The following is a 66,295-nucleotide window of genomic DNA, read 5'->3' on the forward strand; positions in this document are numbered from 1 at the left end:
CCAAAGGCCTGAGCATTTCAAAGGTTACTGTGTCTGATGTGGGCCTGTCTGATCATTACTGTGTTTTCTTTGAAAGTAAAATCTCAGCCCACACAAATATATCAACAACAGTGATCACAAAACGGTGTATAACTGAACACAGTAGTGCAATTTTTAACCAGGTCTTCCCATTAACACCTGACCTGCCCAGAGGGTCAGTCAATGAGCTCGTCAATAGCTTCAATGCTAACATGTTAAATGTAATGGACACTATTGCTCCCATTAAGGTGAAGGTTATCTCTGGAAGGAAAAAGTCTCCATGGAGAAAAAATGAAAAAAGAGAGTGTAGGAAAGCTGAGCGCAGATGGAGAAAAACAAACCTCCAGGTTCATTATGACATTTATAAAGAGAAACTTCACAATTATAATTTACAACTGAGGAATGCAAGGAGGTCCTACTTCTCTGACATCATCACTAAAAACAGCCATAATGCTCGGGTCTTATTTTCTACAGTTGACAGGCTAACAAACCCTCCTGTGTCAGTGGCAGCTGAACTTCATTCGACCATGGCCTGCAATGACTTTGCCAAATTCTTCACTGAAAAAATCCAAAAAATTAGACAAGCAATTGGTACATCAACAGCAGATCCAGGATATGTACTGTGTCCACCGAAAAACTGTTTAAACACCATGAAAAAGTTTCACCCTATTAACAGCAAAGACCTGGAGGACATCTTAGGTCAACTGAACTCCTCCTCCTGCTGTTTAGATGTCCTGCCAACAAGTTTTTTCAAAAAGGTCTCAAAGACTTTAGAGTCAGACCTGTTACAGATCGTCAACTTTTCTTTATTATCAGGTGTGTTTCCAGAATCACTAAAAACTGCTGTAATCAAACCTATACTGAAAAAGGACAATCTTGACAAGACACAAATGAACAACTACAGGCCGATCTCAAATCTCCCGTTTTTAAGTAAGATCATTGAAAAAGCAGTTTCTCAACAGCTCAGTTACTTCTTAAAACAGAATAATTGCTACGATGCCTTCCAGTCAGGTTTTAGACAGAACCACAGCACTGAAACCACTCTGACCAAAGTGTTTAATGACATATGTCTGAATACAGACAGTGGAAAAATGTCAGTCCTAGTTTTACTGGATCTCAGTGCAGCATTTGATACAGTTGACCACAACATATTACTCAAACGACTGGAGAACTGGACAGGTCTTTCAGGAACTGTACTAAACTGGTTCAAAACATACGTAGAAAACAGGAAATACTTTGTATCAATAGGTAACTTCACATCTGAGCAGACAAGTATCACATGTGGAGTTCCCCAAGGTTCCATCTTGGGACCCCTTCTGTTTAACATCTACATGCTCCCACTGGCACAGATTATAAACAACAACAAAATAAACTATCACAGCTATGCAGATGACACACAAATATATATCACAATGTCACCAGGAGACCGAGGCCCTGTACAGGCTCTTGGTAAATGCATTGAGGAAATCAATGACTGGTTGTGCCACAATTTTCTCCAGCTAAACAAAAACAAAACTGAGGTAATAGTCTTTGGCGCCAAAGAAAAACGATTACAGGTCACCAGAGAACTTCAATCTATACATCTAAAAACCACAAACCAGGCGAGAAATTTGGGTGTAGTGATGGATGCAGACCTAAACTTAGAAAAACACATTAAGACAATAACAAAGTCAGCTTACTATCACCTCAAGAATATATCAAGGATAAAAGATCTGATGTCTCAACAGGACCTGGAAAAACTAGTCCATGCATTCATCTTTAGTAGGCTTGATTACTGTAACAGCATCTTTACAGGTCTACCTAAAAAATCAGTCAGACAACTACAGCTCATTCAGAACTCTGCTGCTCGAGTCCTCACTAAGACCAAAAAAGTGGACCACATCAGTCCAGCTCTGAGGTCTTTACACTGGCTGCCTGTCCGTCAGAGGATAGACTTTAAAGTTCTGATGCTGGTCTATAAAGCTCTGAATGGTTTAGGACCAAAATACATCAATGACCTCCTGACCCAGTATGAACCATCCAGATCCCTCAGGTCATCTGGATCCGGTCTTTTATCAGTTCCCAGAGTCAGAACCAGACACGGAGAAGCTGCATTCAGCTTTTATGCTCCTTATATCTGGAACAAACTCCCAGAAAGCCTCAGATCAGCTGAAACACTCAGTTTATTTAAATCCAGGTTGAAGACTCACCTGTTCTCAGCTGCATTTGAATAAAGCACCAAATCCACACTTTAAGCTTAAATTTCAAAACTTACATTTAACTACTGATTTTATCTACTGTTCTGATTTTATCTGTTTTGATTTTATATACTGTTGTTTGTTTGTTTGTTTGTTTGTTTGTTAATTAGTTAGTTAGTTTATTTGCTTGTTTTATTCAATTTTAAATCATGCTTTTTATTTGTTCTTGTTTCTAATGTCTCTGTAAAGCCCTTTGAATCACCTTGTTGTTGAATTGTGCTATACAAATAAACTTGCCTTGCCTTGCCTTAAACCGCTTTTTAAACTGCGCCATGCTTGGACATTGCTTCATATCTTTACTTAGTCTGTTCCACAGCTTCACTCCACACACAGAGATGCAAAAACTTTTTAATGTTGTACGGATACGAGGATGTTTTAAATTTAATTCCCCCCTCAAATTGTATCCCCGTTCCCTTTTAGAAAACATTTTTAGAATATTGTCAGGAAGCAGGTTATTTATTGCTTTATATATAATTTGTGCTGTGAGAAAATGAACCAGATCTGTGAATTTTAGAATTTTTGATTTTAAGAATAGTGGATTTGTATGATCTCTGTAACCAGTTTTATGGATTATCCTTATGGCCCTTTTTTGTAATATAAAGATTGATGATAGCGAACATTTGTAAGTATTGCCCCAAACCTCTGCACAGTAATTCAAATACGGTGCAATCAGGGAACAATAGAGAATGTGGAGTGATTTGTGGTCCAGAATGTGTTTTACTTTACTCAAGATTGAGACACTTCTTGAAATTTTGTTATGTATATGATTTATATGAGACTTCCAGTTTAATTTATCATCTATAATCACACCAAGAAACTTATGTTCAAGTACTCTTTCAATTTCCACACCATCTACATGAATCTGCACTTGTGCATTTCTAAGGGAATTCCCAAATAAGATAATTTTAGTTTTACTTAGATTTAGCGATAGTTTGTTCCTGTTAAACCATTTTTTAATTTTGCACATTTCTGAAGTAATTGTATCCAGCAGCTCCTTTAGATTCCCCCCAGAACAAAAAATATTTGTGTCATCTGCAAATAATACTAATTTTAATATATCAGATGCCTTACAAATATCATTTATATAAATAATAAATAATTTTGGACCCAGTACAGAGCCTTGTGGAACACCACAAGCAATGTCCAAGCATGATGAGGAATGGACACCCAGCTTCACAAATTGTTTCCGGTCACTTAAATAATTTTTCACCCATTGCAGTACAACCCCCCTGATCCCATACCGTTCCAGTTTATTAATTAATATGTGATGATTGTGTCGAATGCTTTCTTGAGATCCAGAAATACTCCAGCTGCATACTGTTTCTGATCTATAGCATTCGTAATCTCCTCAATTGATTCGATTAATGCCAGAGATGTTGATCTTTTTGATCTGAATCCATATTGACTGTCAGAGAGTAATTTATATTTATCTAAGAATTTGTCTAATCGTTTATTAAACAGGTTTTCTAGGATTTTGGAGAATTGTGGTAGTAAAGAAACAGGCCTGTAATTTGTGAAGTGGCGTCTATCCCCGGTTTTATACAGCGGCACAACTTTAGCTATTTTCATTTTGTTTGGCACTTTTCCCGTCTGAAATGATAAGTTGCAAATATATGTTAGAGGTCCTACAATTCCTTCAATGACCTTCTTGACGATTTTCATGTCAATATCATTACAATCAGTAGATGTTTTATATTTACACATGTGTACAATGTCAATTATTTCTTTTTCCTCCACTGATGTGAGGAACATTGAGTTAGGGTTCCTATCAATCAGGTTTTCACTACATTCTACTGATGGCAGTGACTCAGGAATTTGTTCTGCCAGTTTTGGTCCAATATTTACAAAATAATGATTAAAGCTGTTGACCTTATCAGCAGTGTTTTCCATAATATTGCCATTATCGATAAAGTATTGTGGATAACCAGAATTATTTTTAATGATACCGTTTAAAACATCCCATATTCCCTTCATATTATGTTTATTGTTGTTCAATATTTTACTATAATACTCCTTTCTACATACACGTATAATATTGGTCAACTTATTTTTGTATTTTTTATATTTATTTTCAGCATCTTTTGTTCTTTGTTTTAGGTATTCCCTATAGAGTGTATTTTTCTTTTTACATGCATTTTGTAAACCCTTAGTGAGCCATGGTCTATCTGAATATTTGTGCTTTCTGTTGTATTTTATTGTTGGACAGTTTTTATCGTACAACTCCATGAATATTCTTAAAAATATGCCATATGCAATATCAATATCAGCTTCTTTGTACACCTTGTCCCAGTCCTGATTTAATAGATCGTTCTTAAATGCAGTCATAGTTTCTTCTGTCCTTACACGTCTGTATCTCAGTTGTTCTTCATGCTGATTTTTCTTATAATTAGTGTCATAAACTGCAAAAACTGGTAGGTGATCACTGATGTCATTAATTAATATTCCGCTCACAATGTTGTTTTCCATATTGTTAGTGAAAATATTGTCAAGTAAGGTGGCACAATGTGGTGTAATTCTGCTAGGCCTGGTTATTTTAGGATGTAAACTCAAACTGTACATAGTGTTTAGGAATTCGTCGCTCATTTTATGTTTTTTTGGATTCAACAGGTCAATATTAAACTCACCACAGATAAACATAACTTTTTGATTTGTTTTAGAGAATATTTCCTCTATGAAGTTATTAAATACTTGAATACTAGAGCCAGGTGTTCTATATATACAGCTAATTATTACATTTTTTTCTTCTTCCTTATAAATTTCAATTGTTATACATTCTAGTAAATTATCAATTACAGTTGTCATACTTTCTACCACCTTGTAGTTTAGGTTTTTATCCACATACACAGCTACTCCCCCTCCACTCTTGTTCCTTCTATTTACAAAATTCACTTCATATCCCTCCAGTCCAAAGTCCATTCCTTTCTCCGCATTGATCCATGTTTCAGAAATGGCAATAATTCCAAATGGATTTGTCAACTCATTTAGATATTCCTTTATATTGTTGAAGTTGGCATACAGACTTCTGCTATTAAAATGGATTATTGATCATTTATTTTCCGTGTTGATGGTGTGCTTAAACTGTTCATCAGTGAAGTAGCAGCAGTTACAGCTGATGTTGTAGAAGAAATTGTTTTCCGGGTCTATATCCTTTTCTAAGTCTAGAACATTATGGTCTGTGTATCGAAATGTTCTCAGTTCCAGATTATCATAAAGAGAATTCCAATGAGTTATGTTGATATTGTTGCCGGATGCAGATGAAGTTCTTTTGGACTGTGCCATGTGTTGTGTTGTGTGTCACGTCACATGTGTATTCATGAACTACCAGAAGGCAACATTGCAGACATAGAGGACAGTTACAAGTACCTGGGGATCCCGCAGGCTAATGGGAACCATGAAGAGGCCGCTAGAAAAGCTGCAACCACCAAGTACCTGCAGAGGGTCAGGCAAGTCCTGAGGAGTCAGCTGAATGGTAAGAACAAGATCCGGGCCATCAACACGTACGCCCTGCCCGTGATCAGGTACCCTGCTGGGGTAATAGGCTGGCCAAAGGAGGAGATAGAAGCCACTGACATGAAGACAAGAAAGCTCCTGACCATGCATGGAGGGTTTCACCCCAAGTCCAGCACCCTGAGGCTGTACGCTAAGCGGAAGGAAGGGGGCCGGGGACTGGTGAGTGTCAGCACCACAGTCCAGGATGAGACAAGGAACATCCACGAATACATTGGGAAGATGGCCCCAACTGACCGAGTGCTCAGTGAATACCTCAGGCAGCAGAAACCCAAGAAAGAGGAGGGAGACGAGGAACCATCATGGAAGGACAGGCCCCTGCACGGTATGTACCACCGGCAGATAGAGGAGGTGGCTGATATCCAGAAATCCTACCAGTGGCTGGACAAAGCTGGACTGAAAGACAGCACAGAGGCACTAATCATGGCAGCACAAGAACAAGCTCTGAGTACAAGATCCATAGAGGCTGGGGTCTATCACACCAGGCAAGACCCCAGGTGCAGGCTGTGTAAAGATGCCCCAGAGACAATCCAGCACATAACAGCAGGGTGCAAGATGCTAGCAGGCAAGGCATACATGGAACGCCATAACCAAGTGGCCGGCATAGTGTACAGGAACATCTGTGCCGAGTATAACCTGGAAGTCCCGAGGTCAAAATGGGAGATGCCCCCAAGGGTGGTGGAGAATGACCGAGCTAAGATCCTGTGGGACTTCCAGATACAGACGGACAAAATGGTGGTGGCTAACCAACCGGACATAGTGGTGGTAGACAAACAGAAGAAGACGGCCGTAGTGATCGATGTAGCGGTTCCGAATGACAGCAATATCAGGAAGAAGGAACACGAGAAGCTGGAGAAATACCAAGGGCTCAGAGAAGAGCTCGAGAGGATGTGGAGGGTGAAGGTAACGGTGGTCCCCGTGGTAATCGGAGCACTAGGTGCGGTGACTCCCAAGCTAGGCGAGTGGCTCCAGCAGATCCCGGGAATAACATCGGAGATCTCTGTCCAGAAGAGCGCAGTCCTGGGAACAGCTAAGATACTGCAGGACCCTCAAGCTCCCAGGCCTCTGGTAGAGGACCCGAGCTTGAAGGATCAACCGCCCGCAGGGGCGTGCTGGGTGTTTTTTATTTTTTCTATAGATATATAGATATATACACACACACACAAGGAAAACTTAGGCAAATGTGTGTACAAAGCTTATCAAATCAAATCAAATCACTTTTTATTGTCACATCACATGTGCAGGCACACTGGTACAGCACATGCGAGTGAAATTCTTGTGTGCGAGCCCCACAAGCAACAGAGATGTGCAAACACAACAACACAAACGAGCAAAATACAAGAATGGCCAACCTGAAACTAATAAATATATGTACAATATATAATAGTGTATGCATTTCTGGATGTGTATACTAAATATTTTCCTACGTGTGTGTGTGTGTGTGTGTGTGTGTGTGTGTGTGTGTGTGTGTGTGTGTGTGTGTGTGTGTATACACATTTTTACAAATTAAATAGTAAAAAAAATAAAAATAAAAAAAATAAAAAATAAAAATAATAATAATAATAATAAAATATATAAAATATACAGAGTTGAATATGTGCAAAACAAGTGGCATTTATATACAGTGTGGAGTGCATAATGTTGAAGTTCCAGTAGTGAAGCTGAGGTGTCTATGAAGTGTTCAGCAGTCTGATGGCCTGATGGAAAAAGCTGTCTCTCAGTCTGCTGGTACGGGACCGGATGCTGCAGAACCTCCTTCCTGATGGAAGCAGTCTGAACAGTTTATGGCTGGGGTGACTGGAGTCCTTGATGATCCTCCCCGCTTTCCTCAGGCACCGCTTCCTGTAGATGTCTTGGAGGGAGGGAAGCTCACCTCCAATTATCCGTTCAGAGCACCGCACTACTCGCTGGAGAGCTTTGCAGTTGTAGGCGGTGCTGTTGCCATACCAGGTGGTGATGCATCCAGTGAGGATGCTCTCAATGGCACAGTGATAGAAGGTCCTGAGGATGCGGGGGCTCATGCCGAATCTTTTCAGTCTCCTGAGAAAGAAGAGGCGCTGCTGCGCCTTCTTCACTGTTTTGTTTGTGTGTACTGACCACGTAAGATCCTCAGCCAGGTGTACGCCAAGGAACCGGAAGCTGCTCACTCTCTCCACAGCAGCGCCGTTGATGGTGATGGGGGTGTGTACTTCTCTGCACCTCCGGAAGTCCACTATCAACTCCTTTGTCTTTGCGACGTTGAGGGTGAGATGGTTGTCTTGACACCAGTGGGTCAGGGTGCTGACCTCCTCCCTGTAAGCCGTCTCATCACCGTTGGTGATAAGACCCACCACTGTAGTGTCGTCCGCAAACTTCACAATGATGTTGGAGTTGTTAGTGGCTGTGCAGTCATAGGTGTAGAGTGAGTACAGGAGAGGGCTCAGTACACACCCCTGTGGAGCACCAGTGTTCAGTGTGATGGGGGATGAGGTGATGCTGCCCAGTCTGACCACCTGGCGTCTGTCAGACAGGAAGCTAAGGATCCAGCTGCAGAGGGAGCTGCTCAGTCCTAGATCCTGCAGTTTCCTGTCCAGCTTCGAGGGAACGATGGTATTGAAAACTGCAGGATCTAGGACTGAGCAGCTCCCTCCCAAAGGCTTAGAGGTAAAGGTTGGTGCAAAATGTTGCTGTTGAGGTGTGATCACTCACCTGCCTTTTCCGTGTCCTCTCCCAAATGTTTCCCCAGGGATCTGGACACCATTTAAAGGTTCTGGGAGAGGCCAAGGGTGGGAACTCTCTGTGCATGGGGTTTTTAGTGGGTTTTATTTTTGTAACATTGTTAACGTGTAAGGGTGAAATAAAAAACATTCAATCCCATAAAAATAATAAAATGTCTATTTATTTATTCAAATGGTGTATTGTACAATGTTGGGGGAAGGTTAGAATTGGGAAAACTTGCCTGACAGTAAAATAATGGTTTAGTCCTTAACAGCTGAGAGTATTTAGGCCTGATTGTTTGTGCTATGAGGCTTGAAATGGCCTTAGAGATATGTGGGCAGATAAACGCCTCTTGCTTCCACCATACTGTATCTTAGTCTTCCTCACTGTAGTTTCCTTCATATATTACCAATGGACTGAATTTTGTTTGTGTGTACTCATCTTTGTAGTAACCATCAACCATCAAAGAAAAGTGAAATCAAAGCCTGAAAGGTGGATCTAATGGAATAAATGTGTTATTAGCTAATTTCAAGGATCATCATGTAGCTTTGGCTTTTCTCTATTGTTCATGTGCTTCTGTGTAACTTAGAGTCTGTATGTATCACTGAGTGGGATTCTCCTTGTCAGCTTACCATTTCCACAACACTTGCCACTTCCAGGTGAGTCCACATCATGTACAAATTAATGTAAAAGCTGGCTTGCAGTAGCATACTACAAAACAGGCAACACAAGGTTCAACCAGTGAAAAAAGCACATGATTTATTTGTTTTCTCTACATAAATCAACTTCAAACCAAGTTCATTTCCATGGAAACTTAAAAAAATTGCCCTGCAAAAACCAAGAAAGGCACACAAGGTCTCAAGTATTAATCTTACCACTGACACATAATATTTACATGTGGTCTTGTTCCAAGGATATTGTCTTAAGAGTACCACCAAGATCCCCTTTAAAATACAGTTACATAAACCTATTTCATAGGTTAAATACATACAAGATATCACTCTTAATGATTAAAACACAAATCTGCAGAAAAATAAATCAATGTTTTAATTCATGATATACAGTTTGTGAATTTTTAATGCGTATAAGATCATGAGAACAAGAATTAAATGTAGTGTTCGGTCCTTCTCAATAAATATTCTTTAAATATTCTCTCCACCGTAAAACAGAAACAGTCTTATTCATCTAACATAAATAACCCCCCCCCCCCCCCAAATCACCACACAGATGTGTGTGTGTATAGAGAGAGAAAGAGAGAGAGAGAGAGATCAGCTACATTCATTTTATTACTAAATCACAGACTACCACAGGACAATGGAAAAGGAAACAAAAATGATTTTCAAAATAAATACACATGTAAACTAAACCAATCCCATCATCTCTTTGGTTCAACGAGGTGGTCTTTGTTTTCCTTCTTCTCTTCAACAGATATGATGGAATTAGTTCTGCATCACCGTTTCTAGATGACTGCTATCTGATTAAATTTAATTTCAAAAAAAGTTAACAGCTCTAGGCACGATATTAAGAAGTGGTTCTGTCCAGGTTTTGGGTAGAGGTATATGAATTTATCCCAGTACAACAATAAAAATAAAAATATCAGTCCTCCTCATAAGCCTCAAACTTTGACAGACAGCTCACATGGCACCAAATAAATGAACTGTATGAAAATTTTGCCAATACAAACACCAACAATATAAAACACTATTCATACAAAAAAGACAGTAAGGACACAGAGACCTAGCAACCTGTGGTGTTTCCAGTTTTAGTGGTTCTAATTGGCAGAACTACAATCGTTAAAGTGCTATTTATCATGAAGTCCTGGGCGAGTACAGTGTTACCTGAGACTCTATCATGTATGTTTTCTGTATATTTGCTACAGAACTACACAGAAAGTAAAGTGTAAAAACTGCATGCTTGCTGTTTTTGTAGCAGGTCTGACGTTTTTTTAGTCCCGGCAACGACCCCAGCTTTGATGAAGCTCTTCTTAATTCTGTGATTGATAACTTTAAAAAACAACTATCAAAGCTAGGTACCACTGTAAAAGGCACACAATTACAAATAGCCCCTTAAATTAACTGGACAGGTAAGGTTGAAAAAGTTCCAACATACAAGTGAGCAGCAAGACATACCAGTCATCAAGTTCAAACTGAATTCAAGGGCTAAGAGGGACATTGGGAAGTTAAGCAAGTACAGTAAGTGCACATGAGACTTTTAAACTGTGTGCCGCGCTGCTTGCTCAGCGCAGCAGCTACAGCTTCAGTCATAGCTCTTCATCAGTAAAGCACTGCAGCATGATTGTAGGCGCACACAAGCATACACGCTGGTTTATTAACAATCAGTTTCATCTGTCAGGGCAGTCCAGTCACAATCCATATCAACCTTAAGTGGTTTCATTGCACTCTGCGTGTAGGTGTGTACGCAGTGCAATCAAAGTGCTCAGTGTTCCTTCAACCTGTGAATAAGAGACAAACATTAACGCTGTGTTGATAAGTTGAGTCATTAAGCTTTACAGTCAACACCAGTGAACTTCCTGCCCACGAGGGAACATTACAGCTGGTTTGTTTTTAGGAAATAAATCAATCTGCACATGTTATGTTCACATTCAGCCCCGAGATAGAACACATAGTCGATCACTGACTGTAGTCGTACAAGGACAAGAATATTCCAGTCATGAACCAAGTTTGGACTGGTTTTTAAGAAACTCAAGTATAAGCTCAACCAAACACACACACAAAAAAAATAAGAAAAATAAAGAGAATAAGATCTTTAATGTGTAACATGTCTGGTGCTGGTCTTCCATAATCTTACAAGACCATAGAAGAATTTGGCACAGAGACATCAGCAACATAATTTTAAATTATGTCTGAGTTATTTCAGATGTGCAGTTCTTGTGTAAACCTCCTGAACCAACCAAACACACAGAGTTTTAAATCTTTTGAAAGCCTGACACTTAGTTTGTGCATCTTAGTCAGAAAATTGGAAAAACTGTTTTATTTGCTGTAATCCATCGTCCACCTGGTTCTTACTCAGAGTTTCAAATCATTTTAAAATGATTATTGTGGGTGACTCTAACATGCATGTAGATAATGAAAACGACCGCTGAAACGCATCATTTTATCTGTTATTAGACTGAACTCAAACTCATCCCAGCAAACTTTGTGAAACCCAACATCTGCGTCATTCTCAAAACTTTTGGCCACAACTGGATATTCGGCATGTCTAACTGAAGACATGTCTGCCATTTTCATTCTCCACTAGTGATATTAAGATGATGTCGGTGTGTGTGGCTGCTCTTCTGCCACTCACACAGATTGCTTGTGTTTATATATTGAGCACTCAACAGGTAAAGGTGAGGTTTTCCCTGAGGTATGATTCTGCTGTTGTCTGACCAGCACATGGATGGCTCCAAAGATTGTTTTGTGCCTCTCCATTTCCCGGATTCTGTTGATACCTGCCTGGTACCCATGATCAGCTGTAATGAACTCTCCGGCCCTGCCGGCTATGCTCTGGCTAAACCTGCACGAGAATATCTCTGAAACCTGAGATTGCTGCACCGGGTCTCTCAGCTTTCCGAAGCCAAAGCTCCAGCTCCTGCCTGGTGAACACCAGATCACTAGTAAGGAAAACTTTTATTCTTCTGGACTTTTTCAGTTCCCATGATCTCGATGTTTTGTGTGTGACTGAAACATGCCCCCCCCCCCCCCAATAAGAACTTCATAAAGAACTTTCTGTGCTTCACTGACTTTTTAAATCTGGTACACTCTGTACCGGCTCTATGAGCATGGATATGTTGGTCACAGGCAGGCCTGTTGGTTTTACACATGCTGCAGTTACATGTTGTGCTCCTGTTTGGCCTTCAGGTTATTATCTCCCTTTTTTGTTTTCTGCTGTTTTCAATCAGCTCTGTGGCCATTCTGACTGAAAGGAGTTTAGTTCCTGGTTTTATTCTTGCTGTCAAACCATCGTGGACTCTGCAGCTCCATTTAAAAACCAGACAGCTAAAGCTAAACCTGAGCCTTGGTTTAATGACTCATGCTGTCAGGAGGAAATGTCGCAGAGCACAGCGCAGATAGGAAAGATTAAACTGCAGGTGTCGTTTTACATTTTAAAAGACTGCCGGTGTCATTACTGCAACGCTATCAAAAAGCCAAAAAAGAAATATTTTGCAAATGTCATTTCCTCCAAAGGCCATAACTCACATGTGTCATTTAACACTACTGACTCTGTCCTTAATGCTCCACAGCATGTCTGTTTAAGCTTCTCCTGATATATGCAATAATTTCCTGAGCGTTTTTATTAAAAGGCTGTCACCACCAGGGCTCTTATCACAGCTCTCCTGACCCCTCTGTGCTGCTGCCTTTACTCAGGTTGAGTTTGTGACTTTGTCCCTCTTAGAGGATGTGGTTTCCCATTTTAAGCCCTCATATTCCCCTCATCCCTGATTTTTTAAAAAGAAATTCAGCCTAGTATAAGGCAGTCTGTTCTTGCCATTATAAACATCAGTCTGTCCTCTGCTGTAGTTTAAACATGCAGTAATACAGTGACTGCCTAAGAAACCTGGACATATAAGCTCTTGAATATTCAGGCCCAGACTTATCTTAAAGACCTCATACGACCATATCACCCCAGTAGAGCACTTCACTCTCAGACTGCAGGCTTACTTGGGGTTCCCAGGAAATTTAAAAGTAGAACTGGATGGAGAGTCTTCGGCTTTCAAACCCCTCTCCTCACTACTTTTAAGATTAAGCTTAAAAATTCCCTTTTTGATAAAGCATATAGTTTGGGCTGGATCAGGTGACCCGATCACTCCTGTAGCAACACTGGAATGGACCTAGTCTGGTAGGGCTTCCCATGATGCACTGGTGTCCCACGCTGCATTTAATCCTTAGTTATTCTTAATCTGCGGCTCTCTTTCGTTGTTAAAACAGAGTTTTACATCTGATTGTTGTAGACATTTTACATTCATTACCATCTGTCATCTTTGCCCACTGATACTACATTAGCTACAATGAGTGGAATGAAGCTCCATGATGGCTTTGAGTCATGTGACTACCAACACAATCAGAAGCATTGTTTTCTCCATGTGAGCGATTCTGATTGTAAACTAAAAAAAGATCATAGTGATCGTAGATTAAGCCTATTTATTTTTGGGGGCAAAGCCAGTGTTCACACTCATCATGTTGTATTTAATCCATATGAGTAGAATTCAACTTTATTATCTGCATGTTTGAAAGATATAATATAAACATTGAAGTACTTCTAAGTGTATTATAACTGTTTTGTTATAAAAACAAAACAAAAAAAAACAGCAGCCCAACATTTGAACATCAAATTAATGCAGATACACAAGAATTACAGTACAGCACCAAAAGCAGCAGTCAGGCTGAGTATAATCATGATCGAGATAACAGGAGGACTTACTCTACAGTGGAGATAGGATGGGATTTAGATGAGGCCAGCTCCTTTGTCACGAGCCGTAGCAAAAGCTGCAAGGTTACACATTAGTATGAGCATCTGTTTTTCTATAGCAAGCAAGACCACTCGTCATTCAGTTCATTTTATTCATCAGAAACAAGGGTAAAAACACAACATTGTCTTAGTTTTCTCGACTCCAGCTCCTGAGCTAAATATCTGACTTTTCACTGCTTCACCAGCTGGTCTCTGCATCTGTCTGCTCTTTGCTGCTGAGCAGGTAGTGACTGATTTTCTGAAAACAGCTGCTTGTTGTTACAAAAAACCTTTACAGCAGCAGTGACTGAACCAAAGAGCTGGAAAACTATCAGTGTGTTCAAAGAGGCCAGTATTCTGTGCTAATGTGCACATAGGTGCAAATTTTCTGCTTTCGTTTTGTCATTTTGTAATCTTCTTATATGATGCAAGTTAAAGGCCTTACCAACAGAGCAAGAAAGTCAGCAGTCATCAGCATGTAGAAGACCTGATCCCAGCCGCCTGCAGACAGCAGTCCAGCTAACAGCGGGCCGAGTGCTGCGCCTGACATCACAAACATGAACAAGATTATTCGTGTACATGAATCCTCTCTTCACATTTCTACATGGGATGATTATAAATGAGTAAAAATAACACAAGGCATGCTAATGTAATCATCATTAAATGGTAACTAAACTGATATTTGTATTGTTTATAATCATCAAATCCAACAAAGCCAGAGCTTCGTTGTTTAGCCTGAGCCAATGAGATGCCCTCATTACTCTGAACTACTACTACATTGTACACAAATTTAAAATCAATTCTTGGCTGAGGATTCATGCACTTGTTAAATGTAATTATTAACAATTATTACTATCATACATATCACTAATAGGACCCTAATAAGACCCCTCATTCTCATCCAAACAAGCCGTAAACATAAGCTGAGCAGCAGTACTGACCTACAGATCCTGTGCCATCAATGATGGCTGTGACTGTAGACAGTGCTCTGGCGTTGCCTTTCAGGCTCTTGTGGGTGCCCTACAGCCAAATAGAAAAAAGGGGGGCAGAGGAAAAGACGACAAGGGGAGAAAGGTGATTTTAAAATGAAATAAATGATGATTTACAAACACAATCACACTGGAATTACAGTAGTGTTAAACATCCTTACCAAATCAGCAGACACTGCAGTTGTGATGAGCGCATACGGTCCATTCACTAGACCTCCGCACACTAACAGCATCCCTGAAGCACACAGATTAAGGACGTTTTATCCTGGTTGTAAGGAATGGAAATTCTGCAGCCACTGAAATCTTACTGCTGGAAACAAATGCATGCAGGCTGAGGTGTTTGTGTCCTCCACAAACCTGCCGGTAGTGTCTTACTAGCATGTGCACTTCTCTTCATTAGAATGTGTGTTCATGTAATTACAGTAAATGTGAGCTGATATTGCTCTGAAGGCACTACATTGTATCCCATAATGCCAACTTCCCTTGACCATCAGCAGCTCAGAGGGAATAACCAAGAGTCATCATTTATGCCACAGTAAACAAGTCACTTGTGTTTATTTAGATTTGATTGGACATTCAATCGCTGACTGATAACCTACTGTAATAAATGCAACCAGCTCATGTGACTAAATTTGTACGGACCTCAGCACCTGGAAACAAAGGGGGAGCTAACTCTAGTGCTGATATGAATTTATTTATTGTCCAACTCGTGAATCAAAGTGGGTGCTGGTTCCACAGAAGGAGGCCAGAAAGCTGCAGGCTCTGCCTCCCATTAAGTAACCTGGGAACCAGGAGTAAGCCTGCAGTATGAGAGGAATTTGATTGGCTTCTGTTTGAACAAACAACACATGACAGGTCTGGACTGCAGGCCGCTTTTGAACCTTTTACTGCAGAGCCATACTACTGAAGCATATGCTAACATGCCTTTATCCTTTCATTTACATATATTACAATTAAGGAACAGAAAATTGTTCCAGACCTACTGATTAACTATCATTCAGTGCTAGCTGGTTCTTACCAATCATTGGCCCCAAACCAAACTCACTGATCATGGAGAAGCCGTAAAGCTGCAGGAAAAGAATAAAACAGGACAGTTAACACTTACGTGTCTAATATCACCTCGTACTCTTACATGTAAGCCTTTTACTATAAAAAATAGCATGAAATGTGTTGTAATCTTTGCTCCTCAGCAATTATACTCACTGGACACTTTATAGGGGACACTTGTTCAACAAGTTAACGCAAATACACAGCCAATCACATGGCAGTAACTCAATTTAGGGATGTAGACAAGGTCAAGATGCTGATGTTTAAACTGAGCATCAGAAAGGGAAAAGAGGTGATATAAGTGTCTGTGAACGTAGCGTGGTTGTTGGCTGCTCGGCGCTGATGATGGCTGATGTCAGATGGGGGTCACTCCTCTCAGCAGTAAACTGAGGCTACATTTACTGTCCAAAGTTTGGACAACAAAAAACTGCACAGACTTGGTATTTTGAGACAGTTTCTGTCTGCTAGTTTTTTCACATGTGAAGTGAGTTCACTGTGCTCAAAGGGTCTCTGCAGTCACCAGATCTCCACCTGACAGTGTGCCTTCAGGATGTACTGGGACAGAAAATATACTTTCTAGACAATCAGCCAACAACTGAAGAATGTTTTGAGCACCTATGAAATGAAGAATCGCGGTAGTTCTGAAGGCAAAACGGAGCCAACCTGCACCACCTAATGAAGTGACTGTGTCAAGTGCTGCACAGCAGGGGGAGCCAAAAACCTGGTCTAATCTCCCCTGTGCAGGCTTCATAATCAAAGAGTGTTTTCACAGTCTTGCAGCACACAGTGGACGATGTTTCCTGACTGTTGCAGTACAGTGAAGACTTACTGTAGGAGCAGCTAGCAGTAACATGACTGCACAGGTGGTGGCTCGCTTCCCCAATTTATCAGAGATCACACCTGCTAAGACGCCCCCTATACGACAGAAAGACACATTCAGTCGTTAATCATCATAATACTTCATGGTGATCATGTTGTACATTGCTTCATAAACCCTGACAGCTGGTCTCTATCAGGGTTAATTATCACAGACCAAAAACCACAGACATGCAAAGCATGCACGAAGCTTCCAGGTCTGAAAAGTGAAGCTGAATAGATTTTAAACCTGCATTCTGTCTGAAGGCCAGCAGGGAGAGACTCTTTCTGTGTATGCACAGTGTGCATGTCTACGGGAAAATGTCCCTCTGTTCTTTTGCTCTGTAAACTGCATGGCTTCATTTTCTAGATCACAAAAACAAACACAGTCTCTAACTTTGGGACATCAATTTTGTCCCCAAGCATTGCTAAACAGTGAGGCTGAAGGTCCACTGGGACAGACGAGCACACACAAACAGCACATACCCACAATTCCTCCCACATCAAACAGTGTGGACAGATCTCCAGCCTTTTTGGCATCCAGGTGAGCTGAAACACACAAACACAGAGTCTATTATGTCAGTTCTCCTTCTTCAGCAGTCTGCTGACAGTCTGACACATGAGTGGACTGCTCACTGTAGAATATCCTGAGGACAAAACATCTGCTCCGTGATCTGTGAGAAGCCTGTCCAACTCTGCCACACTCTGTATCAGCCTCTTTCAGTTTAACATACTGGTTTTATATCTACATAACCCAGTTACTACATTACAAACAGACAATAGAAAAGTCTTTAACTATGTTATATTACATGCTGACAATGTTTCTGTGGATTAATTACAAATGAAACCAGAAGGTCACAGTAACTCATGAAGCTCAAGGTCCACCACAGTTCACATGTTTAAGGACTGAAAGAACGTTTTGTTGCCACTGCTGGCTGTACTGCACAAACAATGAGAAGTCGAGGAGGCTTGCATTCATCTTCAGAACAACTTAATCTTGTTTCACTGACCAACACTCTGGGACGAGTCTTAACAGCTGTGGAGGGTTTTAATGCCTTGCCCATTCATAAGCTCATTGGTCGTTGAGTAACAAAAACAAGTTTCAAGCAGCACCCAAAGAAACCAAAATGAATCCATCTTCACACAGTCCTATAGATTTCTCTTTTTCCAGTGTGAACTGGCCTTTGTTGACCAAACCAGGCTCATAAAAACTGTTCAGTTTATGTAAGGACCTGGCTGACTGTCTGCTCTCACACCTACAGGACATTATCAGTATGACCTATTGTTTTTAACAACACATCTAGTATGTATTAAATTGCAGCACAGTAGCCAAACTTTGAACTTATGGTAATGTGTGTGTGTGTGTGTGTGTGTGTGTGTGTGTGTGTGTGTGTGTGTGTGTGTGTGTGTGTGTGGCTGAGCAGACTCCTCCCTTACAGTCATTCTGTTGCAGCTGTGTGTGTCCTGTGCAATATGCTGGCAGATGTGCAATTATCATCCTACCCAACAGTTTCACCATCTTAATGACTAGAGCTCCTTCACCCTTACTTGTTAAATGATGCCTTATCTACGCCCTCACAATGTTCTTGTATCTTATACATTGTGTAAATAGTGTTTTTTTTATATTGTTGTTTTTAAACTTGTCACTTTCTTGCACCTTTGTGGTCTTGTTGGCTAATTTCACTGTACAATGACAATAAATGAAGTTCAAATGTTTCTGTTGACTGATGTCATGTTTTTTGACAGGATCAATACGGCTGTAAACACTACTCCAGTCTCTCAGTTGGCCAATATTTTTGCAGATTTTTTTTTTTGCCAATTTAACCATAATTCAGTGTCCTGCTTCAGATAGCCAATGTATAAATTTTGACATATTGGACGTCTGTCAATGTAATCTGTTTTTTTAATCCACAGTCAAAATCTATGCATGAAGTCGTGCCTGACGGGTTTCTATTTGCTCCTCACCTGCTTTGGTGATGTAGAGCGGCAGCCAGAAGAGGAAAGTATAGCTGACCAGCTTAGCAAACAGCAGACACAGAGAGAACTCCACCACTCCCTGCAGACAAACAAACGCACACAGTAATCAGACTTACTTCATAAGTTACGTTAGATCTGCCTCAGCTTGCAACTCAGATAACTGCAAGCTAATCGCTCCAAAAGCTGTCCAAATATAAGCCTTTCAGTGTTGTTTCTTTCTCACTTTGAGAGAAAAGATCTAAAAACCAGAGCAACTAAACAAGATGATTCTTCTGAATTGATTTTCTATCTTAAAGCACTTACACAACAATCTTACACATCCTGCTCTTACTTAGAGCATCACTCTTAAAACAACATCACAAGACTTTTGCCTGATAGGAGACTTGGTCAGACTTTGTTGCAGTGAAAGCATCAGAGTGACGCAGGTGATGGACACAGGTTCGCACGTGTGACTTACAGGTATCCGTAGCGCTCCCATGAAGCTGATGGCAGACGGCTCCGACTCACTCTTCACCACCACAACCGGCTGCATGGGGATGCGCTCGCTCTCTCTAGGCAACAGGAGCTCTGTGTCGTAGCTCTGAGGGAGAGAGCAGAGCAAAGATCTGTACCCATACCCAGACCACCGGACAGCTGAAGAACAAAGGGGACCCCGAGGGGTCAGCACTGACAGTACTTAGACTGGACTTTTGTTTCATAAATAAAATTACAAAAATAAATAAATAAATGGAAAAGAGTGAACTTAGTCAACCTGCAATTTAAGACCAATTATTGAAAAATTCTCCTTTCTAATTAAATAACCAAGGAATATTTCTCCCCTTCAGATGGTACAGACCAACACACGTCGTGTCACCATGTATGTGAAGTATAACTGTACGATTATGTCAGCAGTTTGGTGTTATACTGTAGATGTTTGCCAGCAGTGCATTCATGTAAAGGACCTAAGGATAAAACTCCCACTGATAAGTTTTGAGAGAACAGGAGCTGGAAAACCTCGCCCAACTACCTTCCAAACAAGGAGAAAAAAAAAGGAGAAAAATAGAAACCCTGCGGCTGAATCCGAATGTCCTGATTTTTCTCATATTTGCAGACTTGCTTTCTAAAACTAAGTCTGTGCAGACACACTGTGCTCTGCAGGGTAGGACTCGCTTTGATGACACTGTACAGATGTGGATAAGTACTATATTTAAATTCAAACATCTCCTTACATTAATACTAAAAAAAATCATGGTCATCAGTCAGAGCTCCTTGTTGCAGTCAGAGTGTGCTTGACTGCAACCCCCCATCACCTTTAATGCTGACCCTTTCTGCCTCCTTAGTAGAGTGGTTAAAACACGAGTTCACCCTGAGCATTCTTCAGCGCTCCAGTCATTCCTTATGTCCAGACATTTGGATTCAGCCTAGCAGTGATTTCACCCAGCATCCAAAGCTCTGACCACCAGCAGAGATCTCTGAAGAACTGACCTTCCTGTTTTGAATACTATCCTTGTAATAATAGCAGACCTGAATGGATTACAATGACATAATAGAACATGTTTCTGTGGTGCTGCATGACAATCGGTCCTATTAGATGCACACATGAAATTCATTTCTTGCTTCCAAAATGTGGCCTGTACAGTTTATTGTTCAACAGTCTGAAATGTGCCACTTAGAAACTTTTCACTGACAAAGTATTAAAGTTTTATTTGAACATGGACAGAAGGCTGATTTTGTTCTAGAGTAAAGCAAAAAAGATTACAAGCTTATAATCTTGTAATCTTCTAGTCTGATCGATGATAGATGTTTGGAAATACAGTACATGCAGTCCACACACACAACATACTTGGTGATTAGTTCAGTGGTGCGTGCGTAGGATTGGTTATCCATCATGACCATGTGATGTGTGATGGAATAAGGCGTGGCCTTACAGTAAGTACAGTAAATAATCTCAGTTTTAAGTTAAACTGTGAGACACACCTGATTTTTGTTGTCCTTGTACTGTAGATACACCTCTGTGTGTCCGTTCACTCCATTCCAACTCTTGCTTGGGACCTAATCAAAGAGAGACATTCACAGCTAAACAGGGCTGCTGATTGATAATGCAAATAAAAATAAAATACTTTTTCCTTCATTTCCACATTTAATTATAAATGACAGAGTTAATATTACACTGAAATATTATTCATGCTTAATGAACCAAACTAGTCTTCATTATAAGAAATTAAAACAAACAAAAATTGTGTACTTACAGTCTTGCCTAGAGATGAATTTTGTGTATAGATGTTTTTTAGGTCATTAGGATCTGAAGAATGAAAACAGTGCCATCAGGTTAATACAACATAATCCATTTACAGCTATAAAGTCCATTCTTCAAAGAGCCAACGTACTGAAAAGACAATCACAGGAAGCAGCCTGCCTCAGCTAACTGAATCTAAATGCATTCATTTCATTTGATAGCAAGCATTCTTTGAGCAATGAATGTGTGCGCTTAGAAAAACAAGAAACTCCTTATAACACTCATCAGAAAAACATGATGAAGCTGTACTTACGCTCAATGAGAAAGAGAAAGCAAACCACGCCCATGATGATGATGATGAGCCCTGGTACGATGAAGGACATGCCCCAGTTGGAGGAGACCCAGTAGCCGGCAATCAGAGAGCCCAAGATGTTTCCCACTGAAGTGTGAGAGTTCCACAGCCCCATGATGAGTCCACGCCTGACTCAGAAACAGAGACCTTCGGTTCATACAGTGCTGACGCTGACAGAGACACAGTCTGCTCCACAAGTATTTGGGCAGTTGTTTGGTTTTTTTTTTTGATGCATGCTGAACTTTCCAGGTAAGGAAATCCCAGGATATTTGGAAAGAGTTTTACCCTCCGAATGCCCCCACAGTTGAAGCAGTTAAGACATGACTAAAGTAAGGACATGTATTCAAAGATCAATTGCTATTTAACTCCTATGGACAGATATTTCTGCTCTTTTCAGCTGTGCAGATGAGCTGAAATGAGCTTTCTCTGAAGGGTGGCTGGCTTCTCCCTTAGAGACAGGGTGAAGAGCGCAGCAGTTCGAGGGGCTCAGAGTAGAGCTGCTCTCCTCCACATGGAAAGTTAAGGTGGTTTGGGCATCTGACTGGGATGCCTTCTGAGTTAGGGGTTCCAGGCATGTCATACTGGGAAGAGGCCTCAGGGTATACCCAGGACATGCTGGAGAGATTATATCTCTTCACTGACATGCTAATGTGAGTTCCCCTGGCTAAGTGGAAGAAAATAGATGGATGGATCTTGTTCGGTCATAAAGTCCAACTTTTTATTTCTTTTGTTCTGCTAACAGCCAGTGTGCATTATACAGCCAGGAATTCTTAAACATTACCTTCCCTTTCCAAACCAGTTGCCGATACAGGTCACTACACTAGGCCAACCAGCGGTCTGAACCAAGCCATTGGCCACCTGCAAAATGACAAGAAGGTGAATCACTGTGCAGAACAGTTTGTTGTTATGCATTCCTTACAGGGTCACATGTGCACTTCCTCTGTATAAACATACACAATGGCAAGTTTATTGCTACATAAACCTGTCATTGTGCATTTTCGTGTGCATATCCACTTACACTCCTATGTGTGCTGGAGAGTCCTTGTAAAAGTAGGAGTCGTAGTAATGTCTCTGAGCCAAGTCAGTGTCATGTGAGGTTGTACCTCACCGTCCAGCAGCTCAGTGCTGCTGACAGTGAGGTCCACATCTGGCATGAGATGCCCAGGATATCACCCACTGCTTCATTAGGAGCAGGCCTTGATGTGGACTAGCCTGCCACATTATTTTTACACTTTTTTCACTTTCATTGTTTCTTTAAATTTATCCCTCTGTAGGTTTATAATTGTCATTTTCATCAAACGAAGTCTTTTAATTCCTATTCATACCCAGTCTATATCAGTACAGACATATCTGATGTTCTTTTTCTTTACTATTGAGCTCTGATGTGTGTTAACGTGTTACTTTAATTTTTTGAGCGGTGTAAATGAACATATCATCCTATAAAATGATCATCCTGCACCTCACCTGGACAAATATATAGAAGCTCAGGTTGTGGATGTTGTAGATGTAGCCAAGCCCGAATAGGCAAGTGAACACACCGCTGGCCAGCATGCCCACTGTGAGGTACAGACGAATGGGCAGGCGCTCCCCGATAATGCCGCTAGATGGATGCACAGTGATGACATCATATTAACCATCACACATTTCAGCACATAAAGTAGTTTAAATATTTGAGAGTTACTGAGAGAAAAAAAGTTTAATAATCCAACTAATAACGGCGGGTGGCAGATGGTTAGTATTGCTGCCTCATAGCAAGAAGGTGCCTTATTCAAATCCACTGGCCAGCTGCGGCCTTCTCTCTTCATCACCAGTTCACGTTTACTGTGTAAAATCATTTCCTCCTCCACACCTTGCCATCTTACCTCAAGTACATTCCAATTGCGTAAGCACACAGAAAGGAGTAGTCCATGGCTCCCAGCAGCTGTTTGTAATTGCTTTTATCTGTAAATATGGGGAACAGGTGTTTAATTCAGGACAGCACAGCAGGTTTTGTTTATCTGCGAGTTTTTACTAATTGCTCGACACATTCATCTCTGTTTTGCATGCATGAGTATTAAGAAACCTGCTGCTGATGATGCTTTAGTGTAAACTTGTAACATTATAAACATTCTAAAAAGATGAAAACATCTCAAGATAAGACAGACCAAAAGGTTTCCAGCCGCAGTCGACATCTGTGTGGAGAGATAGCAGGGAGGGCTGCTGGCTGCTGCTGGATGCAATGATGGCTGCTTCACTGACAGCTGAGCAGTTCTTATGAAGCTCACTCTGTAAGCACAAAACCATTAAGCCACACAGAAAACACAGGAAGAAGAAACAGGGGTCTTTAGTATGATTGGGTAACTTTTCTCCCTGACTCCATGATGGTCGCAGTAGAGAAAGAAATATTTATGCGTTACCATAGCGACCAGAGAGCATTAAGGGGCAGAGAGGAGGATGTTACTCTCAATGTTGTTGGTGCATTTCAGGAGGACGCTGCTAATAAAGTTATTACACAGTGAATTCACGTTTATTATTATATTTACAGAATACCACCGTTTTTGTCTCGGTAGTATAATTTTACTTTGTTGTATTTATCTGCAACACCTTAAAGGCCGGTCCGTGACTATATTGTCTGACATTAAACCGGTCGGTGATGCCAAGAAGGTTGGGGACCGCTGCTGTAGAGCACACCACTCAGCGTCTACTCAGTCTTTGTCCCACCTCCGTTGATTTTCTGCATTGAGTTCTTTCATAAATTTGTCCCGGGTCCAGACTGCATCCATTCCAGTTCAGTGTTCTTTCTTACTGGGATTACAAATCAAGCTCCTTTGCTACCTCTTTTAGCTTTCTCCTGTTCTTTTCTTTGGGGGAGATTTGGACAGAGCCCAAGGCTGCGGGTGTTTATTAGGACAATGTACACCAGCTGGTCGTAACCAGCGAAGGCTGTAAACAAGCTGTGATGGAGCACAGACTGGAATGATGAGTTTATTTTGGCCGTGTGTGTATATGTATACGGAGGTCTTGACATATAAATAATTGCTACAAACATCTGAGATTTGCTATTTTTTCAAAGTATTCTTTTAATCTTTTGGAGCAGTGTACAAACATCGCACAACAGTGCAGCACCTATTAGTACAATCATTAATGCCATGTACTGTTTCTGGAATACCATATCTTACCTTGACAATACTAATTGGTTTCCTGGACAGGTGGAAACTGGTGTAGAGCAAGAAGGTTAGGATGAAGGTGAGAGCTCTGTACCTGAAGGGAGAGCACACAGGAAGGCAGCTCTGAGAAATGAGGGAGCTCATAACATGGAGATCACAGGTTTGAGATGTCCATAATTATGAGTCATCTGCACTACCCCAGATACAGTGGGCTACAAAAAAGATGTAACTGACACCAAACTCACAACTTTGAATTCCCCCAGGGAAATTATACTTAACAAAAGGATGTTGGGGCTGTGTTCATGTAGCACAGCCCCCTGCTGTGAGAGTAACAGTGTCACAGTGCTTTATTTTGTGCTTAAATGCTTTCTAGCTGTTACCAACAAACTCACACCTTGATGGGGCAATGTGGAGTTCAGTATCTGGCCTATGTGGTCTGGAGGAGCAGAGTATCAAACCTTTCTTCAGACTGTTGGGGATGAGGGTGGAGAGGTGCAGGTAACTTGGCCATTTCTCTTCTTTGTTTAATAATAGACTGTTTGAAGAACAAGGGTACAGTGCGCTTAGAGATGGACAGGCTGAAAAACACCATGTATACAGTAGCTGGCTGGTTGGAGTGAATTTAAAAAAATGGACTTAATAAGTGAGCACATTTACAATACAATAAAGAACACGTAATTGTTATAACATATTATTATTATTATATTAGCTGTTGGATGATATTTGTCAGCTTATGTTAAGTTATCATGGAAACGGTAAATCAGGCATCACTGTGTGCAGTGTGCTTACATTTGTGGTGGAGGAGAGTGAAAGTGCTACTCTAATGGTTATACATGAATCTATTCGCCCAGTCTGGTGACTGGTGACTGTCATTGGCGGCAGTAACAGTATCAGTCATCTAGCATTAGCCTATGGAGTCGACCGCCCAGCCCAAGTTTAAACATTGTTGCAGTTGTTGTATTTTTAGATGTTATTTTACTAAGAAAGTCCACATCTCAAACTGTAAAATGCACAAAGGTTCACTGCAGACATTTTGTGGCCCTACAAGGAAATGTTGCAAACTGATTTGATGCCCCAAACCTAGCTGACCAACGCTACAACATATGTAAATAAAAAGGCAAAAGTACTGTGAAATATTTAGGCAGATTAAAAATCTCATTTCCAAGAGAGACCTGGCATCAACTGATTAAATGTATCATGTGTTACAATAAGCAGGAGGAGCCAACAAATTCTATTACATCCTGTAATAGAATCCTGATATCCTGTACCTGGATTGTGTACTTTACTGTTTGCGTTACGTCAGTCATATTTACGCTCGTCTTTGCTCACACACGTCTGACTTGAGTGTAAGGTCATTTCTAAGCAGAGGCTGGCTCAAGACAGAAAGTCAAATGCAGTCAAATAAGACGTGAGAGAAGGTGTGGCTGTGCCCAAAATCCACATTTCATTTGACCCGCAGTACAGACTATGGTTGGCTTTACCAGGCTGTGCAGCAGAAACTCAAAATGGGCCGAGAAAAAGTTAGATACACTCTTATCCAGCAGTTGGACAGCATGTGGTTAGTATGTTGCAGCAGTGCATCCTGGGTACAGCAGGGTGACCAAATCCATCATCTGACAAAGCAGCTTGAAACCTGACAGATACAAAGTGCTCACAAACCACCAGGTGTGTTAGGCTGCAAACGTCTCACTAAGACATATAAGATGATAACTGTATGAAGAGAAATGTTCAAGGGTAACATAAGACATTAATGTTCCTGATGTGAATCACAGTGCGTCTGGAAAGTATCCACAGAATCAGAATCATTATTATCATTGTAGCAACAAAACACTGAACAATGTGCAATATGTGCAATTCTCTCAGTGCAAACAACCCGAGGAGTCTGCTCAGTGACAGGTTGCTTCTCCCAAAGTTTAGGACCAACAGACCTAACAACTCCTCCAAAATGTGTGCTACATTTAAATGAGATGACTTCTATGTTTAAACCTGATTCATTCTTGAACTAACATAGTGGGCAACAATTTGTCTTTTTTTTCCTTCAAATAATAAAAGCTAGATATATCCAGTGCACAGCAGTCTGAATTACAAGTAGCTCAAGTGAATAACAACCACTTCCACCGACAGTTTCAACCTTGTAGATGAGCAGAGCAGCTGTGCTTCCTACCAGCTGCTCTGATGATTAATGACCCCTACATTTAACGCATGGAGTGTCACATCAATGTGATCACCAGTGTTACCCTAAATTGGTCATTTATAATAGGTGGCCGGGACCAACGCACTAGCTGTTCACAGAGGAGTGCACAATTAATCTAAGTTATATAAACACACAAGTAAGTAAAAAAACAAAATCCCACTATAACTTTTCAAAGGCTTAGTGAAGACAGTGTAACTAATGAAACCTTTACAAACCCAAACACAGGGTCAAATGTCTTAAACGTGTACCTTATTACTGCATTTGTCATGCAGTAGAAAGAAAACTTCGGATGTTTCAGAAACATTAAATAAGATATGTTTCCTATGAAGTCTGTGCCCTCCTGCTTTTGCTGAAAAATTATTGAACACGTTTGTTAATAAATCAATTGTTAAATCAAAGTCAGGATAACAAAAAATGGGTTTGTTCCTGTTCATTCCAACGTAACTACTTAGATGATATTTCTGGATGCAGGCCAAAGATGAGCCCAAACAACTTAAAGCCTACTTTAAAAAAATCCTGATCTCTTAAAAAAAGAAAAGAAGAAAAAAAAGGAAAAGGAAAGAAAGAGATCAAAGTTACTGCTGTTCTGCTTATTCAGCATTATGGAAAGATTTTTAAAAATCTTTTCAACAAAAATATTATAAATAAATCAATCACAACCAAAAATAACAAACATTCCAACATATTTTCAGAAACCTGAAAGTCGAGTCTACACAAAGCATCAGGTATGTGAAACTAGGTGTAAGCACAGGTAAAACTACCTGCCGGGAATTTTTGCTGACGCAGCTCCAACAATGCCACTTGGCCGGCTGCAGCCTCAACGGCCAACTACTACGTCAAAGAGGCAGAAACTGACTGCTCGACCTTGTACAGTAAACTTTACAGGGTGATCAGAAAGATCGGTTTCAACGTATGCAGCGAGTAAAATAAATATTGAATATGTCACCAAATTTCTAAGTAAATATATCTCTAAAGATGTTATTGACATTAAATTATCACTAAATGTTGGTAGCAACCCATCCAATCCACACATGCAAAGAAATCCAACCATAGAAGTCCATAAATTATGTGTAATAATGTAATACTCACGCTTAGTGAAATGCATTTAATACTTCATACAAAAGCCTTTGTTGGTGATGACAGCTTCAACACACTTCCTGTGTGAGGAAACTGTCTCATGCGTTGCTATTAGTTTCATTTTAGTCTCATCTGACCACACTATGTTCTCTCAGTAGTTCACAACATGCTTTTTCCTCAGCAGTGCAGTCACGTATGTGAGCTTGCATACAGCCCACCGCAAATGTGACATTACTTATTGTTTTCTTTGAAACAATCATGCCTGCTGGTTCTAGATATTTCTGGAGCTCTCCATTGGTTTTGTCCAGTATGAGATGTTTCTTGTGTGACACCTTGGTAATGAGAGCTCGCCAGTTGGGACTGAACCAGTTGATATTAATTTGCACTAAGTGAGAGGTTAGTTTTGTAATTACTGATAGATTTCAGCTGGTAAAATCTTTCCAGGCCTTTTTGCACCTTTCTTTCTTTATGTGTTTCTGTACTATTTCCCTGTTCCACTTCTCATTATTACATATAATTTATGGCCATCTATGGTTTGATTTCTTTACATCTGTGGACTGGGTGGGTTGTTACCAACATCTGGTCAGAATTTAATGTCAATAGCACCTTTAGACAGCCAGTCCAATTTAAACTCACCATTGGTCCCTGTCAAAGGACACCAGCAGGCGGACCCCTGGAGGAACAGGAGCCATGTTTGAACACAGGTATGGACAATCCCACTAACAGGCAGCTAATGAGGGCTCAGCATTCAAATCTCTTCGCGCTGAAGGAAATCATGAAGTACATGCAGACATGGCCCTGCTGTCTCTGTTCATATCCATCTTCAAAAGAAACTACAGTCAGCTGATCCACAAAGCCATGGAGCTGGTTGGAAGATGTCAGCAGTCTGAAAGGATGAATAGAACAGTGAAGAAGAGATAATGCTAATAATAAATAATAATAATAATAATAATAATAATAATAATAATAATAATAATAAAGATATTAAGAGGGCAAGAAAAAGCCTAGTTTACAATATGACATGTTTTTACTGCACAGCTTAATTCAGATGTGGTCCGCAGCTTCATACTACCTCACAAACAAACTCTGAGCTGCTAACGAGTATGTGTGAGCCCATTCAGTCCACTGAGTTGGTCAACTTGACTTCAGGAGGACACGTGGGTCATTCCATATTAATTTACCAAATTTCACAAAAATTCCCAGTTTGACCACCTCTGATTTTCCAGAACAAAATTCAAGGGTGATGATACACTTTTTAATAGGAAAACTGGCAAATTGTAGACCTATAAAATTATTAGTTTGATCATAAAAAAATACTTTTGCGATAGGTCACAGGGCGATTTTCAAGCCTTTTCTGTGGCTGAACATTCAACGATATAATAATACTCTGTACTAGGGCTGGGCAATATTAATGGATCATTATTATATTATTATTATCATCATCCACTTCACATACTCACATAAAAGCTTCTCTAAAAACTATGAACAGACTCTGTAACAGGACACCAGGACAGCCCTGGTAGAGTAAAACACGTGTGCAAGAATGAGTATGACTTATTGCTGGCAATGCAGACCAAGCTCCTGCAATGGTTATACAGGGATCAAATGACTCGTAGTAACAAGCCAGACACCCAGTATCCTGAGGTCAGCAACACCTCGCCCCCATCATACACCGTGCTTTACCTTCCATAGTCACTTGACAGTTTGCTAGAATAGTTTTGTGGCAGGCCGAAATTCTTTTTCCATGGCCTCCCCAAACTCCTTCCACGCCTGAGTTTTTTGCTTCAGGTGTGGAAGTGGAATTGGCCTGCCAGTATCTGTCAGCTGCTTCCTAAGTCCTACAGGCTGAGAAAAGCCAATAGGACTCCAACTTGACTGCTCCCTTCAAAGAGATGTTAGAAATCCTCGAACTACAGGTTTGACCTCTAGTTAAGGGTTGGTTACCACCATGATGGTCAACCACCTTGCAGCCGCCTCAGCAAAGGAGTTGCAGAACATGGTCTACAACAAGGTCTTCATGTGCCCAGCCTCCCCCCAGAATGCTGTCGAGGTTCTGCCAGAGGTGGGAGTTGAAGATTTTACAGACTTGGGGCTCTGCCAGGCGTTGCCAACACACAGGTAAAATTCTTAAAGGAAAGGTGCCTCGAGAATGCCAGGTCCAAAAGGAGATGGCACTTAAGACTCTTAGCTTTACCAGATATGGAAGACAAGAACACGAGAAGTGGTTATTAGAATATTCACTCGCATCACACTGGGATGATTCAGGATACAGTGGATACAGTGCCTCAACTGGGCAAGAAAAACAATGCAGAGAACTGTCATCATCCACCTCTGCATGCAGAATGTATGAGATGAAGCTGATGAAGATGCAAAGGTCTGTAAAGAATCGTCAGAGAGACGATTTCCCGAAACAGAAAGCAAAAAGTAGTCATGTCATGACATGTCAGACTACTTTTTTGAGTGATCGGAAAACCCAGAAAACCGATATTTAAATGGGAGTGCATCTTCACTTACAACAAAGCAATCAATGTATTTCACTTCCGAGATCTCGATTAGTTACTAGCCTTTCATAATCACAATCACCAAAAACACTCACAAATCTCAAGTGACATCAATATCACATGATATAGGTTTAACAATCTTCTGACATTTTAACATCCAACTATACAGGCACAACTCTCCTAACAGCGCGGTCACCGTTTCTGCTTCCTTGAAAGAAATTAATATAGCCAGAAAGGAGAACGTGCTTCCGGTGTTCCAGATCTACTGGCGTTTAGATCAACTGGCGTTGGTCGAACAGATGTGTGGCAGTCTTGCGTTTCAACACGTCGGCCCCCGGCAAAGCTTACTCGGACACTGATGAGAAACGGGCTAATGCACCGACTGTGAGATTTGGCGATATTTTCCCTTCCTATTTGTAGCTATATCAAAACCGCCCTGTTATCTGTAAACCATTAACAAAGGCAAAAACGAGAGCCTCCAACGTCTCGGAGTAGCCCTTTGATCCTGTGGGAGACAGCAAGGTGAATATAGCCGAGCTTCCGATTCATTGTAAAGACTGCTAGCTAAACCGCTACAACTGTGGCAGCAGCAGACATCCAACTGCAAACAAACACGCCATAGCTGCTCAGGGGCTTACCTCGGAGGGGGAAACTAGCGCTTCACGTTCGTTGCAGGTTTCCCTTCAGTGACATACCCTCCACTTCCTTGTTGTACGAAAGCAGGCGACGAACTGTCACACACTCGCGCGCGCGCGCTCACAGCTGGGCTTGCCCGGGCTGTCGTTGACGTCATCATCGCTCTCTCGCGCTCGTGTTCAGATGACCCTGTCTAGCTTGCTTCAGGGCTAAAACCAGCTCACGATAATAATAATAATAATAATAATAATAATAATAATAATAATAATAATAATGACAACAATAATAATAATCTTGTGAAAAATAATAATTCAAACTCACATGGGATATTTCATTTTGAGCTTGAGTAAACTCTACAGATGACAGCAGGACCAGAGTTAAAAATCCCTAACACAATATCTAAAACACACGCACACAATGATTAAACCTCAAAGTAGCGATGTGAAGCTGAAGCTCCAGCTCATGTGTCAAAAAATAGACAGCGCCCAAGTGATCAATGACGTCCGAAGATTTATTTAGCACGTCACAGCTCCAGTACCTGATTCAATGGTTTATAAGGAAGTGAATCGTTGGCCGGATTTATGTTGTGTTTGGGTGGAGAAGGCGATCCAGTGTGCAACATAATGACATACAGCGAGGGAGGGAGGACGTTCTGCTTCTTCATAAATAAAAACAAGTTCATATGCCATTCTAAGCCCAGGTCTAAAACCCACATAGTTATAATTATATAAGGTATAGTATATTATATACAGGGAGAAGCATTTATATGGATACACCGCAATAACATGGGAATGGTTGGTGATATTAAAGTCCTGTTTGTGGCACATTAGTATATGTGAGGGGGCAAACTCCTCAAGATGGGTGGTGACCATGGTGGCCATTTAGAAGTCGGCCATCTTGGATACAACCTTTGTTTTTTCAATAAGAAGAGGACCATGTGACACATCTAACTTATTGGTAATGTCACAAGAAAAACAATGGTGTGCTTGGTTTCAATGTAACTTTATTCTTTCATGAGTTATTTACAAGTTTCTGACCATTTATAAAATGTGTTCAATGTGCTGCCCATTCTGTTGGATTGTCAATGCAACCCTCTTCTCCCACTCTTCACACACTGATAATAACACCGCAGGAGAAATGCCAGCACAGGCATCCAGTATCCGTAGTTTCAGGTGCTGCACATCTTGCATCTTCACCCCATAGACAATTGCCTTCAGATGACCCCAAAGATAAAAGTCTAAGGGGGTCAGATCGGGAGACCTTGGGGGCCATTCAACTGGCCCACGACGACCAATCCACTTTCCAGAAACTGTTCGTCTAGGAATGCTCGGACCTGGCACCCATAATGTGGTGGTGAACCATCTTGCTGGAAAAACTCAGGGAACGTGCCAGCTTCAGTGCATAAAGAGGGAAACACATCATCATGTAGCAATTTCAAATATGCAGTGGCCTTGAGGTTTCCATTGATGAAGAATGGACCCACTATCATTGTACCCCATATACCACACCAAACCATCACTTTTGTTGTTCCAACAGTCTTGGAGGCATCCATCCAGTGTGGGTTAGTGTCAGACCAATAGCGGTGGTTTTGTTTGTTAACTTCACCATTCACATAAAAGTTTGCCTCATCACTGAACAAAATCTTCTGCGTGAACTGAGGGTCCTGTTCCAATTTTTGTTTTGCCCATTCTGCAAATTCTGTGGCCGATCTGGGTCATCCTCGTTGAGATGCTGCAGTAGCTGGAGTTTGTAAGGGTGCCATTTGTGAGTAGCTAATATCTACTGAAGGGATGTTTGACTAATGCCACTCTCCAGTGACATGCGGCGAGTGCTACGCTGTGGGCTCTTGCTGAATGAAGCTAGGACAGCCACTGATGTTTCTTCATCAGTGACAGTTTTCTTGCGTCCACATTTTGGCAAATCCAACACTGAACCAGTTTCACGAAACTTAGCAAGCAGTTTGCTAACTGTAGCATGGGAGATGGGTGGTCTTGTAGGGTGTCTTGCATTGAAATCTGCTGCAATGACCCAGTTACAATTTCGATCCGCTCCTCGACATGTCAATGGCTGTGAACAAAGAGAAACTTGTAAATAACTCATGAAAGAATAAAGTTACGTTGAAACCAAGCACACCATTGTTTTCTTTTCTTTTTTTTTCTCTCTTTTCTTTTAAGCAGGGAAACAGTTTGCCCAGCACCTGAGCAACACATGTTATCCATTTTTTTAATCTCCTTTCAAGTTAGTTGAAAATCATTTGCCCCTTGTGTCATTTGTATCATGTATATTTATATGTAGCTAATCTGCAGCATGAGTACTGTCAAGAGAGATAAAAACGGATCCAGATTGTTCTTGAAAATGTGATGCTTTCCAAAAATCTGCCAAAGTTATGCTCTGATGCTATCAATTGCGTTATTGTAGCATATTTCATATTTACCATAAAGACGTAAAGAAAACATCTAGAAAGGGACTAGCAATCCTTTTTGGCAGGTACTATTCTCTTTTTTTTTTTCCATTTGATTCACCTTTTATTGTTTATTTTATTTTCACTTACTGAACATGGGACAGACTTGACTGGGGGAAAGAAGGGGAGAAAGAAAGAGGGAAAGAGAAACAGCTGAGAAGAGGGACGGGGGAGAAGGGCACACCATTGTTTTCTTGTGACATTACCAATAAGTTAGATGTGTCACATGGCCCTCTTCCTATTGAAAAAACAAAAGTTGTATCCAAGATGGCCGACTTCTAAATGGCCACCATGGTCACCACCCATCTTGAGGAGTTTGCCCCCTCACATATACTAATGTGCCACAAACAGGACTTTAATATCACCAACCATTCCCATGTTATTACGGTGTATCCGTATAAATGGCCCACCCTGTATAATTGCGCCTGTCCACTGGTTAAATACAATTTTCTAGATCCGCCAGTGGAGGGGCAGTTCAGGGAGGCTCTACAGCACGGGGGTATTAGTCCCAGCTCCCAACCTAGTATAAGATCGTGTTGTAAAATATTATATACAATGTATTTTTATTTTTATTTATTTATTTATTTTTTATCTACTGATACAAAACATCAAGTCACAAGCAAAGGGGGAACACAGCATGGCACATGTTTAAACAAGGGAAGTTTATTCATTAAAACTATTTATGAATCAAATAGACAGAACATAGATTTTCACCCAAAAACATTCACAAGGCACCAAGTCCGGTATCACACAGACATGTCACGTGATATTAAACTGAAGCTGTCAGCTCGGTAGAGTGGGCAATCCTGATAAAGCTATTCATTTTGTAGACTCAAGCTGCTCTTCATTACCGGCCACTAGATGTCACCAAAAAGTGCTGTGTTGAAAAGCTTCGAGTAATAAAGCTTTTTTCAATACAAGCTTGATTTAGCCATCAGTACTTGGTTGCAATAAGTAGATATTTCAGTACCTACATTTCAGAGGGTAAAGATAATGAAATACTATCTTAACGATTTAATTTTGTTAATTGGTTTATTTTACTCATCATTGTTGCAATCTTGAAAACAAAACAATGTTTATCTAAAAAATACTAATCATTTTGCATAATATTTGCATAACATCTTAGAGTTTACAGTTAAACTATTTCTACCTTTACTTATGTCAACATTTCAGCACATTTTAATCCTTAAATTTCATTTTTCAAGATTGTGAGCACTTCAGGTGAAAGCGTGTCCCTGCCACAAAAACAAGACGGCTCATCTTATGGTGGGATCAACAAGTCAGTCCAGTGATGATTCTAAAATATTTTCAAGGATTAGAAAGGAGTTCAACATTAACTGTAAAATGAGTTCACTTCTCACTGAAGATGCTCGTGTTTTTCTTAAGAAAAATTGAGGCTGATAAACCGGAAAACTATCTTCTGAGAACTTGTCTCTTTGTGCAGCAGCGCAATATCTTCAAACTCTACTAAGTACAGCAGAAAAATGGTTTAACACAACTGCGGTTAAAAGGGCAGCCAAGGTAATTAATACAAGGGTTATTCATTTATTGAATGGGTCATTCTATAAATGACTAATTTCAAAGACAAAACATTCACAAGCTTTGTGGTGTCAGCATTATTTAAGCTTTAATATGATTACAGATATGGTCAAAACCACTAACCACTCTGTTAGTGTTGAGGCATATTACACTCGGTATCCCAGAGCCTGTGTTCATCTATCCTGCAACGTCTTCATAGTAGGAGTATCAGGTGGTGCGCTGGTGAATATTGTCCCTACAAAAGCATGTGTCCCCCACAACGAGTGTCGGATCACTTTGCAGCAGCCCAGGTCCTCAATCTGAAAGCCCAGGTGACGGTATCGGTCATCTGTCTCATACAGTGTGTTGTTGGTGTACGGGCCAAAGTACTGAGAAATAAGAAGGGACACACAAATATGAGACAGTTATCTGATCAAGACCATCGCCTGAAAAGCAACAATAGTCTCTATCTATAGTGTGTGTGTGTGTTGGGTGGGGGATGGGGAGTTGCAATTGCACACCGCTGTCTGCACAAGTTTGTCCTGCCAACATTACAGCTTCCAAGAAATTTTCACCAGTTTTCTTCTGCAGAAATGTACATTTGTTATACACACAGCGCACTGCCACAATGAATCACCCTTAAATACCAGCCCAGGGACAGTTACTTTGAAGGTTTGTTATTCTGCAGCTGAATGACTGTGGAACAATCCAGAAAGGCAGCGGCCTGCCAAGCTAGCTGTGGACTTAGAAACAGCTTTTATGATGTCCTGTCTTCAAACCTACTGAAACATGTGAAGTTAAGCACAAAGTCACGCCTGTGCCAGAAAAGCAAATACATCAGCTTCTGTCTGGTGACCAAATATCTAACCAGAATCATGGTGCAGCCTCCAATGGACGTGTTTACATTTGATCATGTGCTTATTTCAGAAAACTCCAAATAAATCTAAATGTATGCACCAAAGACAAAATACCTGAAGATAAAAAGAAGAATTTAAAGGAATCACTAAAAGCGCCACACTGTAACTGCATATCTAAATGCATCTGTCACAGACAGCTACCTGCATCTTGACTGTGCTGATCGTGGCTAATTCAGAGTTAATTCCATGTAACATGAGCTTCTAACAGATTTCTCAGATTTATACTTTGTCATTTGATGCCATGTGATGTCTACACCCAATCAGCCATTTCATTTGTTGTTATTGTGATAAAATATCGTAAAAACACTGAACAGTTGTTGACAGGCAGAGTCAGAGATAACTTACAGCGAGGCCTGACGATGGGTCGATGAAGTCTGCCCAGAATCCTTCTCGCTGCAGCGCACAGCAGATCTCCCGTGCACCTGCAACAAACTACACAGCAGACACCACAATCATTAATTACTTCATTAATTACTGTAAAATAAATAATAAAGTGTCTCCTCCCCTTTCTCAATGAAACTCACGCATTTATTATCCGTTTCATTTTCACTTCTTTTCACACTACAGATGGGATGTACTACATGGATGTGCTACTACTGTTTTTAACATTAGTAACATCTCATATAATGCAGTTTCTGTAGTTCTCCAGAGGTGGACAGCTTTTCTAATAAACTCTTCAGCTCATCATCAGTGTTTCTTTTACAGACCTCTAATATTTGCAGTGCTTAGCTGTTGTAAAAGGTTTCTAAAATAACACTTACATTTATTTATTCTGAGTACTTGCTGTGATAATGTAGGGAGAAACCCTGTGATGTCTTATTATAGTGTAAGACATGTAAAACAGCTCAGCTTAGCATTTAACCTTGTCAAGCATCTGCTCTCTCTCATCTTCCACCTCAGCAGACCATGACGCCATATCGTTCTGCGTCTTCTGGGTAACCGTGACAACCATCATACCACAGGATGGAGCTTCAGGAAACATTGACTGGAAATCTGTTTATAATTAGGAAACACTCGCATTAGACAGGAACACCGCTTCTCATGAGAAATACAAGCAATTTCAAAGTTATGCAAGGCTGAAAAATAAATGTATGAAGGATGCAGTTACAGCGATGTACCTTTCTTTAAGAGTTCAGGACACGCCTGTGTGGCACACTCTACTCTCGAGTTGTCAAAGTACTGTTCAGCTGTGCTGACTTTGCCAGAGGACGCAGGATTGCCCTTGTTCTAAGAAAGAAAAACACAGCTGTCAGAAAAGCGAATGTCACCACTCTCAGCGTATGAGCAACAACGCCAACGATACAAAACCTGGATATAGTTTCAGCATACACTGTTTTAATGTCTCTTCATTCTAAAATATTCAGACGGATGCTGGAGGTCTGGCTGCATGAATCATGTCACACCCACGATTGGCTAGCGTTACATTTTTTACACTTGTTAGCACCACTAAGTCCACACCACACTCCAATGAAAAGTTCATTTTTGACTGATTAAAAATGCATAAAAAAATGTCACACATCATTTTATCTTAAACATGTGTACGTGCTTGTGTTAGTCCGCGTAGGGAAATGACTCCTCTGCATTTAACCCATTCAGCCAGTGAAGCAGTGGGCAGCCACCGAGGAGCAGTGTGTAGGGACGTAGGGGTACCTCAGGGTAGCCGTTCAGGGGAATCAAACCCCCGACCTTCCAATCATGGGGCAACCACTCTACCTACTGAGCTATCCCTGCATATGATTATTCATTGATAATCTATACATACTTCAACATAAAATTCCTCTGACATTTATTTAATTGCACCAGTGTTTGTGAAATTTGTAGCAAGATTAACATTAGTAGTAATAACACAGCATAGTTTGGTCCATATTTGTTTTGATTATTAAAAACATTCATAAGGTTCTCATTGGACTTACAGAGAGCTCTCTAACAGACTGGGCTAGAAGCCACTCATGCTTCTGATAGCAGGATGGAGCAGACAACACATCTGGTAGCATTTTGTCTGTCAGGCTCTTCTGTTGCTCTGTCAATCCTTCCAGCTGGCAGTCAAAGCCCACATTACCGGGCAGCGGGAAGCGCTGGTCCTGGGGCCCGAACGGCGCCATTATGTCATCAGGCCGTAGTGTCTGCAGTCCTTAAGCACAACATAACAAAGAAAAGTAGCATGCACACAAACTGAGTTTACACAAAGAAATAAGAAATTACAAATTTTGGTCAACGCCAATATCACTTCATCAGAGTCCGAGGTAACGACTCTGTGTCAACCTCCGTATATCTCAATTTATTTTGTGTTATTAGGTCTATACCTAATACCTAATCTATACATAAGATGGGTTAGATTAAATTACTGACTAGAAAAACATGTTGTAGTTAATTAATGTTCAAATGTATAAACTTAAAATAAGGCCATACCTTTAGCAGAGTGAGAAGTGGCCAAAGCGGGCTCATTTAAGCCTGAAGAATCAGCAGCAGAGAAGGCTCTGCCTCCAGCCACACGATACACCAACACATGGAGCCCTGGAAGGTAACTTACCAACCTGCTTCTGCTGCAAAGCACCTGCACATGCAAACAAACAGTACAACTGTAAATGGCAGTCTCTCAGGTACTAATAATAACAATAATAATAATAATAATAATAATGCTGCTGAACTCAGACACCTGAAACACCACCAAAGGTCTACATCACAGGTGTCAAACTCCAGGCCTCGAGGGCCGGTGTCCTGCAGGTTTTAAATGTGTCCTTGATCCAACACAGCTGATTCAAATGGCTAAATGACCTCCTCAATATCTCTTGAAGTTCTCCAGAGGCCTGGTAATGAACTGATCATTTGATTCAGGTGTGTTGACCCAGTGTGAGATCTAAAACCTGCAGGACACCGGCCCTCGAGGCCTGGAGTTCGACACCCCTGGTCTACATGGTCAAAGGTTTACAGCAGGGGCCTCGAGCTCCGGTGTCCTGCAACTTTTCCATGTGTCCCTGACGCAACACACCTGAATACAATTAGTAGATCATTAGCAAGCAACCTGACTGCATGCTGAGGTGGCAATTCAGCCATTTCATTCATGTTACAGCAGTTCATGAGTGAATGAACATGGTGCAATAAATGTACTGTTAAAAGTGTATTTTCCTTAACACTTACATTTACTTGAGTAGGGTTAGAGGTTGCCACTTCAGCAACTTCAGTTCTATACTCTTGCTAATGACCTACTAATTGCATTCAGGTGTGTTGCAACAGGGACACATGGAAAGGTTGCAGGACACCGGCCGTCGAGGACTGGAGTTTGAGACCCCTGGTTTACAGCTTCATCTTGTCATCTGTCAGTTTGGAAAGTGATACAAAGGTTTTGGGATTCTAACAAAGTTTTTCCAGGAGTGATCAATGACTCATCCAGGAACTGCAAGCTTCATCTGCCTCAGGTCAGAGTTTCAACAATGACAAAAAGAGACTCGGCTAAAATGACATGAGGGTCCCAAGGCAGAAATGTAACCTTTTGGAAGGTCTCATTACATATAGAGAACAGAAAAAAAAAACATATCAACAGTCAAACGTGGTGGTAGTGTTAATTGATGGATACATGAATTTTGCTCTCAACCAGAAAATCCTACAATCCTGAAGTCCAGCCATAAGTTTGTACCCTGTAGCTCAAGCACACTTGGGTTATGCAGCAGGACAGTGATGTGAAAAATTCCCATTTTAATAAATGAATAAAAATAAATAAAAAAAACTGAAGTGCTTAGACAAAGTTCAGACTTTAATCTGAAGATGCTGTGGCGTGGTGTTAAACAGGCCATTCATACTGAAATACCCTCTAAAGTTGCCAAGTTAAAATAATTCTCCAAAGTGTCTCTACAGGAATGTCAAACATTAATGGCCGTTTATTGCAAACAGTCCAACCAGTTATTAAGTTTATTCAAAAACAAACAGAGGTGGTCTGGCATCAAACTGAAGCTCCCTATATCACCTCGTTCTCTGGTTATCACATTCACATACTCGTCTATCCAGCAGGTTGAAAAAAATACCCCAATTACATTTTGTATTTACTCGGGTTATCTTCGTATAATATTACAAATGTTTGTATCTAAAACATAAATGTGAGAACTATGCAATAAATTTAAAATAGAAAGAAATATTTCACGTTATTCAGTGTTTACAGTGGTGCTCTGTGATGGTGATCACTGCAGAGCATTAACATCAGAATAAGATGAGAATATTACAAACTGTTGTTTGACAAACTTACACTGGTCATCCTAGCGTGCTTCTGATTATCTGCAGTATCCAGTGAAGTCTCTGTAAGAGTCCAAGACTGTGTCATCAGGAAACATTTCCAAACACATTCATCACAGAAGAAACGCTGTACGACTACCACACCATCCTGACTGATCCGCTGCTCAGTCTGCTTCACTCCTTTTAAATCTCATCTATTCTTTTTGAATCAGAATTAAGGAAGTTATGTATGAATCATATAAGCCACTCTGAAGTCCAGCAATCCTAATCAAAGATGAGGCATGTTTGCATAGCTAAGTGGACTGCTGCCCCCACGACTTGGCCCCGGATGGATGGAAATCCACTGACTGGATTGGTATCAATGTACGTCAATAGCATAGCTCTGCCACTGATCTGCTTAAATAGCTGGATGTAAGCATCTTAAGAAGCAATCGTGGTTTGAGAAACACACTGTTGGTAGCCTAGGATAGCCGATGGTAATGTGAAAAACAACTTATGCCAGGTGATGTATGGGGAAACAAACATTAGCATTATTTTACAAACTAAAAAGAAATCTGCAAGAGTTCAAGGCACCGGGATTTTGATTAGGAGAATAAAAGCTATTTTAGCTATTTATAGATAAAAGGTTGATCCCACTACAGCTACTTCACAAAGATGGTTTTATTCTTTGCGATGTTTCGTTATACTGAGCAGAAAGCTCCCGATGTCAAACGTGGGCGTGTTTCCTAAACCAGCAGCTGACGGAGCGAACAGGTGTGTGCAGGTGAACTCGACACATCGTCGAGCTATTCAGGAGTGTGTCGAGGGCAAAATGTCAGCTCATGATTTGAAACACGGAGGTACGACATCAAGCGGAAGCTGTTTGATAAATTAAAATAATCTCATTGTTGTCAGCAGATAATATTGATAATATTGAAATCTGCATTTGCACCAGCTGGAGATGGAGAGAGTCCTTTAATCTTGTCAAACTCCGAGACAGATTTGCACACAGAGTCGACCAATCGGTAAATATGACGAATCTGCGGATTGAATGTGTAAACAAATCTAACCAGTTAAAGTAAAACCAGTTAACTACTGTAATCTTTCGGCTTTAGATACATCTGGGAACTTCTAGTGAGTGTAATAGCACGTTTCACACGGTTTATCCTCACAGCGGTATGACAACCGATACATTTTAGTAAGAAACGCTATCTGCTGATAAGCTAACAAGAGCAGAACATAACTTACAGGATTTTAACAAGTCCAAACCAGATGACTGCGTTAGTTTGTTCCTATTTATACTTCCACAAAATCGTAGAAAAACAGTCGACCTTTGAAAACATGAAGACACTGTCCAAATGAACGCGGGCAACTCACTCTAACAACATTTCTGGCTTTGACCTCGGGGGGGGTTCTTCGTTTTAGTTTCAAATGAGCTTAGAGGTGCATTACCGCCCCCTCCTGGACAGGAGTGTGAATCAGGAACTTGGAATATTGGGAATAAAAAAAAAATCTGCAGTATTGAACCCTTTCTTATCACAACTTTCAACAGTTGGCCATAGATGTGAGACAGTGCCTTTCCAAGCAGGGTTTCTACAGTGGAATGAATCTTCAGCTCCTCCTATTAACGTCTTCCTGTCCAGGACACAAGCCCAGCATACTAACAGTACATGCTGAGCAGATTCCATTTTTTTGCAGTGGGCACACAATCCCATTGGGTGCTTGCCTATTAGCTGTAGTGTTTTATTAAGCCCTGTATGACCTATCCTGAGATGGGTAATTGTTATTTCACTATTTTGTGACCGTGACCGAAATGTATCTGAATGTTGCAGAAATCAATTCCTGTATCGCTGATATCCCAGTGCTTCTGCCAAATTCAAAGGATTTGAATCCTCAGTGCATGAATCATTTTCATCTGTGCATCTGCTTCCCCAGAAAGTGCATTAAAATCCCCACAACATATTATTTTCCCTAGACCCATGTGTAGGGAACACCTACACCCTACACCTACATATTAAACACCTATAGTGTTTAATATGTCCCCAGTGATCCTTTTACATAATTTATAGTAGTTGATCATTACTGCCTCATCTTCCTCCATCCAAACCTTAACTGTGATTGTCTTGTGCTCTATATTTACACTGACTAATCTATATCATATTCCAGTTCACACAAATGTGGCCACCACCTTCTTTTGTATCATTCTTCATAGCTGTATATTCATTTATAAACAAAGTACCACTCTGCTTTTATCCATGTTTCCATATTACACAAGGTTTTCTTTGCAGATGAGATACTGTTTTAGTTCCTGCCCATTAGCAATAAGACTTCAAGCATCCCACTGCAGAATATTTAGGACCACAATGAACTGCCTCCTCCTGGCTGTGAGCTAGGATTTCTACCACTCAGCATTTCCTGAGCTGTCTCCCACACAGACCCGTGATTCCCAGGTCTGTAGTCTTCACAATTATTTGGATTTTTTCAGTTTTCTTGTCTGTTTGAGTGGTGCAGTTTATTACAGCCTCCATAAATAGCACAAAATCATTTTTGTTCATAACCAAAGCTTCTTTTCTGCTTCTGCATGCCATCAATGGATTTTACTCTCTGGATCTCTGCTGCCCTTTTACTTGCCTCATAACCACGAAAAGCTGAGATATGCTCACCTCCGCAATTGCACCACTTTAACTTTGCTCTTTTTCACATTTACCATACTCGTGTCCACCTCCAGTGACATGCCCATATCTTTGGCATTTAAAGCAAACCAAGGGAGGGGGAATATAAGGCTGAACATCCTAATTCATATAACTAATGAAAAAAGTTTGGATGGTAGCCTTTCCTCCATAAATTTTTAAATTACAGCTACACTGTCACATTTCTCTCAGAGTTTTTAAGCACTGTGCCTCGATAACCTTGGATCCTACTATATTTCCTTTGACTTGTTCAGCTGAAACAGCTGTTGGTACACCAGAAATGACTCCAAAAACATATTTCTGTCCTCAATCAAGCACCTTCCTGAGAGAGTTTAATTATTACCTTGGATTCCTCATTCTGCTTCCTCGATGCAGCGCTACTCTGATCACTATCAGTGCCATCTGTATTTAAGGATACCTTTTGCAACTTACAGTGGCTTGCAAAAGTATTCGTCTCCCTTGAACTTTTCCACATTTTGTCACATTACAGCCACAAACATGAATCAGTTTTATTGGAATTCCACGTGAAAGACCAACACAAAGTGGTGTACACGTGAGAAGTGGAACCAAAATCATACATGATTCCAAACAGTTTTTACAAATAAATAACTGAAAAGTGGGGTGTGGTAATTGTTCAGCCCCCTGAGTCAATACTTTGTTGAACCACCTTTTGCTGCAATTCCAGCTGCCAGTCTTTTAGGGTCTGTCTCTACCAGCTTTGCACATCTACAGACTGAAATCTTTGCTCATTCTTCTTTGCAAAACAGCTCCAGCTCAGTCAGATTAGATGCACAGCGTTTGTGAACAGCAGTTTTCAGATCTTGCCACAGATTCTTGATTGGATTTAGACACCAGACAAGTCAAGGATAAAGATATTGAGACATTTAAAGCAGGCTTAGGCTAAAAAAAGATTTCCCAAGCCTTGAACATCCCACGGAGCACTGTTCAAGCAATCATTCAGAAATGGAAGGAGTATGGCACAACTGTAAACCTACCAAGACAAGGCCGTCCACCTAAACTCACAGGCCGAACAAGGAGAGCGCTGATCAGAAATGCAGCCACGAGGCCCATGGTGACTCTGGACGAGCTGCAGAGATCTACAGCTCAGGTGGGGGAATCTGTCCATAGGACAACTATTAGTCGTGCACTGCACAAAGTTGGTCTTTATGGAAGAGTGGCAAGAAGAAAGCCGTTGTTAACAAAAAACCATAAGAAGTCCCGTTTGCAGTTTGCCACAAGCCATGTGGGGGACACAGCAAACATGTGGAAGAAGCTGCTCTGGTCAGATGAGACCAACATGGAACTTTTTGGCCAAAATGCAAAACGCTATGTGTGGCAGAAAACTAACACAGCACATCAATATCTTTATCCTTGACTTGTCTGGTGTCTAAATCCAATCGAGAATCTGTGGCAAGATCTGAAAACTGCTGTTCACAAACGCTGTCCATCTAATCTGACTGAGCTGGAGCTGTTTTGCAAAGAAGAATGGGCAAAGATTTCAGTCTGTAGATGTACAAAGCTGGTAGAGACAGACCCTAAAAGACTGGCAGCTGTAATTGCAGCAAAAGCTGGTTCTACAAAGTAAAAGTATTTGTAAAAAATGTTTTGAATCATGTCTGATTTTCGTTCCACTTCTCACGTGTGCACCACTTTGTGTTGGTCTTTCACGTGGAATTCCAATAAAATTGATTTATGTTTGTGGCTGTAATGTGACAAAATGTGGAAAAGTTCAAGGGGGGCGAATACTTTTGCAAGCCGCTGTATGTCTCCAACATTTCTTACTACTGTTCACTGTATTCCAACCATTTTCCTTTTCGTTAACCAACTCCTTCTCTAGTGGATCACTACCTCATCCACTGCTCTCCTCTGGTAAACAATCAGAAGTTAAATTCTCGTGATTCCTAATGGCTTTCATAGCTGTATAGCTGTTGCTCGAAATCCACCCCTAAATATTCCTAGAGCCTGGGCTTATTTGAGCCAGTCCCAGCTGTTACTGGGTGACAAGGGCTAAGTATGTCAATTTCCAAATATTTCAAGATTCAAGGTTCTTTATTTGTCACATGCATGGTTATACAGATATAACACGCAGTGTAATGGGACCTGATACACTCCTCGACTGTGCAAAAAAGAGAGGGGCATGATTCAACACACGGATGGCCTGAGGATAAAAGCTCCTCTTGAGCCTCTCTGTCCTTGCCCGGATGGTGTGGAACCTTCTGCCTGATTGCAGAAGTTGGAGCAGTTAGTTGCCAGGATGGGACGGGTCCTTCAGTATCTGCGCTGCTCTAGTCCAGCACCTCCTGGCGTAAATGTCCTGAAGTGGGGGGAGAGCAGTGGCGAGAGGACACACCCCTGTGGTGCTCCTGTGTTGATGGTGATGCTGTTAGAGACGCATCTACCCACCCTCACCACCTGAGTTCTGCCAGTGAGGAAGTCCAACACCCATGCACACAGACGGCTGTTGACTCCCAGATCCCTGAGCTTTGTGAACAGTCTGCAGGGCACTATCGTGTTAAACGCTGAACTGTAATCAACAAACAGCATTCTCACATAGTTACCCTGTTTCTGGGTTCAAAGTATATGACCATATAACTTTGGGGACAGTAGTTTCTCATAAAAATGTTATGAAAGGTTCCCAGAAAGTTGATTCTGTTTTTCTGCACAGTTTACTGTTTTCTTTTGTTTGAGTCATCGTAGACCTACACGAGGTTTTATGAGTTTATGTGTAATGAAATGTGATATATGAATAAAATTAACATTTACTCACAATGAACCTAGTCCATGCACGATCTTGGAATGTGGGAGGAAGACAGAAGCCTACTAATAAGAAGGTTGGTCTGCATGTCAGATATCCATGGACAAGATACTAACCCCAAGTTGCTTCCAAAGCATCCACTGGAATATAAATGTGCATGAATGTTGGAAAGAGCTTAGAAAGACGTTCTTGTATGAATGGGTGAATGACTTTGAGTGGTCAGTTAAAGCTCTATATGAGAAGCGGTCCATTTACCATTTACAGAGGGAACAGTGGTGTGAGGCAACAACTAATAATGTGCTAATGATCATGCTGCCCAGCCAGGAGCCACAATAAAACAACACGTGAATCTGGCAGCAGTGCTAACACTGTGGTTACCAATGCAGCTGCCACAACATAACAAATATAACTCATGTTACTCTTTCAGGATTCATTAACTTTATTAAGCACAGCATAGAAGACAGTTGAGGTACTAGTTCAAATTGCGAGGATTTTCTTTTTACACAGGATGACGGTGTGTCTGAAAGCTTCCTTTGCAGGTTTATAGAGCTAAAAAGGGCAAGCCAACTAGCTCAGAGATAGCTGTAATAAAACTGCAGTTCTCACCTCTCAAGTGGTAATTTACCAACAGAAAATATCATGTCATCCAGCACATTACACGTTTGTCTTCTGACATCCCAGATTTACAGTTAGTTACATTAACTAAAGGAAATACAATTCTCTGACTAAAATAAGTGATTAGATAATGAGATGTGAGGCTTTCAGCCTACTATCAGCCTACTACCCATCCCAGTGTTTACATGTTCTTATAAGAACAAAGACAGTACTGTCTTTGTGTAGGTTGTCATTAATTTTACTGACTGACTGCATAAAATATCACACAGGTTCTTTTTCAAGTGATATTCAGAATTTCTTGGATTTATCTTTTAACATAACTCAAACACCCCCAACTTTACCACATGGAAGATTGTAATCAAATGTATTAAATGCACAGAGATAAAGTATCGTCCCGATTAACCCAGCAGGAGAGCAAATAAATGAAATCTCTACAATGTATCACTTCAGGTTGAGCAAGACATTTGGAAATGATTAGAAATATACTTTAATACAGGTGGAGCTCGTCTTACATGTCATATATGTATTAGAGGACAGTTCATGGTGGTTCACAGACTGTCGTCCTTCTCCTCTGTGCTCTCACAGAGAAAGGCCTGCAGGACTTTCGGTTTAGCGATGTACTTGATGCTCTCTATTTCACCACCACTGTTGCTGGGCTTCTGAAAATGGATTTCCAGATGGTCCTGGAGGTCTTCCTCATCAACCATGTCCTGAATGTCATCCAGGAGGATGGTTCGCTTCGGACAGCCGCAAAAGGTCTGAAATAAATCATAAAAATTTGCTTTATTGTTGCTCTGCAAACTTTTAACAACTTTTACAACAACACACACAAGTTTTAGAACAACTTGTGTGTGGGGGTGGGGGGTGTCGTTAAGACTTAGTCATGTAGGCGCGTGTGTATTTGAACACATAAGAAAGCCCGCTAACACTGTTTTTCTACAGACTTAGTAATTGCAAAAAAATGTAAAAATGCAAATACTGACACTTACATGTTATAATATAATATTTCTATAATTATATGTTTGTTACAAGTTGTGAAATAATTACATATTTTTGTCAGAGAATAATTATTTTACTATAGCCATAATAATTATGTATTATGAATGTTTTAAGTCATAATACACAATGACTATGTAACAAAAAAAGGCTTTTAAATTTAAAGAAGACTTGCAACTGCCAGTGTTAGTCCTCACTGTCATAGTTGACACACCCATAGTATCAATTTCAAAATCCTACGCCACCCTGTTCTCAAGTTATGGCATTTCAGAAAACTTGATCTCTGACCTTGACTTGATGTCTCGGTCACTAAGATTTAAACTTGGTAGCCGCACCTGTGGTGTGCGTAACACCCCATCAGCTCTCAATACAACTTAAAAATCCTCAAAAAAACAAATACTAAGATAGCTTGAAGTAAAATATAACTATTTTTTCTAGAAGTATTCTTGTTTAATCTGAAGGCAACTGAATGCAAAGTTTTATACCAGTTAAGCATTTTTAGTGCTAAAGTGAAATAACTATCTTTCATTAAACTTGCATGGATGCATTTACATAATTGCAAAAAGACACAGCCTCCCTAAATGTAGAGGTTTTATTGGTTAATGTTAATATTAAAATAAACAGGAAAAATTTCTCCATATGTCTCTGTTGGTGAAATTTTAAGAAATTAGTTTCATGACATGTTGTGGATTCTGACGACTAGGCTAAGTAAAAGAAAGGAATTATCCAGCAGCAATGGCTATTTTGTTAATTGAGTTAGTGATTCCCATTAGTAGCATGACCTTTAAAGGTATGTGGGGTTTGGTAAGTATAGTTTTCTGAGTCATAAATACATTTTTTTTTTATATTTTGTATTTTGAAAAATAAAGAGGTTTGAAAGCGTCAGCTTGGGAATTAAAGGTAAACTGCCAGTGTGGGGCCTCTCTGCGTGGGCCCCTGTGTGCTCCAACAGTCCAAAGGCATGCACTGGTGACTCCAAAGAGACTCCCGGTCTAAAATGTGAGCATGAATGTTGCCTGTGTCTCTGTGTCAGTCCTGCAACAGACTGGCAGCCTGTCCAGTTAAATTTTGTACAAGTGATAAATTGTGCTTTTAACTAAGTTAACAAAGTGCTTTTAGTCTCAGTGCTGTAACTTACCTGAAATCTGCGCAGCTGGTATTCGTAAATAGGTCCAACCTGCACCTTTACCTCAGTGTCCAGCTCGACGTCGTACCTTCCCCTCAGGACAAGGCTCTCAGTAACTGCACACAAATGCACATACATTTGAGCATTAACATACTTAGCTTGGCTACAACTATTGTAATGATACAGAATAACTTAGAACAACTAACTAAGAATAATGTGTAATGTCGCACAATTATCTTATAGAGTTTTACCTCCAGGTTGGAGAAATGTGACACACCCAGTCCCAGTGTTCTTGTCATACTCCACTTTCTCCACCTCTCCTCCTCCTCTACTGGGCCTGGAGAAACTAATTTCCAGTCGGTCTTTCATTCTCTCTTCTGGCATGACATCAGGGACGTTGGAAACTTTCAGCTCCTTTCTGGAAACGTCAAGGTGGACCTACATCGGTGTGAACACACACTGTTTACAGGGTGTTGATCATTACAAAACAACACTCAGTGTAACATAGTCCCCCAGCAGTCTACACCTATTGCAGCATAACTAAAGTAGGAGTCAGGGTCACCTGGTCCAGCCCTAACGATATGCTTTATCCAAAAGGAAAGTTTTAAGCCTAATCTTAAAAGTAGAGATAGTGTCTGTCTCACAAATCCAAAGTGGGAGCTGAAGGCTCTGCCTCCCATTCTTCTTTTAAATGTCCTAGGAACTACAAATACACCAGCAGACTGAGAGCAAAGTGATGTACTTTGGTATATGGTACTATGAGGTCTTTAAGATAAGTTGGGGCCTGATTATTCAAGGGTTTGTGAGGATTTTAAAATTATATATATATATATAAATATAAAAAAATTATAAGTGGAAGAAAGCGGTCCTATATATCTGTTTGCTGACCTCATGCTTTGAGTTTATTATTTTTGTTTTATTAATTATTATATTTACTGTATAGTATGTTCTTTATGTTGTCACTTAGGTTTTCATATTCCAGCTTCATTTTCCATTTTCTGGATATTAGGTTGTAGTTCTAGTTGTTGTTTGTCCCAGGAGGTCATTTTTCCTGCTCTTTTGTGTTCTCCGTGTCAAGTTTACGTTCCTGTGTTCCTTGTTTAGTTACTTCCTGTTTTAATTTGTTAATTCTGACCCTGCCGCGCACACACACACACACACACACACACACACACACACACACACACACACACACACACACACGCACAGAAGGCCATATTTTCCATGGGAATGACTCAGGATGGATCTAGTTCTGTATTGTTTTTTGGCTTTAGTTAAGAAGTATTTTTAGGAAAGTATTCTCTGTGTGTCATCACAGCAATAAGTAACCCTGGAGAGGTGTACTGTCTCACTCCTACTCTGTGGACAGATTTGAATGACCTGACAGTGTTACAACTGTACAAACTATAGACAGGAAACTAGAGACACAGTCAACATAAAAAATAAGGCTCTAGTTGCTTTTTCATTTTGAAACATGAGGCTTCATTTTCTAACTGAAGCATAAAAAACCCGATGATACTGTTGCAGCATCTACCTCAAACTTCACAGCAGGATCCATGGTGATTCTTCTCGGCTTCACGTCCAAACTGCTGTTCTCACAGGACACAGAGCACTTGGCAATTTTCAGGATCTGGCGAGCCACTGCACACCAAGAATATGACAAAAAGATGTGTATCATTTGCAGTTGTACTGAGAACTCCATGTTGTAAGGTCTGAGTCATGATCGGGTTCATTTTGACATGCTAAGCAGGTTGATCACAGAATAATCTGTCTATAGACACACTATGATAGGCTGACATTGTCTCTTTATTCTTGTCTCTCAAGTGTTTGATTTTATTATAGCTGTTGTTGCAGAGATTTTTGATCTGATCTTTTTATGCTGACATGATGTACGTTAAACTAAAGAGATGAACATTTGTGTGGCAAACGTTTAAGACCACTTGGAAAATGGCATAAAAATCATAATTTGCATGGTTGGATCTTCACAAGGTTCCAATTAGAGCTACAGCATGCCACAAGAAGCCATGGGAGTGAGACAAAACATTTTCTTGAGCATGAAATGTACTGAAAATAACGCTTAAAGTGAAACAGGCTGTTTTACAGCTGATCCAAAGTTTACGACCACACCTCCAAAAAACGCGTCTGTCTGTCTTCATTTAAATTGCTTTTTTCAGGTGATATTAAAAATAAGAAATCATAATTTCATATTTAATATCTGAAATTGAAATGCTGTTTTTTCACTTGAGCATTTAACTGTCTTGTATGTGTCTTTTTCCAAGTGACAGTGCAAACTGTCATTGTATAAATATCTTACACAGCAAAGCATGGAAAACCATGAGGACTCCTTATTTTTGGTTTTATTAACATTAACATAAGTAAGAATGAACCATATAGAGTACTGAAGTCAAATGACGTCTACCTTTCTCCTCCTCAAAGGTGATGAGAGCCTGTCCTCCCTGCAGAAGCACAGCAGCTCTCTGGCTGATGGTAAACACTCCTCTGATTGGCTGACTGTCCTCGTCACCCTCTTCCCTTGTCTCTTTATTCGGAGAAATAAATTTCACCTCTGTGTCTGGGATCTGGGCGTAGATCTGGACAGATGGGACAATACAGAGTTACAGGCCGTTATCTGTTTCAATGTGTATACAGCTGTGGTCAGGCGTTTGTGTCCGCTGATCAGGAACATGAATGTCACAGTTTTATTTGGGGCCGTGAACTGCCTTTCACAGGGTGGAATGACTGTAGAGCATAGCTCTTGAAGGAATTTTAAAAACAGGGATTGGATGCACAAGTTTGAATTGAATCCACACACACTCAAAAGAATATATACGAGCCTGTACGTCTATGCAGTATCTCACAAAAGTGAGTACACCCCTCACATTTATGTAAATATTTTGTAATATAGTTTCATGGGACAACACTGAAGATATGACACTTTGATACAATGTAACAGTCTACAGCCTGTATAACAGTGTAAATTTGCTGCCATCTCAAAATAACTCATCAACATGCAACTTGCTAAGAGACATCTGGATATGTTTGGTGATGTATTTATAATGTGTGGAAATCCCATAATTACCATCACATTAATGCCTGTGATTAGTGTACGTAAAAATGTGAGCAGATGGACAGATCTGAAAGTGTTCCTGGTTTTTACCTTGAATTTCTGCTTTAACTTGCGGGACTCTGTCTTCTTAGCCTCCAGTTCATCCTGACATCTCTTCAGTTTCTCCAGCAAATCTTGATTGTATCTAGTCAGCTTCTGGATTTCATCCTATGGAAAAGAATAAAGTGGAATATTTGGTGAGAGTTATGTACTCTCAGTTTCTCTGAGTGTAGTGTAGATGTTACACAGATGACAATAAGTGTACCTGAACTGTTCTCATGCTTTCATTAAATTCATCCTGGGTCTTCTGTTGGTTTTTGACACAAGCGTTCATCTCCTGCTGTGCATTTGTCTTGGCATCATCTTCCGTCAGCTTTTCCAGTATCAGCCTGGCTTTCACATCATCCGCTTTTTCGAATCTAGCCTTTAAGAGCAATAGGTGGTGTTCAGAGAGAATACAACTGGAGCTGTGGGCAGTCTACAAAGAGACTACAAGCTGCTCAAATAAAATTATTCTCTCACTGACAGATATTTAAACATGGCCAAATATACTCAAGTCATTCTGAATGATATAATACCACTGCTGATAAGTAAGAAAAGTACAGAACTGGAAGAGAAACAAAGCTTTACTTAGTTTTTGTCTTTATGGTAAATGGTAAATGGCCTGTATTTGTATAGCGCTTTACTAGTCCCTAAGGACCCCAAAGCGCTTTACATATCCAGTCATCCACCCATTCACGCACACATTCACACACTGGTGATGGTAAGCTACATTGTAACTACAGCCACCCTGGGGCGCACTGACAGAGGCGAGGCTGCCGGACACTGGCGCCACCGGGCCCTCTGACCACCACCAGTAGGCAATGGGTGAAGTGTCTTGGCCAAGGACACAACGACCGAGACTGTCCAAGCCAGGGCTCGAACCGGCAACCTTCCGATTACAAGGCGAGGAAAAAATGGAAGAACTGAAGCATTTATATCAATTTGATATAAATTTAAAAGAGAAATCCTAAACAATGTTGTGCACTTGACTCACTGATGAAACTCAGTATTCGTGCTGCATCCCCCTGGTGTTGTATGCCTGTATTTTAGTTGACATTAACCTTATGTACCTTTATTTATTTCTATATAAACAGGTTCCTGAGCAATCACTAATCAAGATCTGTACTGATCATTGCAATTGTGTAGGTTTCACAAGATAATGGTTCTGCCCTTCACAAACTATGACCAATCTTTCCCCCAAACAAAAGACAAAAAGACTGTTTATTCATTTTTGGTTGTGCTCACTTCACCTGCGCCTCGTTTGCTAAAGTGTGAGCCATCAAAATAGTTTTTAGTTGAGCAAATATAGACCTACAGCTACACCCTATGGAATGTTGCCTGAGCCCATTCCGTCTGACTTTCACTTGCTGAAATGAGCTGCTTTATGGTTTCTCCCTGTTTACTGCAAACTGCATCTTCTGTGCAACCAAATATAAGTAACCATTTAACTTTAAGCTCAAATGCGTAAATAAAATGTATCCAATGATGTCTCAATGCTAATAAATGTATATCAATGGAAATAATGACATCTATTATAATATGGGCATTTAGATAGATTCTCTCAGGCTTTTCAGTCTAGTACGTTTATTTGTAGAACATACTTAGTTCCGGACTTGCATTCACGATGCAGGATTGCATCTCGACTTAAATAAGAGATCTGAGAACTGTAATTACTATTTAAATCACTCAGATCACTCACAGTACTCAGTAAACAAACCACCTTCTTCTATAAACGGAGGATGAAGACATTTCCGGCTGAGCAGTTGTCAGCTTTCTGCGTTTTCTCATAAATTTATTCTGACGGTCGTGAACTTATTTTACTATTGAACTAAAACGCTGCGCGACTTCACACCTGAAAATGGAAAATGTAGTTCAGCATTAGTTCCGGCCTACCTTCCATTCCTCCAACTCTCGCCTGGCCTCCTTTAGTTCACCGTCTTTATCCAGGCCTCCTTCCTTCTGCCAAGAAAGAAAGACATCGTTAACTGTGGAGCACTTGTTTCTTCTTAGACGGGCTAAAACAAGCAAACAGACGAACAGATTATTACTCACCTTATCATTTAGCGATCGACTGCCGAAGACCTCAGCCATGATCTGATTGACAGAAAAGAAACAGATATGAAAACTTCACTTAGTAGCTACGATCCAAAAATCAGCCAGCTGTGGCTGCACTGCCTCTTTTCTGTCGAAGTCAGAAAAAACAAAGTGCCCCTGTTGTGCGGCAAACAGCTCCAAATCAAAAGTGAAAGTTACAGTCTGGTGTGACGAGCTTCCCGGTATGGAAGACCAACTGCGACACAAGTTCACAGTTAAACAAATAAATTAATAAAAACGGCTCGTGTGTGTGAGAAGCTACTGATTCTTTAGATAAAGGACAAAACATGTTCGCCAGATAACACGCAATTTTGTGGCTAAAAATTTGTATAAAAGTCTTAACCCAATTAATTATACAAACAAATAAAAGCAATGTTTTTACAAAAAACCCAAAACGATTTTACTTATTTTTTGTACATGTATTTTATTTTAAATATGTTACCAATATGTTACCTAAAGAATCCATAGACGGGGGAACATGGAATGAAAGAAGAGAAACATGAAAACAGAAAAGGGAAACAAGACACAAGGACACACATGCACACATAAACACAAACGCACAGGGGGGGACACAGAGGTCAAAGACTATGGCATTATTTTTGTGTCACTATTCTGAGCGCACATTAAAAAAAAATTGAGCACACGTAAAAAGAAATTGCGAGTACAAGTGTTGCATTTTGAGGAGAAATTTATTCCTGAGCAAGGAAAATCTAAATTTGAGTGAACAAAATTCATTGCTGCATACAAAAAATGTATTTCAGTGTTTGCTATTATCCATATACACACACAATAGCAGCCCCTCTCGCTCAGTTTTTGCATTTGCTCTTGCTCAGATCTCTGCGGACCTGCTCGCAATGTGTTGCTCACGCTCTCAACATCTCTGCCCCTGCACGCTCAACTCTATCTGTACAGTGTTATATTTGTGCCACAAAACCAAAAAATCACAGACTTGGATGAAAAAATTCTCATTGGCTGTTTTGGTCACCATCAGCTCACTGGCTACTGTAGCCAAACCCAGGCAAACATCCCAGTATGCATTTCGTCCAAAGCTCAAACGAGGCGGAGGAACGCAGAGTGGCGGTGTCTGAAATATTACTCTTTCTGGATGACAAAATACTTGTAAGACATATTCAGGCTAGAAAGCAGGCAATATAAGAATATAAGAAATTCAAAACAGACAAGACTTAAGACTACTGATGAACCTAAAACATAAACATACTACAAATTAACACCGAAACACAAGAAACTCAGAATGCTGGGTCAACATGACCCAGAACCATGACTCTCAGGTGACAGTATAATGAGGCTCATTAAGAGAAGGCCGAGGGTTTGCAGCAAAAACAAAGCAAAGGGTGGCTACTCTCAGGAGTCTAAAATATAAGACATTGTTAGAGTTATTTATCAATTTTTTGATAAAAAACAACAAATTTATATTTGTATCACTGGCTGTTATGGGGAGACCCTGGAAACTGTTCAGCTGTTCACATAGCCTTTCTTTTATTCTGCTCGTGCTTCACACATGTGCTGCTTCTGCAGCTCCAGGCTGCACTTTACAGCAAAATTTCTTCTGGTAAAGCTCACGTCTGCTTCTCTGCTGCCACACAGGAGGAACAATGTTGACGGTTTTTTTTCAGAAGTAAATATGTTACAGAAGTAACAACAAATAAGAAGTCAATAAGCTCATCTGTTACTGCTCAGAGTGGCACAGTCTAAAGAAGTCAGTTTCCTGGATGGTTATGTGTAAGCAGCTACTTTGTAACACACATTGGAAGTTACTGTGAAAGCAATGGAAGGAAAACTGAAAAGATAGCAAGTCAAATGCAGCAGTTCAGTTCAGCTTTAGTGGTGTCTTTACACACTACAGGTGAGTAAGTCATGGTCAAAGTCAAAGACAGCTCAGTTCATTTCATGAAGATCGCAGTATTACTATCATAATCAGTGGAGCTTGCCTCAAAACCCTCATTATGAAGACTGAGAGAAAACTTTTAGGACAGAGTTTTGGCACTGTGCTCCCAACTTTGAGACATCTACACAAAGTGCTGACTACACACTTTTTCTTATTACACTTATTATTCCAGGTGGTGTACCTGCTGCTTTAGGCAGTGCCATTTTTCCATGAAACAGAGTCATCTGTGCTGAGTTAATGTTTTTGATACTACTGCTTTGATTTTTATAGGTGCATGTGTAAAAGAAACAATACCCCACCTTTCATTATTATTTTTGCTGTGGATTGTGAAGACCAATATAGACAATCCAATCACTTAAACACTGGAATCAAAAGTGTAATTAAATAAATATTAGATTGATATATAAATATCTTATTTAAAGATTACTGTCATATAGATGAGAGGAAGCGAGAAAAACAGACTGGTGGGTGAGCTCCATTAACTCATATCAGCAGAGAGAGAGAGGCACTCTGTGCTGTAAATTAATTAAAATGTCTTAATAAAACTGCCTCTGCTTTCAAGGACAAAATAGAACAGGAGGAGTCTGTTGCTTTCAACAGAAAATCTTATTTGCAGCAGTAAGTGACTTTATCCTCATGATAACCTGTTACCCACATACTGTGCTGCCATAAGTAAAATATTTATACTGTAAAAATAAAATCTAGAAAAAAACCCACACTCGAAATGACAGATTTTTCTTTTCCCTTTTTTATTCACTTCAAACATCTCATACACAACAGGAGGCTGCAAACATCATGCCAGTGTTACAAGATACAGCAATAGAAATTTAAGGAAAGTTCCTTCATGGTTCAGAGGTTGCACAGCAGAGTTTAAAGATAATGTGTGAAATGGACTCTTAAGATTGGTCAGAATTGGCCAATGAAAACATGATAAATGTTAATTTTTTACAAAGAAGGAAAACACATTTCATTTAAATGAATATGTTGCACAAGGGTGCAGGGGAGACATTCCCCCCCTCTCTGTCCCCTTCTGGCCACCTGTGCCTCAATTTTATCTCACAACTTAGACATCCACATTACTTACACTCTCATAACACACACATATATATAGGGCCTTGAGGGTGGGCAAGTTAACGGCGTCCAGTGGACGGTCTGTGTACTCAAACCTACCACGATGATCCATTTGGCAAAGTAAATCCATTGGGTATCCTTGTTGGTCTTCAGACAACAATTCTGATGGCTAAAGAACCAAATGGGACAGGCCAAAAAAAAAAAAAAAGAATATTTTTAAAATTAATTTAAAATAAAAGCAAATGTTATACCAGCTTCTAACTTTACTTGACAGTGTGGAGAACAAACCTGATAACTCCCAGAAAACTTAAAAATCAACCAAACACATCCGGTCTTTGAGGGCTGTGAGCAAAAACGAAGCCGGCCGAGGCCTTAAACAGCTGGAAGCCTGTGTGGTTATTACAGTAATCCCAGCAGTCTACTCTCTGTATGATTTAATTTATACACTGAGTTACTGTGAACAACACAAATGTTAACAGAGGGAGAATTTTGTTGAAGCGCAGTTTATTACGATCATAACCTGCTGTCTTTAACAGTCTCAGTATTGCTCTTTCTTTGTTTGTGTGGGAGTTTCTCCAAAACATGTACTCATTGCCATTATTGACTGTCTGGTATTATAAGTAGTTCTGCTTGGAATTGTGCAGGGCTTGTCTGCGTCAGTGTTTCACAGAACAGCATTATCAATATGTGGCGTTAATCAAATTGGCCAGCAGATGTCACTGTGGACATGTGGTTTTCCATTATTTTGAAGCCGTGACCGACTCTAATGCTTCGAACGTTACATTTTGCTTTTGTTTTTTGTTTGTTTGTTTTTAGGAACTTTATTGAACAAACAATGAGTATACTATCTATCTATCTATCTATCTATCTATCTATCTATCTATCTATCTATATATATATATATATATATATAGATATAGATATAGATATATATAGATATATATACACTCGGGGTAAAGGGATCAATGCCAATTTAAAATTTATAATTTGATTTAATGGATTAGATTTATATAGCGCTTTTCAAGGCACCCAAAGCGCTTTACAATACCACTATTCAGTCACTCTCGCATTCACACACTGGTGGAGGCAGCAGTTGTAGCCACAGCTGCCCTGGGGCAGACTGACAGAAGCGAGGCTGCCATATCGCGCCATCGGCCCAAATAGAGCGCATTTCATTTATAATGTTGTAAATCCAAGCCCATTATGTATTCATGATTTGAATCCTGCACTGTAAAATATAACTTGTTGTTTCAACTTAAAAATATCAGGCAAAGGGCTGCCTTAAAAATTTAAGTTAAGTCAAGAAATAGAGTTTGTTCTTGTAACACAACCAAATGTTATGTTGATGAAAAATCACATGTTGTCTAAACTTTCGTCTTAGTTTAGTTGACTGAGATTTGTTAGTCAGTTCAACTCCTTTAATTGTCATTTTTACTTGGGAAAACCCTTTCAGATAAATTAAAATAATCTATTGTTTAAACTCTTGTCCTAGTTCAGTTGACTTGGGTTTTTTAGTTAATTCAAATACTTTAGTAGTTCTTTTAACTTAGGAATCTATTTTAGCTTAACTAACATAATCTGTTAGCTAAGTTGATTGATGTGCGATCGTTGGCAATTAAAATCGACGAGCTCTCAGCACTGGTACGGAGTCAGAGGGAATACCGAGAGTGTAGCCTGATGTGTTTCACCGAATCATGGCTGCACCAGGACATTCCCGATGAGAATGCTTCCGTGGAAGGCTTCCACACTGTTCGGGCGGACACGGACAGCATCGCTAGCGGTAAGCGGAAAGGAGGTGGGCTTGCTGTTTTAGTTAACAACCGGTGGTGTAACCCTGCCAACATAACAGTCAAAGAAAGGATTTGTTGCCCGGACACTGAACTGCGTGCTGTTGGACTCAGGCCGTATTATTTACCCAGGGAATTCTCTCACGTCATCTTGGTGGCTGTTTATGTTCCTCCCTCTGCTAACCCCACAGCTGCATGTGACACTATCCACTCTGCCATAGCTCGGCTACAGACTCAGCACCCGAGTGCCTTTATTGTGATCTTGGGTGACTTCAACCATGTATCACTGGACAATACACTACCAACATTCAAACAATATGTGGACTGTCCCACCAGGGGAGAGAAAACTTTAGACTTACTGTATGCTAACGTCAAGGATGCATACAGCTCCTCCTCCCTCCCCCCACTTGGTAGGTCAGATCATAACCTGATTCACCTCACCCCCCGCTATGTGCCAATTGTGAGGAGGGAACCTGTGACCACCAGGACTTTTAGAAGGTGGTCAGAGGAGGCCTTAGCAGAACTACAGGGCTGTTTCGAGGTGACCGACTGGGAAACACTCTGTGAGCCTCACGCCGAGGACATCAATGGGCTTACTGAGTGTATCACAGACTACATAACTTTCTGCACCGACTCCATTGTTCCAGCTCAGACTGTTCATTGTTACCCAAATAACAAGCCGTGGGTGACTAAGGACATCAAAGCCCTCCTCAACAACAAGAAGAGGGCTTTCAGAGGGGGCAACAAAGAGGAGGTGAGGAAGATCCAGGTGTTACTAAAGGACAAGATCAGAGAGGCTAAGGACAATTACAGGAGGAAGCTGGAGTGGAAACTCCAGCAGAACAGCATGAGAGAGGTGTGGAGGGGCATGAAGACCATCACTGGATTCAGGCCAACCAACAGCAGGGGAGCTGAGGGAGGTGAGAATAGAGCCAACGAGTTGAATCTGTTTTTCAATAGATTCGACACCACAGTGTCTGCTCCCACCCCCACAACCTCACCTGCAGTCAGCCTGGAACCCAGAGCCACACCACTGTGCCAGCCTCTCTCTTCACATGTTGCCTCCTGTGAGATTCCTGACACCCCTCCCCCACCCATCACCTTCACTCAATACCAGGTTGAGATGCAAATGAGGAGACTTCACTCAGGCAAGTCTGCTGGACCAGACGGAGTGAGTCCCCTCGTCCTCAAGACCTGTGCCCCCCAGCTGTGTGGAGTCTTTCATAAACTGTTTATGCTGAGTCTGAGTCTGCAGAGGGTCCCGGTGATGTGGAAGACATCATGCCTCGTCCCTGTACCAAAGACGCCTCGTCCCAGTGGCCCCCAGGATTATAGGCCCGTGGCACTGACCTCCCACATCATGAAGACCCTGGAAAGGCTCATCCTGGACCAGCTGCGACCCATAGTAAGACCACATCTGGATCCCCTTCAGTTCGCTTATCGTCTCGGAACAGAGGACGCCATCATCTACCTGCTCAATCGTGTACACCCATCTGGACCAGCCGGCGAGCACTGTGAGGGTCATGTTTTTTGACTTTTCCAGTGCTTTCAACACCATCAGGCCGACCCTCCTGGGTGATAAGTTAGCAGCGATGCAGGTGGATGCTTCTCTGGTGTCCTGGATTGTTGATTACCTGACAGGAAGACCACAATATGTACGTCTCCCACAGTGTGTGTCTGACAAGGTGATCAGCAACACAGGGGCACCACAGGGGACTGTCCTCTCCCCCTTCCTCTTCACCCTCTACACCACAGACTTCAGCCACTGCACAGAGACCTCCATCTTCAGAAGTTTTCTGATGACTCTGCGGTGGTTGGATGCATCAGCAGGGATGATGAGACAGAGTACCGGGCTGTGGTCGACTCCTTTGTCACGTGGTGTGAGCAGAATAATCTGCAGCTCAACGTGGCAAAGACCAAGGAACTGATCGTGGACTTCAGGAAGACCAGGAAACACTTGACCCCTGTTTCAATCCAGGGGGTCAGTGTTGACATTGTGGAGGACTATAAATACCTTGGAGTACACATTGACAATAAACTGGACTGGGCTAAAAACACCACAGCACTTTACAGGAAGGGCCAGAGTCGTCTTTATTTTTTGAGGCGACTGAGGTCCTTCAACATATGCCGGAAAATGCTGAGGATTTTCTATGAGTCTGTTGTGGCCAGTGCGATCCTCTATGCTGTTGCATGCTGGGGGAGCAGGCTGAGGGTCGCAGATGCCAACAGACTCAATAAACTAATCCGTAAGGCCAGCAATGTTGTGGGGATGGAGCTGGACTCCCTCAAGGTGGTGTCGGAGAGGCGGATGCTGTCCAAGATAAAGACAATGTTGGATAACACCTCCCACCCACTCCATGACATGTTGATCAGTCACAGGAGCACGTTCAGTGAGAGACTGAGATTACCAAAAAGCACCACTGAACGACACAGGAAATCATTCCTGCCTGTGGCCATCTCCCTGTACAACGCATCCACTTAACACACTGGTTACTGCTATAACTACACATGTTTCTTTTTAAGCTATTTATTTATGAGTGACTTATGTATGTATGTATGTATATATATGTATATATTGTACTATTCTTAGTTAGTGTATTGTCTGTCTTGTCTTAATGTTGGTTTATAATGGAGCACTGTAACAAAAAATTATTTCCCCCAGGGATCAATAAAGTATTCTGATTCTGATTCTGATTTAAGTTTATTAATTAACTGAGCTCCTTAAGGTATCTGAGTGAACTTGTAAATCAGTTTCATTTTAATTATCAGAGTTGATTGACTGGATGTAAAGAAAAATGTGTATTGAACATCTTAAGTTTTTTTTTTTAGCTTTCCAACATCCATTTCAGCAAAACTACCTGTTAGGTTTATCTTAGATCTCAGGTTTAAATATCTACATTCCTTTAAATTTTCTGTTGTTTACAGAAAGAAAGAAAAACCCACAGATTCCATTAAAGTGTATCTGATCAATTCAGGCAGAAAGTTTGTTTTAAGAACATGACAAGACAATTACTCATGAGCACGCAACATTCAACCTTTATTGTGCCATCTTAGTCATCTGAGAAACAGAGAAATCAGTGACGTAACTCATCAGGCTCACAATCCATCAAAACTCAAAAGTTGCTCGCTGTGAAACAATAAATTTGAACTTGGGCTTGAGCCCAGTTTGGGTGAAGATTAAATTCTGACCAATACTCTAGGAGCAGTAGTGATTCTTGTGAAGTAACAACATAAAGTCTGCATTATTGTAATGTATCAACGGGACACTTGCTATTTTAGAAAAGTTATTCTTTACATTTGCAAAATTTTTAAACTTCATTGTGCTCAGTCACACCTGTTAGCATAAAACTTGAAATATTAAAATAGTACAAAACCTTTGATAAGTGACAGTAAAGATCAGTTTATAACAACTAAGACATCAAACTCTTGTATTTGTCTTCGTTTACAATTGCAACAAATTCCACAGAACCAATATCTCTGAAAATGAGTGCATGCTTCTGAAACATTTGATAATATGAATATTTCAGCAACATTAGTTTGAGTCTGCTCAATTGCAAAACAAAGGGAAAACTACTGACTTGATGAGATAAGCATCTGCAGAGTCCACCATTATATTGTTGTTCACATAAGTTTCTTAAACCATGAACAAATGAGTAATTGTCTAATCTGGAATGTAAAGTGTAGTCATTTAGTGACATGCAAAAGTGAGAATGAGAACTTGCAAGAAAAAACAAAACAGTAAAATAAAAACTGTCCTTAACACTAAGGCAATTGTATGCTGTGAGCATACAATTACAGTTCTGTATGGCGTTCTGCAAGAGTCTGTTTCTTGGACCATGCACTAGTGAGAAGCACTGCCTTCCACCAATGTTCATTAGGATGTTCTGAATGACTTCAAAGATGCCCTTAAGTTCCTTTGGATAGTCTATGTTGAGGGCAAAGAGAAGGCCCATCAGCATGGAAATGGCACTTGAGACATCCCTCAGATTAGACAGGATTACTGTCTCAACGACAACCAACACATCGATGATGTCTTCTTCTTTCACCATCACAATGGCAACTTTCATCCTCTTAGAAAGCGTGTCTTCAATACCTGTCGGCTATAAAAGGGTTCAAAGACAAAAAATTACACAATTACAATTACACAATATCCCTCGTGCTTAAGAATTCATGTCTTTCCAAAGAAGAGCCATACCGATACCTTGGCTGATGCTGATTGGCTTTGGGTAACACTTATTAGTTGTTAAAGTTTTTTCAGAATGAGATATGCACCCCCATGTTACAAATCCATTTCTTGCTTTAAACAAAGACCATGTTCATAAATAACTGAGCATGTCTTCAATTGCAGAATTCAAACAAAATTTTCAATTAAAATGGTAAATGGCCTGTATTTGTAAAGCGCTTTATTAGTACCCTAAGGACTCCAAAGCGCTTTACACATCCAGTCATTCACACACATGGGTGGATGACTGAATCGTGGCTCAAGAGTTGACAGTTCGTCTTATAATCGGAAGGTTGCCGGTTCGAGCCCCGGCTCCGACGGTCTCAGTCGTTGTGTCCTTGGGTAGACACTTCACCTATTGCCTACTGGTGGTGGTCAGAGGGCCCGGTGGTGCCAGTGTCCGGCAGCCTCGCCTCTGTCAGTGCGCCCCAGGGTGGCTGTGGCTACAATGTAGCTGCCATCACCAGTGTGTGTGAATTTAAATCTACTTACGCTAAATATTGGCTGTGCTCTAAACCAAATCTGTCTGAGAATACATGAAATGTGCAAACTGCAGCTACACTACAGGATCAGATTGTGGCTCCATAGACAATGCTTCTTTAATCAGTTTATTGATTAAAGTTTATTTTTTCCCTTATATTAACATCATGAAAAAAAGAGCATATAGACATGGCTGGACACGTTGCATAACTGGCACTGAATATCAACATCCACCTTTACCCAGCTGCCCAATGACTCTGGGCCAGTAACCTTTAATTGCTTACCCAGTCTACACAGTCTCTTTTCCAGGGTCCAGGACATTTCACCAAAGTATTGCCCCCCACAGCTGTAGCAGCCACTGCAGGCCCTTAAATGTCCTAATATCTCAGCCATTACTATATACAATGTGAGAAATCAAACGTAAAGCTGAAGTGAACAGTACAGCAGCGAAATGTCAAAGACCCTGGTGAAGACATGAATAAACACAAGACACTAATAATATCAATGCTAGCTTGCCAGTTAGTTTCTCTGAAACCCAGACCAAATCCAGTGTCAAAGATCTTGTAATAATACATTTGGTGAGGAAGAACACATGTTCTAAACACGTGGCATCTATGAAACAATAGATGCCACGTGTTTAATTTAAAATCCACTGTGGTGCTGTCATTATTAAATTTACTAAAAGAAACAATGCTAACCTTCACAGTCTTGAGAGTGTGTGAGGGATCTTCCTTTAGAAGATGAGGCCCTCTGTCCTCTTCCTTTGTGTAGGGCTCTGGTCAAAGAAGTCAAAAAGAAAACAAAAACACTTTTTAAACAGTGTTTATGAAGCATGCAGACAGCTCCAAATTCACAGCTTTTTGATACATAATTCCATCAATATATGATTATCATTGGAGATTTTGAATCAGGCTTATCAGGACATTCAAGTAGAATATGATATCCAACCTACCACCAATATACACAGATTCTGTAAAAGTTACCACACTAAATGTCCTAAATGTGAAAATATGATGACAGACTTTGCTTATCAGCTTTCTTTCAATGAGTTCATCAGTTGAACTGGATAACCTGAAACTTAAACAAAGGATTAGATTTCGCAGTTGAACACTTACATCATCACCGAAGCATTTTATGAGCATTTTATGAGCCTAGTCCTATGCCGCTCTTGATTTTGTACAGCTCCACGAACCTCTCCATAATGGTCAAGCACAGCAAAAAGGAACCCTTTCAGGTCAACAGATGTAAGACGGGCAAATTCTGCTTCAACCTGAGCAACAGAAGAAGAGGGGTGGGGAGTACAGGCAGAATAAAAAAAAGATTCTTTGAGACCCAAATTTAAGCAAACTGAGGCTTAATCTCAGGCCCATTAGAGAAAACACAAACACACAAAAGCAAACAAACAAAAAGATGCACTTTACCTGCCGTTCAGCGAACAAGGAAGTTCAGAGAACAATAAGCTCTGTCTTGAAATCTTTTAAAGTAGAATGATTGTGAAAATGACTTATGTGATGTAAAACTTTAGTAAATGTGTGATTAAAAGAACACTGAGTAAAAGGACAAGTAACAATTTCCTTATTCCTCAGATGTTTACCTTGATGAGCAACACATTGCTTTAGTCCAACTGCCTCATTAAAGTTACACAACAGGCTTTTTACATTAAAGCCAGCGAGTCCATTACATACTCGCTTTTTATATCTGAAATACTGTGCACATTCTGTGTATATGTAGTGGACAGCAATTTACCCAAAAAAGTCCACCTCATTTAAATGACAAAGTCAGATGTGATCATCTAGACCTGTGAAAATAAATTAATGACAAACCTTCAGTTATGGATGTTATTACAACCACAAGAACCTAAACAGTCTGCTCCATTGATCTGTTAGAGAATCATGTGTTGGTAGCACGTCTGAATATTTACTTTATGCCACCTGCATGCGATCATCAATAGTGCAATATTACTTCTTAAGAAGTACCCTGACACTACAATCTTTATATCATTTGTTCTACAGAGCTATTAAGTTACAATATAATCTGTGGTGTTTCCAATATGACAAAATGCACAAATTGTAACTTACCATTTGACTCCACTGACAAAAATAAATCCCCAGCATCAAGTTTGGCTTCACAGACCTAAAATAAGTAAAATAAAAATATATGTTATAATTATATTGTTTTCGCCATTTATTCATGTTTGCTAATTTTCTGACATATAAACAATGTTAGTTTTGTTACAATACAGGGAATGCAGTTTAATTAAAAGGTAAATTATGCAAAAAAACAAACAAACAAAAAACTTCTGCAGTATACCATGCCAAAAATCAGTGTCTCTCATGCCAATTATTTTATCACTACAGCTCTTTTAGTATGGAAACTCACACAATCTAGTCATACTGATCACAAGAGTTAAAAAATAAGTTAAAATAGTGAGCTGTTGTTAAGCATAAAGCATTTCAGGGTAACAAATAACTGCACAATATAATAAAAGCAAAAAATAAACACACTGGAGGACTATCTGATACAAACTAATATAATGCTGGTTTGTAGACCATATTTTGTCTCAATCCTCAGTGCACTCTTGCAGCTCAGAGGCGGAGCCAGACATTTGAAACACCCGGGCTTAGCCCCGGGTGTTATTTAAGACCTGATTATTTAAGACCTCACATACAAGGTCTTAAATAATCAGGCCCCATCTTATCTTAATGACCTTGTAGTACCATATCACCCTATTAGAGCACTTCACTCTCACACTGCAGGCTTACTTGTTGTTCCTAGAGTATTTAAAAGTAGAATGGGAGGCAGAGCCTTCAGTTTTATCTTTTGTCCTGTCTTCCTCTGCTCATCCCAACAGGTTGTGGCAGATGGCTGTCCCTTCCTCAGCCTGGTGCTACTGGAGGATTCTTTCTTTTAAAATTGAGTTTTTCCTTCCCACTGTTGCCAAAGCGCATGCTCATCAGAAATCATATGATTATTGGGTTTTTTCTGTATTTTTCTCTCATCCACATCAAAAGGAGCAGGTTAAAGTGGTTCTGGCATCTGACAAGGATTCCTCCTGGGCGTCTCCCAGGTGAGGTGTACTGGACGAGCTCCCACCAGGAGGAGGCCCTGAATCAGACCCAAGACATGATGGAGTTCCCCTAGATAAGCTGGAGGAGGTGGGTGTGGAAAAGGAGGTCTGGAGTTCTCTGCTTAGGCTGCTGCCCCCACAACCCGGCCACAGATAAGTGAAATAAGTAGATCAAATATAACTTGGTGTTCTAAAGAATATTGTTGTTTCCTTGCAGGACACCAGGAGAGATGAGCCCTCCATCACAGATGGTGTGGTCACCTGCAGGTTCAAGGTCATTGCATCTCCAGCCCACATCTACTGCCACTGTACTTAAGGGAAGTTGGGACAATGTTAAAGACTT

At 40.6% G+C, this 66,295-nt stretch overlaps 3 protein-coding genes across 4 annotated transcripts; all 3 read right to left on the reverse strand.

The window, feature by feature from the left end:
* Positions 1 to 9,993: 9,993 nt before the first annotated feature.
* slc37a1 (solute carrier family 37 member 1) lies at positions 9,994 to 30,963 on the reverse strand. Its single transcript, XM_085373955.1, has 20 exons — positions 30,899 to 30,963; positions 28,396 to 28,645; positions 24,501 to 24,582; positions 23,487 to 23,607; positions 23,205 to 23,283; positions 22,807 to 22,942; positions 22,124 to 22,200; positions 21,304 to 21,470; positions 21,004 to 21,056; positions 20,732 to 20,806; positions 19,233 to 19,355; positions 18,764 to 18,854; positions 17,285 to 17,347; positions 16,773 to 16,858; positions 15,915 to 15,963; positions 15,058 to 15,131; positions 14,849 to 14,927; positions 14,353 to 14,450; positions 13,881 to 13,945; positions 9,994 to 10,911 (listed from the first exon to the last, which is right to left on the reverse strand). Exons 2-20 carry the CDS (start codon positions 28,449 to 28,451, stop codon positions 10,896 to 10,898), a joined length of 1,590 nt encoding a protein of 529 aa, XP_085230081.1. The 5' UTR covers positions 28,452 to 28,645; positions 30,899 to 30,963; the 3' UTR covers positions 9,994 to 10,895.
* A 3,025-nt stretch (positions 30,964 to 33,988) lies between these two features.
* On the reverse strand, positions 33,989 to 41,409 carry mmadhcb (metabolism of cobalamin associated Db). Of its 2 annotated transcripts, none has more exons than XM_085374347.1 (8): positions 41,373 to 41,409; positions 40,030 to 40,079; positions 38,202 to 38,346; positions 37,706 to 37,923; positions 36,911 to 37,019; positions 36,655 to 36,785; positions 36,138 to 36,224; positions 33,989 to 35,264 (listed from the first exon to the last, which is right to left on the reverse strand). In XM_085374347.1, the coding sequence occupies exons 2-8, from the start codon at positions 40,036 to 40,038 to the stop codon at positions 35,070 to 35,072; spliced, it is 894 nt and encodes a 297-aa protein (XP_085230473.1). In that variant the 5' UTR covers positions 40,039 to 40,079; positions 41,373 to 41,409; the 3' UTR covers positions 33,989 to 35,069. The 2 variants fall into 2 exon arrangements, with proteins under 2 accessions (XP_085230473.1, XP_085230472.1); XM_085374346.1 differs by having other exon boundaries at positions 41,244 to 41,388.
* Positions 41,410 to 45,892: 4,483 nt separating this feature from the next.
* Positions 45,893 to 53,559, reverse strand: nmi (N-myc (and STAT) interactor). The gene is made up of 9 exons (XM_085374569.1): positions 53,378 to 53,559; positions 53,219 to 53,284; positions 51,549 to 51,707; positions 51,335 to 51,451; positions 50,597 to 50,768; positions 49,712 to 49,818; positions 48,429 to 48,615; positions 48,190 to 48,293; positions 45,893 to 46,813 (listed from the first exon to the last, which is right to left on the reverse strand). The coding sequence occupies exons 1-9, from the start codon at positions 53,414 to 53,416 to the stop codon at positions 46,604 to 46,606; spliced, it is 1,161 nt and encodes a 386-aa protein (XP_085230695.1). The 5' UTR covers positions 53,417 to 53,559; the 3' UTR covers positions 45,893 to 46,603.
* Positions 53,560 to 66,295: the final 12,736 nt, after the last annotated feature.

This window comes from Diplotaxodon limnothrissa, linkage group LG16 (genome assembly GCF_057381915.1).
Source record: "Diplotaxodon limnothrissa isolate DT_005_m linkage group LG16, D_limnothrissa_male_GT1.1, whole genome shotgun sequence".
In the NCBI taxonomy this organism is placed as follows: domain Eukaryota; kingdom Metazoa; phylum Chordata; class Actinopteri; order Cichliformes; family Cichlidae; genus Diplotaxodon; species Diplotaxodon limnothrissa.

What these genes read in the sequence shown, in the direction of transcription:
- slc37a1 (XM_085373955.1), bottom strand. Translation starts at nt 28,451, where the DNA reads ATGGCTCCTGTTCCTCCAGGGGTCCGCCTGCTGGTGTCCTTTGACAGG. An exon ending in CTGCGGCTGGAAACCTTTTG is followed by an intron (nt 23,284 to 23,486) that starts GTCTGTCTTATC and finishes CCATATTTACAG; the next exon opens with ATAAAAGCAATTACAAACAG. An exon ending in ACAAGGACAACAAAAATCAG is followed by an intron (nt 19,356 to 20,731) that starts GTGTGTCTCACA and finishes TCTCTCCCTCAG; the next exon opens with AGCTACGACACAGAGCTCCT.
- mmadhcb (XM_085374347.1), bottom strand. An exon ending in AGTCTGTTAGAGAGCTCTCT is followed by an intron (nt 37,020 to 37,705) that starts GTAAGTCCAATG and finishes TTTCTTTCTTAG; the next exon opens with AACAAGGGCAATCCTGCGTC. An exon ending in GAGAGCAGATGCTTGACAAG is followed by an intron (nt 36,225 to 36,654) that starts GTTAAATGCTAA and finishes TCTGCTGTGTAG; the next exon opens with TTTGTTGCAGGTGCACGGGA.
- nmi (XM_085374569.1), bottom strand. Translation starts at nt 53,416, where the DNA reads ATGGCTGAGGTCTTCGGCAGTCGATCGCTAAATGATAAG. An exon ending in GAGAGTTGGAGGAATGGAAG is followed by an intron (nt 51,708 to 53,218) that starts GTAGGCCGGAAC and finishes TTGCTCTTAAAG; the next exon opens with GCTAGATTCGAAAAAGCGGA. An exon ending in ATCCTGCTGTGAAGTTTGAG is followed by an intron (nt 48,616 to 49,711) that starts GTAGATGCTGCA and finishes ACACCGATGTAG; the next exon opens with GTCCACCTTGACGTTTCCAG.